The following is a 72089-nucleotide window of genomic DNA, read 5'->3' as shown; positions in this document are numbered from 1 at the left end:
TAGAGTGATGACACACAACTAACAATCCCCTAGTTTGGTGCTTCTCTCCCATCTCCTTGAGCCTTTTGGGTACGTTTAGGCTGATGGTTCCCTTAAAGCCACTTGCAATTTCTTTTTTTTTGGTGGGTCGATTGAACCTTCTAGTGCTTTTCTTTTTTTCTTCATCTAATTGTATTGGAGTGGGATGTTTGTTAGCATTGTTACAAATGAAGGGTGTTTTGATGATGATCGACCTTAGTCAATGTTCGAGAAGGTGCTTAATTGGTGGCGACAATGATAGAGCCTTCTTATGTGTGATGGTATCTAGTTGGTTTGCGAATAGGCTACTTTAGAAGTGGGATGCTTTTTGGCATTGTTAAAAATGAATGGTGTTTTGATGAGGACCAACCTTAGTCAATGTTTGAGAAGGGCTTGGTGGCGACAATGATGGAGCCTTCCTATGTGTGATGGTATCAAGTTGGTTTGCGAAGAGGCTACTTTAGAAGTGGGATGCTTGTTGGCATTGTTACAAATGAAGGGTGTTTTGATGATGACCAACCTTAGTTAATGTTCGAGAAGGCGCTTGGTGGCGACAATGATGGAGCCTTCCTATGTGTGATGGTATCCAGTTGGTTTGTGGGGAGGCTACATAGAAATGGGATGTTTGTTGGCATTGTTACAAATGAATGGTGTTTTGATGACGACCGACCTTAGTCAATGTTCGACAAGGTGCTTGGTGGCGACAATGATGGAGCCTTCCTATGTGTGATGGTATCTAGTTGGTTTGTGGGGAGGCTACTTTAGAAGGCAAAAAGTCTAGCGTTAGTATGAGGTTGGTGGCAATAGATGGATGACGACAATTGTGCTTGAAGATTTGTTGTTAGTGGGGGCAATTGTAGGGTAGGGTTTAAGTGTTTTTAGGGTTTAAGTTAGTAGTTTGGCTTTGACCTCTTCTTGGGCTTTTGTTGGGTAGTGGTGTTCTACTTTTGTTTGGGCCTTTAGTATTGTTGCCTATTATTGTAGTTGTAATGTCTTATGTTCTAGGATGCATGGCTAGCGGTAGGTTGATCCTACTATCATGCTCCTTTATGGAGTTTTTTCCTTGGGTTGCATGGTTAGTGCATGCTTCATTTTGGGGGTGATTCTAGTCTTTTATGATATCCGAAACAAAAATAAAAACTGATTATAGTCTTTTATTCACTTTTAATGTGCGTAATCAAATATATATTTTGTAGTTCCAATATTGAATTTTATTAATGGAATGCCTAAGGTAGTTTCTCAGTGATGGTTGAATGATAATTGTTAGTCAGGCATATATATTTGTAGTTCTAATTAATAACAGGTATTTTCATATTATTATGCATTTTCTTTTGGTTCCATGCCGAGAAGTTAAAAGATTGCTCAAGTTGAAATATATATGATTGCTTTATTTCTAGTAATATATGTTCCAAATGCTATCTTTGTGGGAAACAATATTTTCTGTAATATTTGCAGATGCGACTCCAAAGAACATCATGAGGCTGATGAAAGATGAAGGATTAACTCGCCAACAAATCAAGAGTCATCTCCAGGTATGCCAGGAAAATTCTTTTTCTATTTAGATTAATTAATTAGATTAGGAGTTCAAAGTGAAGAACAACTGGTTGTCATATTTATTCATTAACTTCATTGGTTTGTGGCAGAACACAAGGCTTGGCAAGATTAAGAAACTGGAGAGATTGGCCGGCAACGGTAGTGCTTTACTTAACCTTCTTTGCATTTTGGCTTATTGGATTTTCTTGGTTTGTACCTTTCATCTGCAGGCTTAGCTAAGTCAATCTCGAATTCTTTGATTTTGGCTGATTGCTCTGCGCAGGATCTATTGCTTTTGGTTATTCCCTGATATCATGCTTCATCACGTTGTTCTTTCTTGTGGGTTTGGGTTTTGGTTTGATTGAATATTCAGGGGCTGGTTTAACATAAGATAACGCCATATATGAAAATGATTGACAAGTTATAATTAGGAGGATAATTAGGATTTATACGTTGTTGTTGGTTGCACAATATATATATATACATATACATATATATATATATGGTATCTTGTTTAGCCCGCTTGAATCTGTTCACTATTCTCGTTGTTTAGCTTCGACCATAATTTCTATTCAAATAAAAAAAAAAAAAAAAAGACAGGGAATGGAAGTGGCTAGCTTGTCTCATATATAAGATTCCACAGCTAGTATTAAATTCATAGATACGACGTGTGCGCGCGCATATTTAGTTATGGAAAATTCATGCTGAAGCTAGGGTTTGCCCTTCCTTGTTTGATGCCAATTCAGATTTATTGCGGTCACAAGCAGCAGCATCTTTCGGTGGGGGGGCGCCATCTAATGTGAATGAGTAAGATAGAAATCCATCCTCATGTAGCTTAATTAGATTACATGTAAATCTCTTAGTTCAAATTCCATGATGGATTGATAATTTTCTGGAATTTTCTCTGTTTGCTCTCTTTTCTTCTTTGTGTTTGGGCATGAACCTTGCAGATCAATTTATGTTGAAGGAAATCCGTTAGGAGACCCAACAGCAAATATTGGTTATGAAAATGTAAGCTTTCTGCCTAAATATTGTGTGTGTGTGTGTATATTATAGTGTATATATATATATATATATATGGATTAGCGTAGGACACTAGAACTAGTTTCACAACAAAATAAATATTGGAGCGCAATCTGTTGTTCGGTAGAGATGGAGGTTCATGCTTAGAGAGCAGAGGCCTAGCTCCTCATCAAAAAGACACAAATAGTTTTCATTTGCCGCAATGTTAAAATGGAGCATTAGTTGACAGTGAAGTGAAAACTTTGATTCTCACTCTATTCACGATGTAGTGGGATTAGTTAATTAGTGCATAGATAGGGGCAACCAAATTCAATATCTGAACTTGAATTGTTTCTATGGAATGTGTCAGGATCAAGGAGAGTGGTTCCAAAGAATGGTTCAAGAAGTGGCTGCTCATTGGTTAGATGACCAAGAAGAGATCAACGATACTGCACCATTAGCTGGAGACCCGAGGATCCAAGAATTGGCGGATGAGATGGCTGCGGAGATTTCTGCTTCCAAAGAGAAACAAAATGCAGTATCTGCTTATGGTGATTTCTGGGATTTGCCCGAAGATGATGCTTCGCTCTCTCGTGAAGCTAAGAAGCTAAAAACTGGCTATTTATCCCCAGATGATGAACTTCCAGAATTCCCTTGGAGTAAAGAGTGGATATGGGAAGGAACAATTGCAAAGACAGGCATTCCCGTCTGTCGAGCTCGCTGTTTTTCTGTGGGGAAAGAGATGGACATGATGTTGTAAGTTCAAACTCATCCTTTCAAACATGAGAAAGTAAAACCTGTTTCATTGGATATCTGAATTCAGTCACACATGAAAGAAGTTTCTTAGTCTTGGATTGTGAAATTTATTTATCAACCTTTAGTTGGATAACTCGAATTCAAATCTATAGAGATGGAGGCTTTGAAAAACCCACTTTCATTATGATAATAGAGATAGAGATAGGACACTTAATTCTATCCCATTAAAGTTGTCACTTATAAGAACATGTCTTCATTGTTGTTTTTGGTGACACTCCTCAATATATAATCTCGCCAAATGGGACGGATTATTTTTGGTGTATTGTTTAGTTTTTGTTATTTATTATTTTTGGCAATTGGCGGCAGCGGTCCTTTCGATTCGTTTTGGTTTTTGTTTTTTTGTTTTTATTGTTTAGAAGGGGTTGTATTATTTTTACCAATTTCTACCTTTTTTTTTTTTGGTGGTTTTTCTTGATGTATTGTGTGCCATACTATCCTAACATTTGTATGCTACAGACCCGAAATTCTAGATTGCACAGCAAGGACTGGCTTGGACAAGCTTGCAATCCGTTACTGCCAAGCTGCTGGTGCCTGGGTGGTATTCTTTGCTCCAGAAAATGATGCTGATATGGGAATTTACAATGAATTTATGCATCACCTGGAGAAGAGGCAGCAAGCAGCAGTGGTTAAGTTGGATGAAGGAACCAATTTGTTTCTTGTACCCCCTTCAGAATTCTCCGAGAAAGTACTGAAAGTTCCAGGAAATTCTAGAATTTCTGGTGTGATTCTAAGGACCTTCAAGCATCCAGCTACAGATGCCGGGCCTTCTCTTCCCCATCCCCATGGCGATATCTCGTATCCTCAACCATCATCATTTCCGGTAAACTCTCCGGTGAATTTTTCTTTTCCAGGAAACCTGTCTGTAGCAGCTTCGCCAACATCAATTCCAGGCTCTTCTCATGCTGCTGCAAGCATGGCTGAGCCCACCAATGAGTACAGGCATGATTATATGATGCTTAATCCGCCACAGCAGGCTGTTATGCCTAACTATGCTTTGCAGAATATAGGATTCAATGCAGCTGCTGCCGGTCCTTCATCATCTATGCCACTTCCAGCCCTTCAATCCGAACAGCAGGCTGTTATGCCTAGCTATGCTTTGCAGAATATAGGATTCAATGCAGCTGCTGCCGGTCCTTCATCATCTATGCCAGTTCCAGCCCTTCAATCCGAACAGCTTGCTCAGTTGGCACAATTGTTCCAATCTCAGAACTATGGTTTCCAGAATAATTACCAGGGAAATTCTGCGTTTTTTTCACCGTTTCAGCTTAATCAAGTGCAGCAGCAGGGTCCTAATGTGCCTCAAAGTTCTGGCACGCAAGAGAACAATCCCGAAGAATTCCTGCAAGCAACAGGACAGTTCACGGGGGATCCTCGGCAAATTTATCGACAGAGGAAATGGAATTAAGGAAGAATTAATGAAGGGCGCTAATTAAATATACTTCTGATCCAAGCAATTTTGGGGATACATGGATAGATCCCGAATTTAATTTACTTTCTCAAAGAACAATCATGCATGATTATATGCTTGGCAGTCTGAGACCACCAATGATGCCTGCAAGCAGATTCAACAGGGTAAAAGGCATCAAGGAAGCTGGAAGGGTCCTTAAATATATATACTTATAAAATGTAATTTGCTTTGTTTTAGTGACCTGTTTTTTATCTTAATCTGAAACACCAAGTTTACCATTTGGTTTTAGAGATTGGTGAGATTGGTGTCGATAGAACAGACCGACCAAAGTCTTCTCATTCCTTCCTGCTGTTCTTGTGCATGTTGTTGGTTACCATATGGGCATATTTGGCCTTATTTCTAATCTCTCCGAGTGATCTCAGGTTTCATTTTTCAGTTGTGATGCAATTTCTATATGTTTAGATTGCAGGGTCATCTCTTCTCCGTGCAATATCTTTACAACTTAATTTCTATTGAACAGTATATTTTGTTATACTGTTTTTGACGGAGACTCACAGGAGGAGTCATCAAAGGAATTGCTTGCAGCAGTAAAGATAAGAGATCTCACTATAATTAAGAATATGAAAAGCGCTTGTTTGCAACTAAACAACTCCTAGAAGATCTCTCAAAGTGGCCAGTCTCACGTACATGTTTAAGGCCTTATTTTTTCCTTTTTTACTATAACATTTGATGACATTAATTAGATCTGACCTGAAATTCGAATTATCTTTTTTGCACACACATGATTTGACAATGTAACACATGAATGAGAGAACCACCTTCACTACAACAGCATGGTTTTTTGCTAGCAATTATTTAGTGAGGATCCATTGAATTTTCGCTAAATGAACTGCAGTGGTCTAATTGAGGGGGGGGGGGGGGGGGGGGGGGGGGGGTGGCTGTACTGTAGAATTGCCACTAAATGACCTATTTGAATTTGCCACCAAAAGGGTCATTTCTTTTTGCTCCCAAGAGTTCCCGTTTAATTATTTAAAGGATATAATAGTTTCAAGGAAAAAAAATTTAAAAATATATTTTCTTCTTCTTGCCTCAGGCATGGTATAAGCATTTTTAGGGATGTAAGTGGCTTTCCAGGAATACAACAATAAATTTGTTTAAATGAAAACTTTTCCGTCAAAGACACATTGTTAAAAAGTTACGTCTCTAATAACAATAAATTTGTATTAGAGACGTAACTTTTTAGCAATGAGCGTCTGCTTATTTTATAGAGAAATATGTAATAATCTTAATTAATCTGGGATTATAATTCTTGTAGATAACACTTATCTTGACTTTTCATAATTTTGTTAAAATTAAAATTCTTACCGATAACATTTATTTTGATTATTTCTAATCTGGCTGAGACTAGGATTTTTACGGATAATATTTACTCTTGTTTTTTCTAATCTTGTTAGAATTCGAATTTTTTATGGATAATTGTTTTATCTTCTTGGAGAAATTTTTGAATGTTAAAGTTATCTAGTTTGCGTGTTTGTGTGGAACCCCCTAAAAAATTTATGCCTTTTAACCCAAAAAAATTATTTTGAGCTCTTGATCTTTCAATTCAAAGGAGTTTTACCTATGACATAACACCAATCATTCTCGTTGCCAAGTAATGAATTCTTTCTTGCCCTTGTTTCAGCATAGGGGCTGTTACCGTGATGCTTCCCCTTGTTTCAGCATATGAATTCTTTCTTGGCCGTCATGATGGACTCAACAGCGGCTGCACAGAGATGAGAGTGCCTGCATTTTTGCTCTCCCATTCTTAAAGCCTAATTCTAAAGAAGCACTTCATCCTTCTCCCCCTCAATTTCAGTCATACACGTTTAAGGTATACATACAAAACACACCATTTCTGGCTGAGTTCTTTTAGCTTTATGCAAACTTTATAGCTTTTATTAACATTGAAAAATATCAATTAAGTTGGAAAGGGTACCTTAAACTAATCAAGTATTGAACAAGAAAATATATATATCTGCCCCCAAGGCATTGGTCGAGCGATCGGGCAAGCGATATGCCGAATTTGCATCGATGGGTTGTGAGTTCGATATTCACTTTGTGCAGTGAGACAAAGTCTCATATCTGCGATTTACCTCTACTGTTAAAATTGAGGACACGAATTGTGGGAGCCGCACAGGAGTGGTCATGCCAAGAAAATATATATATCTAAGACTCCATGTTTTTATATCAAATGTAAAAAATATATATCTAATAATACTCAAGAAAATTATTTTACGTTAAAACAAATAGTGCTTATTTTTCCATGATTTTATTGGGTGTTTTTCTTTTTGAAAAACTATATTTTTATTGTGAATCGGACTTTTTTTCAAGTTCTTAATTTGTTTTTTAAAGATAAGAGTTTGTTTGGCTTTATTGTGCTATATTATGCTTATAAATGTAGTGTTTTACTTACAAATGTTAAAAGCAATGGATAAGTGTTTGGTATTATTGTGCTTTTTTACTTAGTGTTGTTTGTTGTAGTGTAGGTATGTAAAATACTAAAAATGACACTAATATATTGAACTAAGTATTTTAAACTAAGACTCCGTATTTTTATATCAAATATAAAAAAATATATATGTAATAACTCAACAAGAAAATTATTTTATGTTAAAACAAATAGTGCTTAAATTATTTATAATATTTTCCCATGTATATGATATATAAATTAATGAGGCTAAAATTTCGATTAGAATGAATATTATTTTATAAATAAAAATAGAAAAGTAATTAAATAAAATTTTTAAATAGAATTTTTAGGGCCTAAAAACTTTTATTGTTGGTGATAAGGAACTAATGTGTTTAAATCTTAAAAATAAAGCTTGATAAATATAAGAATTTATTACACCTTATCTTGTGCTTAATGATAGAGAAAAAATGGTAACATTTGCAACGATTTTATTACCTTGTCGAAAATTTGTGTAAGAATATTTGGTTTCTGGCAAATAACCTAAGACTAAATTTGTGATGGATTTTGTGATAGAAAGTCCATCCCCAAATCAAAATTTGCGATGGATTTTTTTTATTTTTCAGTGAATATTAATTATCTGTCGAAAAATATGCCACAATTTTTTCAAAATTTATTTTTTGATTTTGTTATGAACTTTTTGGGTGCAAAATCAGTATGAAATTTGTGACAAATAGGTGTTAATAGAAAATTTTGAAGCAAATTTTTATGTTTCTAAAAATATATTTTAATTTTTTTAAAAATTTTGCAAGTAAAGATATATTTTTTTGTTTGTTAAATTTTACAACTATTTTTGTTGCAAATTCAGTTGCAAATTTGTGATAGAAAGGTGTTCGTCATAAAATCTGTCTCTAAATTTAATTAAATAATTAATAATTTAAATTTATTCTAGTAAATTTGTGACAGAAAGGCCTTTGTCCCAAAATCTGTTGCAAATTTGATTAAATAATTTTTTTTTGTTTTTTTATTTTGAAATGGTTGGTTCCGTCAAAAAATAAGTTGCAAATAATATGCAACTTATTTTTTCAGAAAATCTAAAATTTGATTTTCATACGCAAAATCTGTGGATAACTTCATGGCTAATTTTTGAGACTATATTTTCTATCGCCAATATTTGTGTCGACATTTTTTTGTTGCAAAATTAGCAGCAAATCATGATTTTGAATTTTGTCATAAATCTGAATTGATTTCTCAAACATTTACTACCTTACTCAAGGCATAAGCCACTAAGGCCTACATCTAGGGTCTCCAAGGAAAACGAGCCCAAAATCACTAATTTTGATAATTAATTATTTAAAATTTACTTTTTTTATTTTTTAAAATGTAAAATCACTAGTTCTATTTTATGATTTTTTTTGTTTGAATTTTTTTTGTTTATTTTATTGTTTCATTTGGATGAAAAGGCCCCCTAATTCCCCAAGTCTTTGAATCATTTTTTAATGTTATGCAATGAATAGCGAGATGTAATTTATACGAGAAGGCTCTCCAACTCCCCAAGTTCACAGATCATTTTTTCAATATTAGACAATAAATAATGAGGTTTCATTTAGACAAGAAACCCCCCCAATTCTCCAAGTTCACAAATTATTTTTCAACATTAAACAATAAATAATGAAGAGTAAACCAATAATGGAAGAAAAAAAAAAGATAATAATTGACATTATTTCAAGAGGACAATTTAATAAAACGATTCTTAATTTGAGTAGAAGGAATTTCATTTGAGAAATCCGCATTGATCTGAGCAAAAAAAAAAAAAAAAGTAAATAGATGACTTTTTAATTTGTAGAACCTAGTTGTTGACTCTACATTTTTTTGCTTATTCAACTCTTATATTTCTAGATTTTTTTCTTTTGTCTATATTGTCAATTAAAAAAGATTATCTTTCTAAACTTGAATACAAAAATTTAATTAGTGATTTTGCATCTCAAAAAAGCAAAGAAAATAAATTTTAAATATTTATTTATATTATTAAAGAGTTACCAAAATAACTCTTATCTAGAGTCACAAATATTCTTAAACTGACATTGTTTGCTGCTACACAAAATACAATTTTGTTTAAAATTTTACCTAAAATAATTTAAAAGTAAATTGTTACTTGTTAAATGTCACTCAATGAACTTTTATTTAAAATTTGTAATTTTTTTCCGTTAGCCTAATATCCCCTATAGTGTGTGTGTGTGTGTATATATATATACAAATTCTGATCCTTATACTCTAAACCTTTTCCCTAGTGTTTTTGACACTAACGATCATTCTTTTGTAGATTAATTTTGTTGTCTATCCAAAGCCTGTAGAAAAACAAAGATAAAATTCTGAGGCTTTGCTCTCCATTCCATTTAATTTTGGTTTCTAAATGAAGATTTACTGAACAAACAGAAAAACTAATATATTATTATGGAAAGGAGAGGCAATCTAAAAACGATGCTTTTAAATATAAAATTTAGAAATAATATATATTGAAAATATACAAAAATAATGTTATATACGAAATAATATTTCAGAATATTTTTTTATTTTCTTAACATTTTTATTGTTGGTGATAAGCAATTAATGGTGATTGTCTAAATCTTGAGAATAAAGTACAATAAATATAAAAATTTATTACCTTATCCAGCCACCTAATGACGAAGATGAAAAAAAAAAAAGACTATTCAATATAAAAATTTAATAAGATTTCTCTTTATTTTGTGTTATTAAAAATCGTGCCCAATGATTTATTATTGAAAAATGCTACTAATATATAGATAAAAAAAATTAATGGTGACTTGTGCCGTGTTGTGACCAAATTTCAAGAAAACCATTGGGCACCATTGAAAGACATGATCTTTTAAAAATCATTTTGGATACGTAACTTATTTTGGATTATTTTAAAAAATCTAAAGAATATAAATAGAAGCATTTCTCGGGAAAGAACAAAAAAAGAAAAAAAAGAAAGACATGATGATGGACAGCTCCAATTATTAGGGCACGTCAAAAACCAAATCTTTTCTTTACTTTATCTTTACTGGAAAATGTCTTCGGTATGAATGGGACATCTATTTGACTTGTTCCAGACAGCCGACCGGAACTTGTGGACCGTGTTTGAGTTGGATTCTGCCTCCAGGTCTGACAATTTCTTGGATGGATATCATATACAATCCTTAAACAATTACCAGGGTATATATGTTCCACCAGTATTGAGTGGCATCATCAGTTAATCATCACTTGTATGATCACCACTTTTATTGTTAATCATCACTTTATTCATGATTGATTTTCTTCTGCCTGAGCATCGATTGACTCGCCACATTTGCTCGCTTTTTTCCTTTGTTTATAATTTCTTTTTCCATGATTAATTCTCAACATAGGTTATCTATATGTATATATATTTGGATATGTGACAACCACGACTATAGTTAGATTTGAATATAATGTGATTAATTAATAGAAGAGGCTATATTATTATTCAATATAAGAATTTTATAAAAGGATTTTTTATTTAGTGTTGTTAAATTTTATTATTTTTCATAAAACTTGTTTAAAGTAACATTAAATATCATTGATTTTTGTAATAAATTCTATTAATAAATAAATAATATATTATTAGGAAAACTAAATATGTCAAACTATTTGTGAAATGAGTCGTGTTGTCCCTATATTTAAAAAAAAACAAATTAACAACTCAAAGACACATGCTATATTTTTAGGGTTTTTGTGCCCTCGTGGGTTGGCTTTTCAAGGATGGAAGATGTAAAAATTATTTCTTTCTTAATTTAAAATTTTAAAATGGTATCTCAAAATAATATACTAAAATAATATTATATTCTTAATAGTACCTCAAAATATTAACAAATGAACGCCCTCATGAGATAGGGACAATAGGGTTGGCTATATAAATTCTAAACTTCAAATCATCTTTTATCTATTTTTATATTTTTGGCACAACTTTAAAAATTTAGTTGTTTTGTTGGTTGAGTAGTCAATTTTATTGTGCTATGTGAAATTTAAAAAATGAAGAAATAAACCCAAATTCAGGTTTACTAGCCACGGAAAATTTTTAGTATTTTTACTCTTTGAATCTATTCTGGATGACTATATAAATTTAATAGTACAATTAGCAAAAGGAAAAAAAAAAGAGTGTGACTAGATATTAATAATTAAGTATATAATAAATATGGATAAATTATCAGCTCTCTATAGAGAGAGGGAGATAAATAGAGTAGAGGGGGATATATTATTAGCTCTCTACAAAGAACTTATTTTTATTAGCTATCTATCGAGAGAGAGGGGGATAAATAGATGAGCTGTCTATAGAGAGAAAGGGGGATAAATAGAGGGGAGGAGAGAGAAATAGAGATCTAGTGATAGAGAGAGAAAGTGGTTAGGAAAGAGATTTATACTTTGATACTCCGAGATTGTAATTACTTATACTTTGAGAAGCAAATCAGAGATTGTTCAAATAGTAGATAGTCAATCGAACTTCTGCAGTGGGATCCCTCCATCCTTTTTGGTGAGAAAATTTCTTCCATTGATCCTTAATTACTAGGGTAAGTTCATTTAGTACTGGATATAATACATCATTAGTTAAATCCTTTTTTACTTAAACATATAGCATCAAACTTTGTATTTGTGATTATTTATGCCTTCAATCACTTGTATGATCATTACTATTTTGATTAGGCCGTTTTCTCGCTTTTAATTTCTTTGATTTTCTTTATCAAATTCTAACCATTTTTTATCGTCTTTCATTAGGGCAATTCAAATAGTTATCCCAGAAGCTGACTCCTTTGTAAGTCTATTTATGTTTATTTTCAACTTTTCTTTTCTTTTCTTTTTTTATAACTCATCACGGGGTATATATATATTATATCTGTATATATATGTGTACATATATAGGGAGTGATCCTCTTCCCTCCATTTATTGTCTCCTTGTCTCGACAAATTAACTTCACAAACTTGTGCAGGGAGATGTTTTAAGGAAGATCCTAAAACGAAGATGGTTTTAAGGAAGATCCTTGGCCAAATTTAAGATCCACCAGGGAGATGCTTTCTGGCTGAGTTCTTTTAGCTTTATGCAAACTTTATACCCTTTATTGACATTGAAAAATATAAACATGGAAAGGGTACCTTAAACTAATCAAGTCTGGACTAAATAAAAAAAATGAAAAAAGAGCAAGAACGATTATGAGATAGAAACCATTTTACAATTTCTATGATTTTATTATGATAATTTTTATATCTTGGTCTATTATTGGGTGTTTTTCTTTTTTGAAAACTATCTTTCATTATTAATTGGACTTATTGGGTGTTTTTGTTTGGTATTATTGTGCTTTTTTATGTTGTGTTATGAAATTAACGTTCATAGATAAAAATAGTGTTTAATAAATAAGTGTACTGTTTTACTTATAAATGTTAAAAGCAATAGAAAAGTGTCCGGTATTGTTGTGCTTTTCTACGAGTGTTGTTTGTTGTAGTGTAGGTAAGTAAAATACTAAAAGTGACACTAATTAATATATTGAATTAAGTATTTTAAATTAAGACTCCATGTGTTTTCATATCAAATATAGGAAATATATATCTAATAATAACTCAACAAGAAAATTATTTTATGATTCATGATTAATTTTCTTCAGCCTGAGCATCGATAGAATCACCACATTTGCTCATTTTTTCTTTGTTTAATTTCTTTTTTAATGATTAATTCTCAACGTGGGTTATCTAAGTATATATATTTGTATATGTGACAACGAAGAGTATAGTTAGAATTGAATATAATATGATTAATAGAAGAGGCTATATCACTATTCAATATAAGAATTTTATAAAAGGTTTTTTTTATTTACTGTTAGTAAAGATTATTATTTTCCATAGAAGTTGTTAAAAGTAGAATTTGATTTTTGTAATAATTCCTATTAATAAATAGCTAATATATTATTAACAAAAATTATATATGTCAAACCAGTTTTGAATTGAGTCGTGTTGTCCCTAAATTCTTAAAAAACAATTCAACAACTCAAAGACACATGCCATATTTTTAGGGTTTTGTGCTCTTGTGGGGCTTTTTTTTTTTTTTTTTGGTAACGTAAGAATCAGAGAAAACCCAGTACATAAACTTTTGACAAAAACTGTCACCTTCTCCCCTATAACCTACGGGCATTGACCCAAACCGAACAATTAGGCTAGGTTGGGTAAAACCAGGTTAAAGATCTATGCTCGTGGCTTCTCGTGTAGTAAAGAGATATCTACTACATTGTTCAAGATTTAAACACACAACCATGACTTTTCAAGGTTGGAATACGGTAAGAATTATCCCTTTTTTAATTTAAAATTTTAAAATGGTATCTCAATGTAATATATTAAAATAATATATATACTTAATAATACCTCAAAATATTAACAAATGAAATGGGACAATATGTACAATGTGTGGCAAACAACAACAATCATATATATTCATAAGCCCCTATTAGATAGGGAGTAGGGTTGGCTACATAAATCCTAAACCTCAAATCATCTTTATTCATTTCAATAATGTCGGCACAATTTTAAAAATTTAGTTGTAATTGCTGGCTGAGTAGTGGATGCTCGCACTCTTTGTCTAAATTGCATGCATCCTCTACAAATTGTGAATATGGTGCTATATGAAATGAAAAAAATGAAGAAATAGACCCAAATTCAGTTTATTAGCCACGGCAAAATTTATTATTTTTACTATTTGAATATATTCTAGATGACTTTAAAATTTTAATAGTACAGTTAGCAAAAAGGAAAAAAATAAGAAAGAGTATAAAGTTTAAAGAAACTATGGATAAATTATAATATGGAATACTTTGGCTAGTAAAAAATAGGGATGATCCCTTAACCCTATATTAGAAGCTTTTTTTTAATTTCAAGAAATGCTGGATTAATAGCTACTTCTTTAGTGTGGACAGCTCAATTATTATTATTATTATTATTATTTATGTAACTAAGAAACTCATAAAATATATAGAAAAGAGAAACTGTACACAAGCATTTCTAGGGCATACTCTCGAGCAAAAACCAAAAGCACAAGAAAAATTAATAAAACTAAGGGCAGAGCCTCAAGAAAGCTATAAACTATATGAGAGAACTTGGGGAAATGCGCCATAAGTGGACCAATGCAAACCTTTGTAGAGACTGAGGAAAATGAAGAATAGACAAACTCATCTAAAAAGCATTCTGGATCAGACGGGTCAACTATTCCACTGAATTTTCTTGACCACGAAAGCAATGGTTGTTGCGCTCATGCCATATTTAGTAGATCATCCCTTCAAGAACAAGTTGGTTTCCCACCTGCCACAAATGCCTACCACTCCATATCTTCTAGAGGCCCAACACACCCCTCGATCTCATTAGTGCCAAGGCCATCCAAATTTATCCTATCTTTGGAAGAAGGCTACAATCTACTTTTAATGATAAGGGTACTCGAAGAACATGTGACTATGTCTTTCTATAGCTGCATGACATAAGAAACACTAGTTTGGATAAGGCAAGTACGTACATATTGAGGATATCAAGAGTTGACAATTGATCCTTAATAGCCATTCAAAGAATAAAGGTAAAGGCTAGCTAGGATCCCTGATGTCAGATATGGTTGTTAAAATTGAGATTTTAAGTGGGATCGAAAGATAGTCTATAAAATCAGATCATAAGATTGTAAAATTTTAGAGATAATTAAAAATATTCTTTAATTTATGTAAATATTGTTGGTCTTATAAGCAACCATTGGCCTACTTATTAATATTTAATTAATAGGGGTCCAGCCCATGCTTATAAGGGTTTGTCTTATATATAATATAGCAGCAACATTAGAATATAGATACATACATTGACGTACTCACACAGAACGACAAATAGAAGATAGAAGCCACAACCGCTTGGATTATTTGAAGAAGATTGAAGCTGTTGCTGCCATTGTTTAATCAATTAGAGAAGGCCACCGCTTAATTAATTAGAGAAGGAGAAGCCTCCACTACTTGCTATTTTAATTGAAGAAGCTTGTGCCTTTTTCTACTTTAATTGTTTGGTGAAGTATTTCTCTTCTTTTTTGCTGTTATTTTGGGTTCCATCTATTATTACATAGATGATGAAATTTGTGGTTGCCGAGAATTTATCTTGAAGATGTGTAGTGGATTACCCCTTGATTTTGGGCAAAAATCTAGAGAAGAGAAACATTGTGTTCTATTATTTGGTGATAGTAGAATTATCGGTTTGCCCCATTGATTTTCTCTTCGCATTGGAGGGTTTACAATGTTAAATAATTATTGGTGTTATTGTGTTGCTATTTATTTATCCTGATATTTTATTGCTTGTGGTGATTGTCTTGAATTTCTATTTTAATCACACGGTAGAAAAGAGAATATATTTGTGTTGGTGCATCGAATATTTTTTCTTGATAGTGGTATCAGAGAACAGGTTGAATTGTGTGGATTAAAATGGAGGATTTGATTGGTTGTGCTATGATTAGACTTACTAATCATAATTAGGTAATGTGGTAACCTAGAATGGAGGATATCCTTTATTGTAAGGATTTGCATGATCCTATTGAGGGTGATAAGACTAAATCGGAAGATATGTCAAAAAATGATTGGAATAAACAACACAAAAATACTATTGGAACCATAAGATAATGGGTGGATAACGTGTTTCATCATGTAGCACAGGAGATTGATGCACATAACACTACAAAAAAATTGATTTTTAGCGACGGTGGGGAATATACTACATATGAGTTCAAGTAGTATTGTTCAAATTTGAGATTCAACATGAGTTTACAGAAGCAAACACTCCTCAACATAATGGTGTGGCCGAAATAATTAACCATATCATTATTGACAGAGTCATATGCATATTGAAGACAACAAAGCTACCTAAAACCTTTTGGGGTGAAGTAGTTCAAGCAGCTTGCTACTTGATCAATAAATCCTCTTCTATTCCTATAATACCCAAAATTTTATATATCGAAAGTATTTTTAGAATTTTTTGGGTCAAAACACAGTTTACCATACTTTTGGGCCAATGTGTAGTTTTCAAAACATGGACGAAAGAGGTAAGTGACCATGCCAAACTGAAACTTGGGGGATTAAAATGCCTAAGGAATTAGGGGTTCACAAAACCAAGAGATTCGTGAAAATTGAGGATCAAATTGCAATTTTAGGTGCAGATTCTTAAAATTATCAGAGAGAAGTCTGGAAGACATTTTTTTCTAAACTTTTGGGGATGAAATGAAGAGTTTGAAATTTTTGGGACTAAAAGGGATTGTCAAAAAGTTAAGGGGTTCAAAAGAGATGCCAATATGTAATTGAAAAATATTCAAGGGGTTAAAGTGCAAAAAAATGAAACTTGCAGTGTGAAACTTGCAAATTCCGACTGGCCGCACTACTAGCTGCCGTTCAGACACAAAGGCTAGAAGATAAAGCTCTAGGCAAGGATGGTTCGAATGGGCAAGGATATTGGCCAAAGTTGGCGATGATTAAACAAAAAATTGACTTTGTAATGATTAGACTATGGCCAAAAAATTTCAAAGAGTTTTTAAAGCCATTTAGCTCGATTCGAGGCTCGAAATGATCAAATTCAAAGCATAGGGACTAGAGAAGCTTGTGATTGGATGAAATTTAGTGGAATTTGGGTATAAATACGATTCTCATGGGCGAGGGTTTCATTCAAAAAAATCGAGAGGAATTTGAAGTGTTTTAGCAAGAATCGAGCATTAGAGTATAAGGCTTTTGTTCCTTGAGTCCTGAGCAACGTTTCTGGAGAATTTGGGAGGGTTTCGAATAGGTTTTAAAGGGTTTCAAGTGTTCGCTGGAAAATCGAGATGCTACTAGAGCCGGACCTATAACCAATCGTTTAGGGTATTTTCGATGGATTTTTTGGGAATCCAAGGGTACCCCTAGGTTTGACCTAAGGAGTACTACAAGGGGGTAGGGTCAGATCGACCATCAGAAAAGATTTTAGGTGACTTGCAGCGAAGGGTTCGCCTAAGAAGAAAGGGCGCATATTGTACACGCGCAGGTTTCACATGTAGCACACATGATTGGTGCGTGAGGGCAAGTGAGGTACATATTAAATTTGAAATTAATTTTATTATTTTTAGAAAATTATTTTAGGAATAATTGTGGAAAAATATTTGGTGAAAATAGGTGTTAAATATTTATTACATATTTTCAAAGAAAAATGAAATTATAGAAAAATAGGAAAAAAAAAAAGGAAAATCTTAGAAAATTAAAGGATTTTGGTGTTTGGTGGAAAAATCATTGACTAGGAGATAACTTGGTCATATGGGCTTGAGGATTTTCGTGGTGTTCGAGATGATATGCTTATCGAGGTTGAAATCAAAACGCATTTAAGGTGAGTGGTTCCATCCGAAATTTGGTTTATGATTTCACCGGTGGATGGTTGGTTTCATGTGGTTATGCTGCTTAATTGTTTTTTATTTATAAGAATAATATGCATATTGAGTTATTTTACGTGATGCATTAATTGGATATGTTTTGTAAAAACATGTGGCAAGTGGTTTTCGTAACATTGATATATTTGATTCATGTCATTGTAATTGTTCATTGGGATGGGGCGAGGTCTTCTTTAGAATCACTACAAAAAAATAGGTTTTCAAAACCGCCGCAAAACATGGTATTTTGCAGCGGTTGAAAAACCGCCGCAAAATATGTTTTTTTACTGCGGTTTATCTAATATTTTGCGGCGGTTTCGAAAAATCGCTGCAAAATTAATTAATCAAAATTATAAAATTAAATTTATAGGTGGTTTTCGCAAAATCGTCGCAAAATTCATTAATAAAAAAATTTTAAAAAATTAAATTTAGTGGCGATTTTTAGAAATCGCCGCGAAATTTAATGATAAAAAATAAAAAATTAAATTTTGCGACGGTTTTAGAAAATCGCCACGAAATTCAATAATAAAAAAAATCAAAAATAAAATTTAGCGGCGGTTTCGTCGAAACTGCCTCAAAATTAAATAATAATAAAAATCAAAAATTAAATTTAGCGACGATTTTGTCGAAACCGTCGCAAAATTCAATAATAAAAAAAATAAAAAAATTAAATTTAGCTACGATTTCATTGAAACTGCCACAAAATTAAATAATAAAAAAATCAAAAATTAAATTTCGCGGCGGTTTTTAAAAACCACCGCAAAATTCAATGATAAAAAAATAAAAAATTAAATTTAGTAATAAAAAATAAATAATTTCAAAATTCATTAATAAAAAAATTAATTAATAAAAAATTAAATTTAAAAAAAATTAATAATTTCAAAATAAAATAAAATAAAATATTTCAAAATAATATGAAATTTTTTATTTTTTAATCAATTAATTTATTTATATCAATTAATTTATTTAATTTGATTAAATTAAATAATTTATTTATTTTAAATTTATCAATTAATTTATTTATTTTAATTTAATTAATCAATTAATTTATTTTATTTAATTCATTGGTTTAAAACATTTCATGTTCAATTAATTAAGTTAATATGTTAACTCTTTTTGAGGTTTTTTTGAGAGTTCAATTAATTAATTTAATTTAATTCAATTCAATTAAAAATAAAATTATTTTGTTATTTTATTTTATTTGGGGCTAAGTGTAATTTGAAAAACTTGAGTTTGTGGGGACAAAGTAAATTCTGAAAAATAGTGGTTCGAGTGCTTTATAATTAATATGCGCGGGTATATTACAAGGTGGCTTTGCAGATCAGCTGGGTTTGCGTGCGTACGCTTGTAGGGGTGGTCATGGGATCGAAACTTGGGGATTACAATTGCTGGAATAAATTCCAGCAGGCATGGTGGGCGGGCGAGAGGGCGCACGCATGGCCAGGGGTCGCGGCACTATGGGCGCGCAGGGGTGGGGGCTGGCACTCGCTTGCTTTTGGCTTGCATGCGGCAAATAGCGGCACCGCAAAAAATTAAAAAAAAAACACAGTTAAATTATTTTTGATAATTAAATTTAATATTAAATTAAATAATTTAATATTAAATTCAATTAAATTTAAACACGGTTTTCAAACCGTCGCTAAAAATAGCACTTAGCTACGGTTATACCAGCGGTTGATAAAAATCGCCGCTAAATGCTGCGCGACGGCTGTATCAGCGGGGCAAGGTTAATCTCAAGCGTTAGGGTGATGCTGGTGTGCACCTAGAGATTAAGTATGTTGCAGCAAGGTCAATCCCAATCGTATGCTGTGGAATGGATTTTCTATGGGAGATTGAGTATGCTAGGGAGATATTTCAAGGTTAACGTGTCGCGTTGTTTTGTATATGTCATGCTCATGATCATACATGCATTCTATAAATTGTTTTTATGCCACCACTTAGATGATTCAGCATCTAATCTGAGTTATGACCTTAGAACATTCAAACGTTCCAAACAAGGGTCGTGGCAGGGATGAGGACGTAGCTGGTTAGGGCTGATGGAATACAAGCATGATAGTCGTTATTTATATTTTTGAACTTATGTAATCCTTATTTTGTTTGGGAGACAATTTGTATGAACGAATACAATAATCTATATTATGCGATCTTATTAATTTTGTTGTGTAATAAGTATGTTCTACTTAGCTTGGGTTCATTAATCTTGTTGGTGAGCAGGCAAGACTAGGGTTCTGGGATTTTTATGAGCATGTGAAAATTGTTCTTTGAGACACTGAGAGTGTCTAACCTATGTATGAAAAAAAAAAACCCAATAATTCCTTTTAGTGACATATATGGCGAGGCAGGGTGTTATAGTTCCTTTAGATTTTGATATTCTAGAAAGAGTTTGGATCGACAAAGATATTTCCTACTCTTATTTGAAGGTGTTTGGGTGCAAAGCTTTTGTGCACGTGCCTAAGGAACAGAGATCGAAGCTTGATAATAGAGTACTCCTTGTATATTTCTCAATTATGGTGATGAATAGTTTGGGTACATATTTTGAGATCCAGAGAAAAAGAAGATTGTGAGAAACAGAGATGTGGTTTTCATGAAGATCAGACAATTGAGGATTTTGATGAAGTTGAGAAATCTAGTAGAGAGATTGTAGTTATTCATGATCTCACATCTACTAGCTTTCCAACACCACAACTTATTGTTGAAGAAAATTTAGCCCCTACTGATAATGTTGTTGATGACACTACTCAGTGTGATATACCAGCTGATGAGATTGCTAATTAGGAGGAGTAGATTTTGAATAGAGAAGAAGATGAAGAGGCACATGTCAAAAGGTCTAATAGAGAGCGCATACTATCTTCTAGGTACCCTACTTCTAAGTATATTTTGCTTACTACTAATGCAGAGCCAAAAAATTTTCTAGAGGCACAGACTAATATAGACAAGGTCCACTGGATGAAAGTAATGATAGAAGAGATGAACTCTTTGAGAAAGAATGATAATTATGAGTTGGTGGATCTTCTTAAGGGTATAAAAGCATTGAAGAATAAATGGGTGTACAAAATCAAACGGGATAGCAATGGTGATTTGATGAAATATAAGGCTCATTTGGTTGTTAAAGGCTTTGGGCGGAAACACAGTGTTGATTTTGATGAGATTTTCTCTCCTATTATGAAAATGACATCCATTAGGATTGTTTTGGGTTTAGCAGCTAGTCTAGATCTGGAGATAGAGCAACTTGATGTGAAGACTGCCTTCCTACATGTTGACATGGAGGAAGAGATTTATATGGTGCGACCTGAAGGTTTTTGAACAGAAGGGGAAATAACAACTTGTATGCAAATTGAAGAAGAGTTTGTATGGGCTCAAACAAACACCAAGACTATAATGACCCACTCCCGAATAGTCCCGCTAGCATAGGGTATTTGAAAGGAGGTCATCATAAAAATAATATAGAACAAAATAAAACATCATAAATACTATCCTTAGATAAAATCAATGGAAGCTAAAATAAGGGTTTACAATATCATCAGTATACATCCACTTGACACCATGGCCTACACATAATGTATACAAGGGCATTAATGAAATTTACAACATAAAATTTCCTCACAACATGCCCTCATCAAACCACTGACATGGACTGTCTACTCTAAGATTTGTCTCTGTACATCTCTAGACATGGGCTCTAGCCCCACTAGACTTGCCCTCAACCACAGCTTTACATTTTCTTGGAATGATATGAGAGTACAACAATGTGAGTCACAAGACTCAGCAAGTATATATATAAATCAATGAGATATAGAATCGAAGGCATGGATAATCAAGATAGAGTAAATAATGACTCTATGAAAAGATATCAGTAAAACAAAACTCATATGTTTTTCATTTACAACCATTTTCCATGCCGTGATTTTTATACATACCATGTATTCATTTCCATGCTCATGCACATGCATTAATAGTAAGGAATTTTTCACATATTCCTCATGGCTCCCACGACCACCATATCATTACATGAATATATACATCATAAAAATACATCAACAAGCAATAACAATTTGAGCCTCGCCTAATGGGTTGATGGCCACCTCACCCGCGTCATGCGCTCATAGGATATCCTTTTCTCAATCTCGGACATAGCCGCCGTGCAAAATAATAGGTGCACAAATATCTATTATACCACACATAGGCATTTCAATACAATTTATAATGCCACATAACATCACAAGCCTTGCCCATTTCACACACATGGACATATTGCTCTATTTTGGCATTATTTTTATCTCAATTGAATAACCAAAGAATGTTGTAATTAACATACAAATTACAGCCCCTTTCTCATTATGATTAGCATACAAATCAATTTTCCACAATTCTGGATAAAAAAACATCAATTCTGGACACCGAAAGTCAACTTTTGAAAGCTGGAGAGTTGACTCTTGAAGGTGTGAAAGTCAAGTCTTGAATACTGGAAGTTGATTATTGAGGTTACGAAAGTTAACTCTTGAAATTGTGAAAGTCGACTTTTGGAGACTCGAAAGTTGACTCTTGACAAATTGAAAGTCGACTCTTTAAGACTCAAAAGTCGACTCTTGCAAAGATGAAAGTCGATTCTTGAAGACCCAAAAACAGAAACTCGGACAAAATGCATTGCGACTCAAAAATACTTGCAAACCCTCTAATCTAACCAATAAAATGCCATTCCTTGAAGAAATTTGGGGCAAATAAAGCCCCATTGGAGATTCGAAAAGACCCATTAATTTTCAAGGATTTTACAAAATATTTTCAATTTAAAAAGAAAAACTCATTTTTATCAAAAATGATTTTTATATCCATGGAGGAAAACAAAGTGTTCAAAAATAGAGAGAAATAACCAAGAAGTCATGCACAAAATGTAGAGAAGAAATCTTGCATAACAAGAAGAGATACAAGGAGAACTTGCCTTTTTTTTTTTTTTTTTTTATGGAGATAAACCAAGGAGAAGAAGCTTTCTTCCAAACTAGAAAATTAACCCTTGAAGCTCCAAGCCAAAAGATCAAGAAAATGAAAATGGAGAAGATGAAGAAAACCAAGAAAAAGGAGAAGAAGACTTCTCGAAAAAGGGAAAGAAGAGAGAGAAGAAGAATGATTGAGAGACAAATGAGAGGAAAATTGAGAAAAGAGAGGGCCATATGTCTCTCACCAAATGACCTTTTTGCCTTTCACTTGTACACAACTTTAATTATTCTCATGCCCTTTTTGGATATTTGCCAATTCTCATTTCTTTTTTGCATTTTATTTATCAAACCCTTTATGCGTACAATTTCCCATTTACCCTTACCTTTTTAGCACCCAACATAAGGATCTCAAGTCTTTTTTTGACATTTCACAATTAATTTCATTTCCCTATAATTTAAAACATCATTGCAAATAGGCTCAACCTCAACCCATTAATTCAACTCTTATTAGTTATGCTCAACTCACATAAGCCCAAAGAGTTTATTTTTCATATTGGCCCAACCCATTACATTTGATTTGAATTTAACTAAATCTACAACCCACATGGCTTAGGCCCAATCCATTAAAAATGAGTTTTATTTAATTTTCAACTATCCCAAGCCTTTGGGCTTTTCACATTAGCCCAACCCTATTCACTAAACTCAACCTATTTTATTAAATTTCCAATCCTTTAAATTTCTTTATAATGCCAAGTTATATATGCACCAAAATAAAATAAAAATATCAATAATACCATAGACCCAATAACAGGTCATTACAAAGATAGTGGTATAAAAAATTTGATGCTTTTATAACGAGTCAAGGATACATAAGGACAACCGTAGATTCTTGTGTTTATATAAGATCTTTTCTAGGTGATAAGTTTATTATTTTACTGCTTTATATTGATGATATGCTCATAGTTGGTCATGATGCGGGGTTGATTAAGAAATTGATGGAAGCCTTGCATAAATCATTTGATATGAAAGATTTGGGATAGACTAAACAAATTTTGGGCATGGAGATAGTTTGGGATAGAAAATCTAAGAGATTTTTGTTATCACAACAAAAATATATTAAGCGGGTACTTGACAGGTTTAGTATGAAAGGAGCTAAATTAGTTAGCTCACCTCTTAGTGGTCATATCAAACTTACCAAAAGATCTTGTGCTTCAACTAGTAATGAGAAGAAGATGGAAGCAGTACCTTACTCTTTAGTAGTTGGTAGTTTGATGTATGCTATGGTATGTACTCTTTCAGATATTGCACATGCAGTTGGTGTGGTAAGCAGATTCTATCTAATTCAAGTAAAGATCACTGGGAAGTAATAAAATAGATCATGAGGTATCTAAGAGGAACTTCTACTTTGTGTTTGAGTTTCGGGGGAGCTAAGCCAATTTTAACAGGGTATACATATGCAGATATGGCAGGAGACCTTGATAGTAGAAAATCTACATCTAGGTACTTGTTTACTTTTGCAGAAGGAGTTGTTTCATGAGGAGCTCAATATGAAGCAAAGTGAGTACATAATTTATTGTGACAATCAGAGTGCTTTGAGTTGAGCAAGAATTCTATCTGCCACTCTCATACCAAACACATTGATGTGAGGTATTATTGGACTTGTGGAGCAATTGATGAAAAATTGATGCAATTGGAAAAGATTCACACTAACAAAAATATTGCAGATATGTTAACCGGTTGTTACCAAGTAGAAACTTGAGTTTTGTGCTAAGCAGGCCAGAATGGACTCCAAGTGATTGGAGTTTTTGGTGTTCCTCCCTCATGGGCTGGAAGGGGAGATTGTTGGGCTTATAAGCAACCATTGGCCCACTTATTAATATTTAAATATTAACCACTTATTAATATTTAATTAATATTATATATATAATATAGCATCAGCATTAGAATATACATACATACATTTATGTACACACACAGAACGACAAACAAAAGATAGAAGCCACAACCACTTGGATTAATTAAAGAAGATTGAAGTTGCTGCTACTCAATTGGAGAAGGAGAAGCCCGCCACTACTTGCTATTTCAATTGAAGAAGTTTGTGCCTTTTCTACTTTAATTGTTTAGTGAAGTATTACTCTTCGTTTTTGATATTATTTTGGGTTCCATCTATTATTACATAGATGATGAAATTTGTGCTTGTCGAGAATTTATCTTGAAGGTGTGTTGTGGATTATCTCTTGATTTTGAGAAAAAATCTAGAGAAGAGAAACATTGTGTTCTATTATCTAGTGATAGTGGAATTGTCAGTTTGCCCTGTCGATTTTCCTTTCGCATTGGAGGGTTTTACAAAGTTAAATAATTATTGGTGTTATTGTGTTGCTAATTTATTTATTCCAGTATTTTATTGCTTGGGGTGATTTTTTGAATTCTTATTTTAATTACATGGTTAAAAAGGGAATATATTATGTTAGCGTATCGAATATTTTTTCCCAATATATATATATGCTTATGATGACATAATTTTTATATTATAAATGAAATACATGTACCTATTTTAAAATTACTTCATCTATCAATCAATTATGTTACCTATAAGGAACTTGCAAGGCAATTTGGAATCCTAATTTCTCATATAAAGTTGCATACGTTGTGAGATCTTCTTCTATGATCCAAGGGGATAAAGGAATGGATGGTTCCACCATGTCCATGATTTCTTGGTGTTGGGAAACTATTGATATTTTACTCTTGGAGAAGAGAATGTAGATGTTCCAAACAACCATTTTCGCGTCGAATCGACACAAAATCAACTTCAGCTCATTCAAGTTCCTGAAGCTCATTCGAATATATGTTATATAGGATGCTAACATTAGTTCTTTAATTTTGGACAACCATATATTATAATTGCTACATACATTCCATCTTGAGATGTAGAAGCCTTTCGAGTATGTTGTGTGAAGAGCTACATGGGGCGAGGAATAGCACACCCAATGCAACTACTCCCGAGACTCTTTGGTTATAGAAGAACAATGAGGTAGGCAAGTAGGGCTCCAAAGTCTTTAATAATGAGAAAGAGTTAGAAATGACTGATCTTTTGGATAATGGAAAAGGTTACTACATATATAGAATGTTTCATTAAGGAACTGGAACCATGTCTACTCTGAATATGATGTTAGAAATGTAAGATTTTACAAGAAAACAAAAATGATTAGGCCAAATATCTAGAATACTAAGAGTGAAGCCAAGTCGTAGAAAGGGAGGAACCTCGAATTGCTAGGTTTAGTTATTTAGGGTTTGCAGAGGGACCAAAATGATAGATTGAGAACGAATATATATATATATATATGTTTGTTAGAGACGGAAATTTTTCATCTCTAAATTGGAAATTGTGGCCAAGACTAAACTCGGTAAACTCAGTCCGAGTTTACCTAGTTTGTTCATTTAACTCGCGAGTCGGGTCTGATTCTATAAAAAATCGATACTACATTCGAGTTGACTTGTTTTATGCTTCATGACTCATAAAGTAGTCTAAGTTGACTCATGAGTTTAACAATAATGATGCTAAACAAAAGCGCACCAAGGCACCGTTAGAAGCACCTTGTCCCTCTGTGGAGACAAGGCCTTAAAAGCCTCTCAGACTAAAAAATACCATTTTTAGCAGGAAGCCATTGAAGGAAATCAAGTCAATTCACCAAAGATGGCACAAACATGGAGTCCTGAATAGCATATAATTAAGGAGGCATTGATAATAGGTTGTCAGCTCCAACTGTTATTATCAATAATCGTAGATACCACTATAAGAAAACAGTCGATTTGAGACGAATTTTTGGTTTGAGATGGATTTTGAGACGGATTTATAGCCGTAGGAAAAATGCCAATCGCAAAATTTGAGATGGATTTTTTTATCTCTAATTTGAAACAAATTTTGAGATAGGTTTTTTCGTCTCTAATTTGAGACGGATTTTGAGAGAAAATTTTAAGACTGATTTTGAGACGAATATTTTTCGTCTCAAATTTAAATGAAATTAAAAAAATAAATTTTATTTTCTTTCAAAATTAAACCTGATGGACACAATATATATATATATGCACCAATATAACAAAACAAACGAACTAAATTAAAAATCATGCTGCAATATAGATTCATCATAATAAATAACATCATCCATGTTAAATATATAATAGTAATAATACTAACATCGTCCATGAATAGATATATCTAGGAAGTTCTATAGCCTAAAATCTATAACATATACTCTAAAGCTCGAGCAATGCTAAGTGTGACTCTAACACAGGCATTCCATGTTAGCATCTTGCATCTTGCTTGTTTCATCAGCAAAATGTAGCATATCATGTAAGCTCTCATTTCCAATATGAGTATAAACCAAAAGACATTGGCCATGCTTCGCTCAATAGCCCACCAGTGAAATAACATTGGGGTGCCTCAACCATGACATATTTGAAACAGTTTCAAGAAAATTATCTTCCTCTTGAAGTGAAAGGAGCTGCATTGTTGATCTTCTTAATTGCCACTGCCCAGAAGAAACAAGATGTTCAAATTAACTACCCAATCATTAAAACATATATGAAATACAAGCAGGAAAAAAAAATCTAATGATTTTGCCAATGGATAGGGAGAGGATTAAGAACTAAGTACTAAATGCAAATCCATACTCTTCTTTCTCGACAACTCATGCAGACATAAGTAAATTGCCTAGTCTCTCCAGAGCTTGCTACATATTAAAATAACCAACTCAAAAAAAAAAAAAAAAAAAAAAGAACAGAGTCGTCATCACAAGTCATGAAGTAGTCACATGGACTCAAAGACATTATTAAATAAACTGATATAAGAAATACATAGGCCCATACTTAGAAAGTTCACACAATTTCACAGTTGCACCAAGTCGTGATCATTAAGTTGAAGGTCCACATACATGTATGGATGTGTGAATTCACATAATTGAACTAACAATATTTGTAGCCTGCATATTTCCTTTGAAGTCATATCATGTATCATTCTAGGATTACCAAATTAGCGTATCCAAAATACCAAAATGAGTTGCTACCGGCATTTACACAAATTTAGCAACCAAATGCATTTACAGGCTTGTTAAACTTTATACTGTTTCTTCCGAGGATATCCTGATAGAAGAAAAGACCAACCTGTGGTATCATGTTAGCCACTGAAGTTATGACAGCTGAGATTGAATATTCCTTCAAGGATCAAGAAGTAAGATGGACTCTTCAAAGATTTTGCTAGGAATTTTTTTTGAATAAAATGGAAGAAATATTCTCTGCTATTGGTATGAGTCAAAAAGGGACTACAGGAATAAGCAGATCCACTTCTCTCTCTCCCCCTATGAGAAAACCCTTATATCAGGCAGCAAAGGGCATACTATAAAAGAATTTAAAAAATTAAAAATATATAAAAAAAATAATATAGAAACCAAAATTTCCGTCGCTGTGCTATTAAAAAATTAAAAAAAATTATTTTTAGTGACGGAATGGCGTCACTAATTCGGCAGCTAAAATAAATACATTTTTTATTTTTTAATTATAATTAATTATTAAATTAACCTAATTAATCTGAAATAATTTTAATTCTAATATAAATTAAAAAGAGAATTATATAGAAATTATAAAATTTATATTTATAATATGAAAATTAATATTCAAACAAAATTAATTTTAATATTTGCTCAAGAGCTTCCACTAGAGTAGAGGAAAGACCAGCAAAAAACATAGCATCTAAAAGGCCACGAACATGAGGTTCCATTGCAGGCCCCATGGCTTTTGCAATGTTTCCAACACAGGCCAAAGCCTCAAGTGAGGGTCTCCCTCTACACTTGAGGTTTAGAATTTCCAGAGGTGGCCGTATAGATATAGAAGGAGTTGGAAAGAATTACATATAAAAAATATCTGCACTTGATGTTTAGACAAAATTAAACTGGAAAAACCAATTATTAAGCCATGAAATCCACAAAAAGCGTAATCAACATCTCAGCAAACCTTAGAAGCTCGCCAACACCAAGTAGAGAACCATGTATGCTATGAACAGGTGCATTTCTACCCAGCCCATCCTGTGTAGCCTCAAACATACGAATGTAGATCATACAAATGAAAAAACACGAAAACGTTAGTCTTACTTAAAATTTAATGTTTTGTTATATAAGGAGAAAGAAGAATTTTGCTCTTGATGTTTGACCAATAATTAAGTAATGAATATATAAGGTGACAATGTTTGATTAATCACACTACAAAAAAAAATAATTTTTAGCGGCGATTTTTAACCGCCGTAAAGGGATTTAGCGACGATTTTGAAAACCGCCGCTGATACCGACGTCGCGCAGCATTTAGTGATGGTTTTTATCAATTGCTGGTATAACCGTCGCTAAGTGCTATTTTTAGCGACGGTTTGAAAACTGTCGCAATTAGCGACGATTTTTTAAATTTAGCGACGGTCATTATAATTGAATTTAATATTAAATTAATTATCAAAAATAATTTAACGGCGATTTTTTTAAATTTTTTGCGTCGGTTTCGCAATTTTGAAACCGCCGCTATTTGCCGCATGCAAGCCACACGATTTTGAAACTGCCGCTATTTGCTGCATGCAAGCCAAAAGCAAGCGCGCGCCAGCCCCCGCCCCTGCCGTGCCGCGACCGCCCGCTTGAATAAATTCCAGCAATTGTAATCCCCAAGTTTCGATCCCGTGACCACCCCTATACACGTACGTGCGCGAAGCCAGCTGATCTGCAAAGCCACCATGTAATATACTCGCGCATATTAATTATAAAGCACTCGAACCACTATTTTTCAGAATTCACTTTGCACCCACAAACTCAAGTTTTTCAAATTACACTTAGCCCCAAATAAAATAAAATAATAATTTTATTTTTAATTGAATTGAATTAAATTAAATTAATTAATTAAACTCTCAAAACACCTAAAAAAGAGTTAACATATTAACTTAATTAATTGAACATAAAATGTTTTAAACCAATGAATTAAATAAAATAAATTAATTGATTAATTAATTTAAAATAAATAAATTATTTAATTTAATTGAATGAAATTAAATAAATTAATTGATATAAATAAATTAATTGATTAAAAAATAAAAAATTTCAGATTATTTTGTAAAATTTAATTTTATTTTATTTTGAAATTATTAATTTTTTTTGAAATTTAATTTTTTATTAATTGATTTTTTGTTTATTATTGAATTTTGAAATTTTTTATTTTTTATTACTAAATTTAATTTTTGATTTTTTCATCATTGAATTTTGCGGCGATTTTTAAAAATCGCTGCGAAATTTAATTTTTGATTTTTTTATTATTTAATTTTGTGTCAAAATCGTCGCTAAATTTAATTTTTTTTATTATTGAATTTTGTAACAGTTTCGACAAAACCATCGCTAAATTTAATTTTTGATTTTTTTATTATTGAATTTTACAGCGATTTTACTCACTTATATTAAAATAAATTTATACTATATTTTTAAATCTTATGACATCTCAACCATATGAATTTAAGTTAATTCATATAATTAATCAAACACAATGCAGATAAATTAATTAAATACCAAAAACTATACTAAATATATTATTAAATGAATAAATTTTTCATAAATATATTATTAATTAAGGTCATGTTTGATGTACTACATAGAAATTGATGTATACTATATAGAGAAATGTATATCCTGATCATATTTGATATATTATTATTTATAATTCAAAAAATTATTACAAAATCATGTGAAATACCAAGATTTTAAAATTTTATGTGCTTTTCTTTACTCTATCATCAATCTAAGAATAGTATTTATATATTCTCTAAATATTATTTAATTTAGTATACTTTTCACATTAAACAAAATATAATTCATATACTATTTTTTTTTAAAATGCACCCCTTTATCTCTCTTCTCTCCTAAGGAAGAAACATTTTGTATACATTTAATAAATATTATCAATAGTTACTTATTATACATTTAATATATATTTTATGCACATGAACTATATTAATTTATATACTTAAATTTTAAGTCTATTTATTTAGACTTTAATTAAATATATTTCATTTTGGGATATATTTAATTTATATTTTTATTTTTTTTAATATTTTTAATTCATTTAGGATTTTTTCCTGTTTAAGATGGAATTAGAGATGGAAAATACTTCGTCTCAATTTGGAGAGAAAAACAATTCGAAAAAATTTATGTTTGCAAATTCGTCTCAAATTTTCATCTCTAAATCCGTCTCTAATTATAGTCGAAAATTTTTTCATCTCAAATTCGAGACAAATTTTAAGAAGAAAATTTTTCTGTCTCAAATTTGAGACAATTTTTTTTCTATCTTAAAATTCATCTCTAATTTGAGATGGATTTAGGGACGAAAATTTTTTCGTCTTTAATTTGAGACGGATTTAGAGACTGAAAAAAATCTGTCTCAAATTTGAGACAAAAAATTTTTTTTTGTCTCTAAATCCATCTCAAATTTGAGATGGATTTTTTTCCGTCTCAAAATATGTCTAAAAAATTTTCATCTCAAATCCATATCAAATTAGAGACGAAAAATTCCATCTCAAAAATCTATCTCTAATCTGCTATTTTCTTGTAGTGCACCTGGATTTTAGTTGACATCGCCATTTGCCGAGGAAGTTGACACAAAAACCTGTCCACCAAAATACCCAACAAATGCCAATAATATCATGCCATAGGAAAACCCCTTGCCTGTTGTCGATTTTCCATTTGAAATGTCTTTGAATCACACTGCAAAGAAATTAGTTTTTTCTCCAATACTAAGGATGCACAAGATGGAGAAGCCAAAAACTTCCCTTTGAGCTAATAAGAATATGTACCCACCGAATCTAGAGGGTTCTTGAGTATCATGCAGTATTTTCCAAATAAGCTTGGCTACCAAAGCCTGATTCCAATTTTAGATGGGGTTGAGACCCTAATCCCCTTGCTTTTCAGGGTAACAGATGTCTTTCTAGACCACATTAGCTTTGTATGGATTAAGCTCAACTCCACTCCATAGGAAAGCTATGATCATCTGCTCCATCTCTTTAATCACCTGTTTAGGTAAAATAGACAAAAACTCCCAATAAATATGAATGGTTGAGTGAATAGACTTGATCAGTTAGAGGTGCCCACCAAAGGACGACAACCTACTTCTCCACGTACACACTTTCTTATTAACTTTGTCAAGGATAGGCTGACAATAACTATAGGATAACTTCATCATTAGAAATGAAACACCCAAATATCGGATGAGAAGGGAACCATGTTTAAAACCCGCCTCTAAATATAACTCCGTCCTTAAGGTCTCATTCGAGTAAGAGACAAAGCAATCACTTTTGTTTGAGTTGGCCATAAGGCTAGAAAGATGCAAGAACTACCCAAATAGGATTTCAAGGTGCTCACAGAAGCCTTGCCCCCATGAGTGAATAGTAAGAAGTCATCAAGAAACATCAACATGTTGGTTTGGGTCCTTTCACAGTGCTAATGAAATTGAAAATCATCTGCTTAAGCATTATACCTCACGTTTCGCTGCAACACATACATCACTAAAACAAAGAAACCATGGAGATCACCATTAGTAATCTTAATTGAATATTTTGGAGAGGTGATACAAGCCTTAATCCATGCAAAGAATTAAGGGTAAATATTCATATAGCGGAGAACAAGCATTAAAAAGTCTAAATCAAATTAATCATAAGCCTTTGTCAGGTCAACCATTAAGGCACATCTAGGAGGGCCTTTGTGAAGGTGATCATAACCACAAAGGAACTCTTGGGCCAGAAGAATATCATCCTTTATAAAGTGACCCAAGACAAAAGTTGTTTGCAAAGCATCTAACTAAGCCTACGAGAAAGGTCTTAAGTCTGTTGGCTAAGACCTTAGAGATAACCTTGTAAATGACATTACAACATGAGATTGGCCGATGGTTAATCGTCTCTAGGTAGGCCACCTTAGGGATGAGACTAATAATGGTGGTGTTGACAGCCCTAAGAGCTCAAAAATTCTAAAAAAGCTCTAAATTGCATAAATAACATTAGAACCCACAATATCTCATGACTACCTAAAGAATTTAATCGTAAATCCATTAGACCCCGGGGCTTTATCATCCCCCATACTGAATAGATCCTTCTTAATCTCCGTGACAAAAGCAAGAAGACCCTCCCATGCATCTCTACCTTTTCCAAAATCAATGGAATAATATGTTGCTTATGACTTAAAAGCTACTAATAATATTGGACAATCAAATATGATTGCTCTTCATTGGTCTCAGTGAACGATCCATCTGAACGCTTGAGGCCTAAATGTGATGAAGGTTAATTTTGATGAACCTTCATAGTCTGGAAGAAGAAACACATATAATGATCCCCCTCAATAGCCCATCTTTACTACAAAAAAAATCAGCATTTAGCGGCGGTTTTTTTTGTCTTTAGCGGCGGTTTTTGTCAGCCGTCGCGGAGCGTTTAGAGGCGATTTTTGCAACCGCTAGAATAACCGTCGCTAATTTTAAATTTTGCAGCGGTTTTAAAAACCGCCGCTAAATAAGTGATTTAGCAGCGGTTTCTATAATATTTAGCGGCGGTTTTGAAACCGCCACTAAAATTAAAATTTTATTTTTTTAATTTTTTTTAAAATTTTATTTTTAAAAATTAAAAAAAATATTTAATTTTAGCGGCGGTTTCAAAACCGTCGCAAAAATTAATAAAAAAAATTAATTTTTTAATTTTAGCGGCGGTTTCAAAACCGCCGCTAAAATAAAAAATTTAATTTTTTAATTACCTGCGCGGGCCAGCCCAGCACGTGCCCGGCCGCTCGACCCGCGCCCGCAAGCCCTACCCTCGCCCAACCCTTGCACGCCACGTGGCCATCTGTGCACGCGCCACGTGGCAATGCTGGAAATTAAATCCCAGCACCTTCCCCTTCCCCAAGTTTCGAACCCAGAACCCTCACTGTGCACACACACGCGCGAACCACTTGATCTGCGAAACACTCCTTGACATATGTGGACATATATATATTATATACATTAGCAAAATTATATTTTATATATTATAAAAACAAATATATAAAAGAATAATAGAATAAATTAAAAATCTATATTAAAATTTCATTATTCTGAAAATAAGTTTCTAACAACTAATTTTATATTTATTAAAATAAGTTTATTTAAATTTCAGAATTATATTGTAGAATTATATTTATAAATAGATTTTTAACATTTAATAAGTTTATTTATAAATAAATTTCAGAATTATATTTATTAAAATTTCAGAATTATATTTTATATTTTTTAATATATATTAAAAACATTTATTAATTGATTATTTTTTAAAAGAATAATAGAATAAATTAAAAATAAATTAATTGAGTTAAATTAAATAAATTATCAAAAAATATTAAATTAGATTTTTAATTAATTTTGCTATTAATTTAAATGCAATTTTAAATTTATTTTTAAGATTTTATATTTAATTTTATTAATTTAATTTTTAATTATTTTCTTAAGCTAAATTTAATTTTTTTAATGAAAATAATGAATTTTAATATTTAAGATTTTTATTTAATTTTAATTATATGATAATTATAAATATAAATTAAAACTCTTAAATATGAGTAAGAATAAGTTTTTTCAATAATAACAAAATTTAAAAAAAATTAATTTTGATTTCTTCCATAGTCTTAAAAATGTGATACCTTAAATATTAATTAGTATTGAAAAACCGTAGCATTTGACAACCTTAAATAATTTTTTATGAATTTGTTAAGACATCACATTTTCAAAACTATAATATAATTATTAAAGTAATTAATAATTAATTAATCACTACCTTTGATTTAATGCAAGTTTTTGAGGGAAAAAATTCATCATTGATTGACACTTGGCAAAATACTTTATTTGACTATCATATTTTAATATTATATAAATATACATAGAATAAAGATATAAAAATAATATTTTAAATAAATGAATAATTTTCTATGACTTAATTAATAGTTTAAGTTGTCTATTAATATTTCTCATAAAACTCATGCAAATTTAATACAAAACAATTAGTATTGAAAAACTCGTATATTTAAAATTTATTATTAATTTTACAATAATTAGTACATATTATTTCAAAACAATTGAAAGATTTAAATTATTAATGCAAATTACAAAATATAAATTATTAATGCGATAAGTAGTAAACGCAAATCATTAATGCAAGTTTTGGGGGAAAATTTTATTACTACTTATTATTTCAAAGCAATTGAAAATTTTAAATTATTAATGCAAATTAAAAAATATAAATTATTAATACAATAAGTATTAATTGCAAATCATTGATTAATGCAAGTTTTGGGAGGAAATTTCTTTTTTCAAGACTATCCTACTTTTATATATATAAAGATGCAAATTACAAAATATAAATTATTAATGCAACAAGTATTAAATGTAAATCATTAATGCAAGTTTTGGGAGAAAATTTTATTACTACTTATTACTTCAAAGCAATTGAAAATTTTAAATTATTAATGCAAATTACAAAATGTAAATTATTAATACAATAAGTATTAATTGCAAATCATTAATTAATGCAAGTTTTAGGAGGAAATTTCTTTTTTCAAGACTATCTTACTTTTATATATATAAAGATGCAAATTACAAAATATAAATTATTAATGCAATAAGTACTAAATGCAAATCATTAATGCAAATTTTGGGAGAAAATTTTATTACTACTTATTACTTCAAAGCAATTGAAAATTTTAAATTATTAATGCAAATTACAAAATGTAAATTATTAATATAATAAGTATTAATTGCAAATTAATAATTAATGCAAGTTTTAGGAGAAAATTTCTTTTTTCAAGACTATCCTACTTTTATATATATAAAGATGCAAATTACAAAATATAAACTATTAGTGCAATAAGTACTAAATGCAAATCATTAATGCAAGTTTTGGGAGAAAATTTTATTACTACTTATTACTTCAAAGCAATTGAAAATTTTAAATTATTAATGCAAAGTACAAAATGTAAATTATTAATACAATAAGTATTAATTGCAAATCATTAATTAATCAAGTTTTAGGAGGAAATTTCTTTTTTCAAGACTATCCTACTTTTATATATATAAAGATTTTGTAATTAATTTAAATTAAAATTTTAATTTCTTTTTAAGATTTTATATTTCTTTTTATTAATTTAATTCAATTTAATTTTAATTTTGAATTATTTAATTATTTTTAAATTTACCGGCGGTTAAAAAACTGCCGCTAAATTAAAATTTTTAATGAATTTTGCGACGGTTTTTAAAAACCACTGTTAAATTAAATTATTTAATGAATTTATAATTTAATTTTAATTTTAAATTATTTAATTATTTTTGAATTTAGCGGCGGTTTTTCAAAACCGCCGCTAAATTAAAATTTTTAATGAATTTCGCGGCGATTTTTAAAAACCGCTGTTAAATTAAATTATTTAATGAATTTATAATTTAATTTTAATTTATTTAATTATTTTTGAATTTAGCGGCGATTTTGAAAAACCACCGCTAAATTAAAATTTTTAATAAATTTCGCTGCGATTTTTAAAAACCGTTGTTAAATTAAATTATTTAATGAATTTATAATTTAATTTTAATTTTAATTTATTTAATTATTTTTGAATTTAGCGGCGGCTTTCAAAACCACCGTTAAATTAATTTTTTTTATGAATTTTACGGCGATTTTGAAAACTACCTCAAATATTAATTTAATTTTAATTATAAATTATTTAATTATTTTTTAATTTAGCGGCGGTTTCTCAAAAACTACCGCTAAATTAAATTTTTTAATGAATTTTGTGGCAGTTTCGAAAATCGTCGCAAATATTAATTTAATTTTAAATTTTAAATTATTTAATTATTTTTAATTTTGGCGGCGGTTTCTCAAAAACCGTTGCTAAATTTAATTTAATTTTTTAATTATTTAATTATTTTCTAAATTTAGCGGCGATTTTTTAAAAACCACTGCAAAATTGAATGTTTTAATGAATTTTGCGACGGTTTTTCAAAACCACCGCAAAATGTTAAAAAAACCGCCGCTAAAATAGTATTTTGCGGCGATTTACAAACTGCCGCAAAATTTCATTTTTTCCAGCAGTTTTAGAAAACGCCGCAAAAAAACTGCCGCTAAAAATCAATTTTTTTGTAGTGTTATGCGATCCCTTACCCAATAGAAGTCCGCTTATTGGGAATAGGCCACAGTATATCCTACTCACTTCTTGCTCCCGGAGTCTAAGATGAGTATCATTAGGGAAATCCACAAGGCGATGCCAAACAATCACAAGCTCATCCCTATATAATTATTATTATTATTATTATTATTATAAACTTAACAACTTACTTCCACTAAGCAACAAGATAAGGGCATGTTTGTACCTTTTTACTATATGTGTGGGCCATATTTTGGAATTTCATTCCATACATCGATGAAATATCCTTATTTATTGTCTATGAATCAGCTGTTTAGTGAGAGAGAAGGGGATAAATAGAGGAGAGGAGGGAGAGAAATAGAGATCTAGTGATACAGAGAGAGATGGAGCAGTGAAGAAAGAGATTTATATTGTGTGAGAGATAGATTGGAGTAACAGAGGGAGAGAGAGAGAGAGAGAGATTTCAACTTCTTTTTGATACTTCGAGAGGCACAGATCAAAGTAAAAGGCCAAAGTATGCAAAGCAATTTGTTCAAAGGTAGATAGTTGATTGACCTTCTGCAGTGGGATCCCTCCATCCTTTTTGGCTAGAAAATTTCTTCCGTCGATCCTTAATTATCGGAGTAAGTTCATCCTAGTATTGGATATAATATATCATTGGTTAAATCCTTTTTTGCTTAAACATATAGCATCAAACTTGGTATCTATAATTATTTATGCCCTCAATTACTTTTATGATCATTACCATTTTGATTAGGCATTCAGATCAACTACGACGATCCGTTTTCTCACTTTTTCTTTCATTTTCATTGTCAGATTCTAACCATTTTCTATGTTCTTTCATTAGGGCAATTCGATAATTATCCCAAAAGCTGATTCCTTTGTAAGTCCATTTATGTTGGTTTCAACTCTTCCTTTTTTGTTTTAATTTTTTTTTGTAACTCATCGTGGGGTATATATATATATATATATATATATAATATCTGTAAATATGTGTACGTAGGGAGTGTTCCTCTTCCCTCCATTTACTGCCTCCTTGTCTAGACAAATTAGCTTTGCAAACTTATGCAGGGAGATGTTTTATGGGCTTGTCTTGAGAATGTACCTAAACGAAGATGATTTTAAGGAAGATCCCTGCCTAAAATTAAGATCCACCAATGGGCCGTAAAATTGTTGTTGTAATTTGGCATTCTCCTTGCAATGTCTTTGTCAGAAATATCACAAGGGGTTGGGTTTGTAATATTACATTGATATGATTTCATATTAGATGCTATGAGTGAATATTTTATTTATTTCATAAAACATACATTCCTTATTTGCAAAAGAAAATTGTTACTTTGGGTCATAAAATTGTTACTTTTAATTGGCATTCGTGCAGTGCTTTTGTTGGAAATATCATTCCTGAAAATGGCAAGGGGTTGGGTTGTTAAGGCTACATTGCATTGATATAATGATTTATGATTATTAGATGCCATAAAAAAAAAAATTTATTTCCTAAAATCTACTTTCCTTATTTGCAAAAGACACATCAGTGGGCATCTTAAAATTGTACTTCTAAATTCTAATAATATGACATTTCAACTTACTTATTTGCATATTTTAAGGGTTTCTCTAATATTTTGCTTTAGAGACTTGATCATATGTTTTAAATATATTTTAATTAATACATTTTGACCAATGAGATGAGGATATATAATTGAAATATATAAATTTAATAAATGTATGTTCAATACATATCAATTACGTGTTCTTGCCTAATTAATTGAGGTGTATCACACTGACTCGTCATTAGAAAAGTTAAGAGATTGGGGCTCAAATTTTATTACACTGACCAATCGTATTACCCAAAACTAGGTTATTTTTTTCCATTATTTAAATTCGTATTAAATATTATTTATTTAAGGAACTCAAATATATGTGTTATAACTTTTCCCCTTCCATTTATCAATAATTCACTTTTGGGTTAGTAATTTGTTATCTTAAATTTACTTTTCTATAATTACCATGCTATTATTTGTTTACCTTAGGCTCTTCTCTTTATTGATATCTCAAGTTTTTGATTAGCTTTCAACCTGTGGTCTTGCTATTTACAATTCTAATTGAAAATCATTATCAAGGAAGTGATATGGCTGGCCAATCCAACGAGCAACAAAGGATCATTCAACAATTCCGGAGTCATCAGTGTCGTCGTCGTCATCATCATGAAGTGCCTAAACCGCGACTTCTTTGGACACCTCAATTGCATGCAAGCTTTATTGATGCTATTGATCAACTTGGTGGACCAAATTGTTAGTTCCCATTCTTTGTTTTCTTGAAAAATAATTTTTGGCTCGTACTTTTTTCTTTTTTGGTTTGTTGCAAACATGCTAAATTAACTCCTTGCCTAAAAGTTGTTCATATAAATTTGGCATTTTCTTTACTTCCCTATATTTAATTTTTACATTTTCTCTTTATTCCCTTTTTATTTTTGTCTTCTTGTATATAATAGTGGTAAATGTAGGGTTAGGTTGTACAAGCTATATTTCACTGTGATAATTGTGACCCAAAATTCGAATTCATCTGAGATTGACTCTTAATTTGACCGTGATTAAGACTTCAAATTTGACTACGTTTGGAATGTCAAATTTGATTGTGGTTGGGATTTATTTCAAATTAAAAACTTATCTTCTTAGCTTATCTTTTAATTAGAATATAATTTTTTGTGTACATGTACAGATGAGTGTTAGGTCTATAAATAGGTGCCCAACACCCTAAAATAATTGTAGCAATATCATTATAGTGATATTTTGTTCTTTTTACTCATGGTTTTTCCCTATTTGGGTTTTTATGAAAAAATTATACGTTCGTTTGTGTAATTGATGGTTTGACTGTTTTTTGTTTTTGATCCAAAATTCTAACAAACTGGTATTAGAGCCGTTGGATCAAACTATCAGCTTTTGATAGATCTTAGTCGTTGGATTTGTAGTTTCTTCATCATCTTCTTCAATCAGGGTTTCTAGCTGCCATAGTTGTTGTTTCTGCCATAACCACCATTGACTACCATCGCCATCATCCCCTGCATCCATCGTCGTAGACAATCACTGCTGACCCGCTTGCCTTTGTTGTTGACTACACCTACTCTTTTGCCCTTAGCCACTGCGATCATTCGCTATGCTAATCTCCGATCGTCATCCATTGTTGTTGACTTGTTCATTTTACCTTCATCGTCAATCATTCAGCTTCTCTAATTGAACATTAGTCTTCCTTGCCTGATATCTATCATCGATCTTCACGATAGCTGCCGTCAATGCCACATCTACCTTCAGCCATTGCGATCGTTAGCCTCATCCTTGCTCCATTGCAGACCGATCATCGGCCTCTCCACTCATTGCCATCTTCTCTAGTCGCCTTCTTCCCATTATCTCGTTGTCGTTCGCTTAGTCTTCGCCATTGCTGTTGATTACCTTCCATGCCCAAAATTACCAAATTCAACCAGATCTGTCTGACCTTCCCAAGATCTGACCCACTTTAGATCCAACCCATTAGACCAGATCTAACCCATTAGATTTTTCCAACCAAGATTAGCCTAGATTAATTTGGTACCTTGATTCGCTATCCTAGTCTGTTTTCTATTGGGTTTTCTTTCAATCATTATTGGGTTTTCTTCAGGTGAAACCAATGTTGTTGAAGATAACAATGGTGATCAGGAACTTATGGTGGTAACTAATGAGATTATCAAGCCTTGTGAAGATTGAATTATTGACACAACATGCATGTTTCATATATCTTCTAATTGGGATTGGTTTTTGACATTAAAACTGTAACGACCCGTTAGTGGGTCTAGGTGTTATGGGTATTTTAGTTTGCACATTAGAGTTGTTGCCTTTATTAATTAATTGTTAAAAATATTATATGAGTTGGTAATGGGGGTAAATTAATGAAAATAATATTTGGTGTGAAAAAGTCTCAAAGTTGTGGGCTAAATGGGTTTGGGCCTTATTTGAATTAGACCATTGATAAATAATTAAATCTTAAGTGTAAATGAATTGGGTTGAACCCAAATCTCAAGAAAAGTCCATTGGGCCTTAATTGGATTGGGCCATATATTTTGACTTGGGCTTGAGCTATATATTTTGACTTGGGCTTGGGCCATGGGCATAGAGAATGGTATCTTAATTAAAAAGAAAAAAAGATTAAGAGAATGGTAAAATGACCAAAATGGGTAAGAGATATGTGAATTGTGTATTAGTACGAGGGGCAAATTAGGAAAAATTAAAAGGGAGATGGATTGGAAGAAGTTGGGAGACAAGTTTCCCATATTTTTCCCTCCTTTTCTTTCTTCTTACTTTCTTGTTCCCTTCTTCTTCTCCCTCTCCCGATTGTCTCTTCTTCCTCCATTGTTCTTCTTCATTAGAGCTTCAAGTGGAGAATTTCCAATTTGAAGGGTGTCTTCATCTCTTTGGATTTTGCAACCATCTAAGGCAAGTTTCCTTCCTTCTTGTTTAATACGCAAGATCTTCTTCTTCTCCTTATGATTGTGTAAGTTCTTCTTCTCTTGTTTATCTTTTAATGAAAGTTCTTCAACCTTGTTTCCATCTTAGAAGGCTTGTTTCCTTCATTTTTAAGTTGTTGCTCTTAAATTCTTATTCTCGGATTCACTGACCATGTTATGTTCTTTGGTCTATAACTCCTTGTGTTTATATCCAAATTGAGATCCGTTTGTTGGGTTGTAAACTAGACATCTTAAGCTTCATTTTAGATACAAGAATCTAAATTTTTGACTAAGATTTGATCATGTTATAGCCTTGTAAATCCCTGCTAAGATCTGGAAATTTTACTGCTTTCGAGTAAACTGACCTTGTTGTACTCTTTAGGGTATAACTCTCTGTGGTTATATCCGATTCAAGATCCGTTTGTTTCTATGTAAACTAGACTTGATAATCTTCATTTGGTAAAATTTTTAGAATTTTTGGCTGCGTTTTGAGCCTACAGTATCCTTGTAAATTCTTGCCCAGAATCTGGAAATTTTCTACTCTGTTTTTGAATAATCTGTTCTTGCTTCGGTTTTTGGGGTATAATGCTCTGTGGTTATATCCAAATTGTGATCCATTTATTTTTATATAAAATAGACATCATGGGCTTCGATTCGGTATAAGATTTGAAATTTTTGGTTATGATTTGTACCTATAACAACCTTGTTGAATTCTATGTAGAATTCTGTAAATTACTGTTACAAATTCTGCCTTGTTTCGGTTTTTGTGGAATATCTCCTTGTGGTTATTTCCGATTTCAAATCCAGTTGATGTTCCAGAAACTAGACTCTTTAGGCTTTGATTTGGTATATCGTTTGTGGTATTTGACCAAATATTGAGCCCGGATTGGATTTTTGAAAATATGCTTGAAATCTGGAAATTTCTGAAATATGTTGTTATTCAACTCTTCCTGTGTAGTCTATCCTTCCTACGTTTAAAATTATGATTTTTGTATAGTTCTTCCATTATTTTTTGAATTATTCTTGATAACCCTCATTGTTGGATAAAAGGGTTTTATTTTCCTTATTTCAATAAATCTTGCAATATTAATTCGTTTTCTTGTTGAACATTGCAAAAATCTAAATAGGGTTTTGTGTCACCCTACATTTCTTAAGGAATGACATTTATTCATTAGGGTCTAGTGTCATGCAAGATTTAGTGCTTCTTGCATGTATAAATTTTGATTCCTTGCAATTATTATTGGGGTAAAAATATACCGTAAATATTGGTTTGGGCATTTCTATAAGTATGAGTAAATAAATGTATTAAAATTTACCCTGTGATCATAAGATAGTGCACACTTTAATTTATGTAATTGTGCATGTTAAGCATGATTTGAGATTTTTCTTAATCATTGAGGATTGACATGAAATGGAGATATGCATATGTGATGCATGATTATACTGATTTGCGCACCTATTATTTTGCGCGACGGCTAAGTCCGTGGATGAGAAAGGATATCTTATGAGCGCTTGACGCGGGTGAGGTGGGCATCAACCCAGAAGGCGTGGCTCAAATTGTTATCATTTGTTGATGTATTTTCATGATGCATATATATTCATGAATGGATATATATATATATATATATATATTGGCCGTGAGAGCCTTGAGAATTATGCGGAAAAATTCCCTACTATTGGTGCATATGCATGAGCATGGGAACGAGTACATAATATATGTAATAATCGCGGCATGGGAAATTAATGTAAACGGAGAACTTATGAGTCGCGTTATACTAATATCTTCTCATAGAGTTGTTTATTCTACCTTCTCACCTTGTTTACTCTCATGTCATTCCAGGTACAAGTAGAGCAGTGGTTGAGGGCGAGCCCAGTGGGGCTAAAGCCCAGGGTTAAAAGTGTACAGAGACCTTCCAAATTAAATGGTCTATGTTAGCATTTGTGATGAGGGCAAGTGTGAGGAAATTTTATATTGTAAAATTTGTTAGTGCCCTTGTATTTCATTTTGTTTAGACTATGGTCTAAGATATTGTAAACATTTATGTTAGCTTCCGCTGAGTTTATCTAAGGATAGTATTATGGTGTTGTATGTTATTGTTCTATATCACACTTGTGATGACCTCCTTTCGGATATCCTATGCTAGCGGGACTATCCGGTAGTGGGCCACTACAAAAACTTTGACTACTAGTGATGTGTTGATGAAAAATAATTCTTCTTGTAAACTTATTGTCATCGAAAAAATTAAAATTAAGATGTTTGATGGCATTGTTAGACTTTAACTGATGTCAAACATGTTCCTGATTTTAAGAGAAATATTATTTCATTAATTACTCTTGATTTAAATGAGTGTAAGTTCATTGGTGAATGTAGAGTTATTAAGGTCAATAAATGTGTTCTTGTTGCAATGAAAGACAAAAAGCAGTATGGTAGATTATATGTTCTGCAGGGTTCTGCTGTTATAGGTGATGATGTTGTTACTACTTCTTTCTTGTCAGATACCGATATCACTCAATTGTGGCATATGCATCTTGGACATGTAATTGAAATATGTATAGCTGAATTAAGCAAAAGAAGACTTTTAGAAGGGTAGAGTATTGGAAAACTGAAATTCTGTGTGCATTGCATCTTTAGTAAGCAAAAATGAGTCAAATTTAATAACGGTATTCACAATACGAAACAGATACTAGACTATATCCAATTTGATTTATGAGTTTTTGCCAAAGTGCCCTTTAAAGTGGGCGCCATGTAATACCCTAAGAGCCCAGAGAAGGATAGTATATATCGAGAATAAGTAAGAAATAAAATAATACCAGCTGGATATCTTTTGGACTGAATGTAGGCAAAGAACTCTGGGGTTAAGCGTGCTTGAGTTATGGAAATTCAAGGATGGGTGACCCCCTAGGAAGTTCACATAAGCCCATCAGGGTAAGTTGTTCTTATCCTTCCTATCGCTCGATGCGAGATGTTACACACCAGATATATGTTGACTTTCATCAATGATTTTTTTAAGAAATTTTGGGTATTCTTTTTGAAAGAGAAGACTAATGTTTTGCTACTTTCAAATAGTAGAAGATCATGATTGAGAAACAAACTGAAAGACAAATTCAGCGTCTCCGAACTGATAATGGTTTAGAAATTTATTCAAATGAATTTAATGATTTATATCGAGAAAGAAAAGAATTCTAAGGCATTTAACAGTTTTAGGCATGCCATAGCGAAATGGTGTAGCCGAGTGGATGAATAGAACCTTGATAGAAAAAGTACATTGCATGTTGTCTAATTTTGGTTTATCTAAGTCATTTTGGGCTAATACTACAAACATAACATGTTTTCTGGTTAATTGGTCTCCTTCCTTTGCCATTGATAAGAAAACTCCAGAAGATGTATGGTCTATACTTTTGCAAATAATTCTAATTTTAAAATTTTTGGATGTCTTGCATTTGTTCATGCTGGTGATGGAAAATTAGAACCAAGGTCCAAATGGTGTCCTCCTTAGTTATAAATCTGGTGTTAAGGGCTATAAGTTATGGGATCTAGAAGCATCTAAAGTTGTAATTAGAAGAAGTGTTATTTTTTTATATAAATTATTATGTTTCTTGGTTTGTCTCCAAAAGAATCTAACCTTATAAGTTAACAAAGTTCTAACATTCAGGTAGAATTTGAAATTAATAATAGCCACATATCTGAGTGCTCATCTCAGATTAAGTCAAACCCCAAATCAAGCTCAAAAGAAAGTGTTAGTGAATCAGAACATTGTATTGCTAAAGGTAGATCCTAAAGAAATATTAGATCTCCTCAAAGGTATGCTGAGACTGATCTTGTTGCCTATGTTTTGAGTGTGGTTAAAGATACCACTGTAGTGAGCATTGTGTGAATTTGATTGGTATTCGTCAGGGAGAGTAATTCTCTATAATTTTGCTAGAAGAAAAAATTATGGATAATTCTATATTTGGATTTTGTGCCAAGATGGAGATTGTGATAATTGTGACCCAAAATTTAAATTTATCTGAGATTGAGACTCATAATTTGACCATGATTATTACTTCAAATTAACTGTGATTGGGACGTTAAATTTGATTGCGATTGGGATTTATCTCAAATTGAAGACTTATCTTATTGGCTCATATTTTAATCAAAATATAATTTCTTGTGTACAAATGAGTGTTAGGTCTATAAATAAGTGCCAAATACCTTGAAATTATTGTAACAATATCATTACAATGATATTTTAGTTTTATTTTTTTTGTCCATGGTTTTTTTCGATTTGGGCTTTTCACATTAAATTTCTGTATTCGTTTGTGTGTTTGGTGATTTGATCGTAGTTTGTTTTCAATCTAAAATCCTAGCATTCACCTTATTTAATAATATAAATTCCCTCAATCTTTTTAGCTAATTTTGTTAAAATCAAGACAATTCAACAACATATAGGGAAAAAGGTTAACACGTCCAAATCAACTATCTTCTTCAACAAGAACATCTCTAGGGACAAGATCAGAAAAGTTAAACTCCCTTGTAGCTAAAGATGTGAAACGAAACTTGGAAGCGTAATCGGTGAGTTCAAAGAGGGGAGCAGCATCCTCGGCACCAAACCCAAACTTGAATTGAAACTCAGTTGGGAAGGAAAAACTATCCCAATCTTGTCCTCATGAGATTTGGGGATCCTTATCTGAAACCTATTCTTTGAATGGGGGTGGGGGGAAATTGAAAAAGGGAAAGGGGAGGGAATTTGGGGGGGGGGGGGGGGCAGGGAAATTAAAAAGGGGGAGGGATTTTGGGGGTGGGTGATTTTATAAAAATAATAAAATAAAATATTTTATAATATAATATAAAATATAAAGTGGATAAGATTTTTGAATCATATAACTCATCAAATTGACACGTATATATTTAGCAACAGAACTAATCCATCTCGAAATACTTTTTTTTATTATTATTATTTAGTGACAGAAATGTTCTATCGCTAAATGATTTTATTTTAATTTAAAAAATTTATTATTTAGTGAGGGAATTTTCTAGGCTAAATGATTTTATTTTTTTTCTTGTTTAGCGACCGAATTTTCCCTCTCTAAATAGTTTTATTTTTATTTAATTTTTTTATTATTTAGTGACGAAAACTATCAGTTGCTAAATAATTTTATTTTTATTTAATTTTTTTATTATTTAGTGACTGAAGTTATTCCTTGCTAAATGATTTTATTTTTATTTAATTTTTTCTTATGTAGCGACAAAATTTTTGTCGCTAAATAGTTTTATTTTTATTTATTATTTGGTGACGAAAATTGTCCGTCTCTAAATCATTTTTATTTTTATTTAATTTTTTATTATTTCACTATGATATTTTCCATCGCTAAATGATTTTATTTTTATTTAATTTTTTTATTATTTAGTGATGGAACTGTCCATCACTAAATTATTTTATTTTTATTTAATTTTCTTATTATTTAGTGATGGAAGTTGTCTGTTGCTAAATCATTTTTATTTATTTTTTAATTATTTAGCGACAAAATTTTTCATCACCAAATATAAAATTTTAATAAAAAATACAAAAAATTTAGTGACGGAATTTTTCATTGCTAAATTAAAAAAATATTTAAAAAATTAGCGATGGAAAATTCCGTCACTAATTTCCGTCACTAAATTGAGTTTTTCTTATATTGTCCATATGCGAGCATCCTTAATGCAGCTATCATTTTTTGGAGTGATGATAATACAGGAACTCCTATGGCATCAAATCTTTGAACAAAGTATTGATCATGTGCTTTAATTATTGCTTGAATTCGTAGAAATAATGATCGATGCACACAAAACTTTCTACGAAATAATTGTGGTGGATATGTTGGGAAATCTGCAAAATAATCACAATAAAGCTTTTCATGACCTTCACTTTTATTGCGATTGATGACACGATAGTTCAGCATGGATGAAATCCTTGATGAAATTTCAATATGTTGACGTGCTCTCCGAGTGTAACAAGGTCAGAGGCAGACGCAGGGGGTGGGCAGGGTGGGCTTCAGCCCCCCCCAATTTTTTTTTAAAATGGATTTTGTACATTAGAAAAAATATTTTTTTATTCTAAGCCTCTCAAATCCAACCTAATCCCAAGCCCCCCACCAGCCTAGCTCCCCCACTTTCTTTTCTTTTCAAAATTCTGTTAAAATCATAGTTTTGTCCCTAACTTTTGTGATTGAAAAAAAAAAAATTATTGGTGAAGCTCACGATTGAAAAAATTTTTGAAGCCCCCTAGGGTAAAAATTCCTAGGTCCGCACCCCTGTATAAGGTGAATGATTTCGATTGTCCTTTTGGCTCTATTGGATATTTTTCGTATAGCTTGTTTGATTAAATTTCTCAATTTTTCTTCTAAGATTTGAATCTTGAAATGTGATTATTGAGATATGCCTTCAGCTTATCTATGAAAGAATGTTTGTATTTGGTAGATTAAGTGGGTTGTATCTATGATTTTTACTCCCTACATAAGGGAGAAAAAATCTCAATTTTGTGTGGTTTTGATTTTTGATTTATCGTATCTTTTTGCATGTTTCTCTCAACAACATATGGCCAGATAAGAAATCTCAATTATGTATACATATGTATGTATAGGGTCGACACAGCACAGGAAAAGGAAAATGAAAAGAAATAGAAACAAGGAACAAATCGCGATATAAAACAAATTGATAATGTTATTCTCTAAAATAACATGATATAAAATGTTATAAAAATGCTATATAAAAAATATATAAATGTATAATAATCCAATTATCTTAATATACGATAAAAAAATTCTTTCTCACTTGACAAAAAATACCATTTCATTAATTTTAAAATGAATTAACTTTAAAAATGCCATAATAATTTTAAATAATGTGCATATAAATTAAAATAAAAAGAACAACATCAGTTTTTTTTTTTTTTTTCTTCCTTCCATAATTCCCTTTCTTTTGTTGAATTTGCTAAATAATGGCACTATATGGATAATTTCTCAAAATTACATGATAAACGTTCGCATTTGATTTACATTTCATGTGTATGTCATTTGGCCTTAATTTCATTTGCATTATTGTAATATTTGACCGTGTCTTATATCAGCCGTTGATTTCTTTTAAACGGTAATCATGTGCCTTACATTCATTGGTCTCGATATATAAGGCTACTATCAAATCTTAATCATCACTTTTTCCACTTTCACAATCAAGAAACCCTAATTGGCTAAGAGATAGGTGACACAACCTGTGAATCCTCCAATCGATAAGAACTTTCAATGTATTGCTCTACCTTCGGTTCAAATCGCTTCATCGTGGGAGGTAATATCAAGAGGCAGTGGTGAGTACTATGTTTGCACGATTTGATGCAGTTTGAACTCGATTTGTATTCTGTTTTCTTAATGCAATACTGTAAAGGTTATATTCTTTGTTGATTCAGTGTAATTGCATTATACTCTCTTTGATACAGTGGATTGACTAGGGGTGAAAATCCCTACCATGATTAGGATCCATTTATAGATCTGAACACATATATCGTGTGTTCTGTTTTGTGTTGTGTTCTTGGTATGATTGGATTATTTTTTATTTGATTTCTCAGCTTGGTTTTTGGTTTCGTTTTTGGCTGGTTGTATCGATTGCGGGATTAACAATATATTTACATATTTTTTTCAGAGAATAACATTATCATAATTTATAATTTTATATTGCCATTTGTTCCCTATTTTTATTTCTTTTAATTTCCCTGTTATTTTCATTTCCATTTCCGTGCATAATTGAGATTTTTTATCTCGCCATATGTTGTAGAGAGAAACATGCAAAATAATAATAATAATAAATCAAAAATTAAAGCAACACACAATTAACATCATATATTTTTATGTGAAAAACCACCGGGTACTTTTCATCAGATTAAATGTCAAGATTACATTTCCTATCAAAATATATGTTTCTCTCAACAACAACATATATTAAATTTCTCAACTACTTTTAATCAGATTAAATGTCAAGATTACATTTCCTAGCCCTCCAAACCAAAGCATGATTTGTTGATCAAGTTGATCATTTAAAGCAACCTTGGAAAACATCCACAAAGTCATATTGCAGTACTTTCTCCAAGTAGACTAATTTCCTGCAACCTCCCAATTAGCACCATTAGAATAGAATCTTGATCGATAAGATAGCAAACTAGCCCAATTAGATCTTAGCCAATAAGATCAAGCTATAAAGTTCGATTCACACCTGATTGCCCCTTTCACCAGAGAATTCACAACTGTATTGGCTTCTCACAAAACGTTTATAAGCCTATAAGCATTTCTAAGTTCAAATTATACAAGACAAAAAAAATTTCATTCTTGCAGAGTAAATCTTGTCTTGAGCATGCCCATTTCTTCGATTGTTACAACTTACTCAGTTTTCCTTTGATTTTCTTCGCCATTTCTTAAGTACATTTTCTGTGTTGTCCTTTCATCTGAGTGAGTTCTACAATCATTCCTCATACCTTCAAGGCCACAATTTATGGTGGTTTCATCTTATTTTTGTAAATAATTCAATGCGATTAATATATGTAAGTATAAATGTAAATATGTGCATGTACATGATGAGAGTGAGTGTAGTAGTACTATAAATTGAGCATTCATTTAGTAAAGTTATGGCATGTATCTACATATTTGATTGCATCACTTTGGTTTCATTTTATTTTAATGGTGTTAAGGAACACGTTGACATTCATGGATAAAGGATTGATATTTAGCAGTTCCAAAAATTTTAGTTTTAAATTTGGTTGTTTTTTTTCAATTATCTTACCCCTGAGAAATATCAATTTTTAAAAAGGATTTTGTGTCATGTGAGGAGTTTGCTTGGTCAAAAAAAGGATCAGGGGATGCCTATCCAATAAGCACTAAAGGTTGGTCCAACTGTCACCCAGTCACCATTATAAATTTCAAAATGAGTAGCCTCATCCAAATAATGTGCCTAAACCTAGGCTTCTTTGGACATCTAAACTCCACAAAAGCTTTTATTAAGGTTGTGGATCATCTTGGAAGACCACACAACTAGTTCCCCTTTTGTTGTTGTCATTATTAGTCAGTTAATGAAATCCACTAGGCAACAACAGAATAAAGGGAACTAACAATGTTTTCCTCATGTAAGACCCGTAAATAAAGCTCATGTGCAGTTCAGGTGTCCAAATAAGCCTAGGTTTGGGCACATATGTCTTAATAAGGCTACTCTTGAACTTGAAAAAGGCAACTTGAGGATTATTGAATAAGCACTTTTTTCCCATTCAGTTGGTAAGTCGGGATCCCTTCCTTAACAATGCAACGTTCAATTAGAACAATAAATACCAATATAACAATTTAAAAATTATTTACAAAAGAAAAAAACAATTTGAAAATTAAACTAGCTAGTGAAAAAGCAAACTTAATTAGCTAGCTAGAAAATAAGAAGAAAGTCCAGTTGAAATATGGAATTCGAACTAGCAAAAATCTTGAGATGTCAAAAAATATGAGGGCGCTTAGGAAAAAAAATTCAATTAACCAAATTGAAGCAAAACAAAAGTGATCTATACAAATGATATAGATAAATAACATATATAATCAAATTAAGTAAGAATTCAGGTCAAACTGCTTTCCTTCTCTTATTCTCATCATGTACATGTGTACTTACATATATATATGTGTGATCGCATTGAATTATTTATGAAAGATGGAAAAAGATGAATTGAAACTACCATAAATGCAGCCAGTAAAGATATGAGGGATAATTATAAAACTCACCCGGATGAGCGGACAACATTGAAAATGACAAAAATGACTAAGAGAATCAACGAAAAATTGAGTAAGTCAGTAGTCCAAGTTGATCCCATGGCCTGAGTAAAGAATACATCACAACAAAATAATTTGACTTAACAATAGAAGTGATTGAGTTTGAATCAACAACCGAGAAATCTAATGAAAAGAAATTGATTAGGTTTTTCAACTGAGTTTGAAGTATCGATAAAACTCATGAAGCAGATGAAGGAATGTTACCAAAGTTCTTACGACGACAAATCGCAAGTTAGATCAGTGTTTGCTTCCACTGAGTTCTTTCCATATCTTCTTTCTCTTGTCTAATTGAACCGAGAATCTCCGGACCCTGTTTCTTTTCGTCCATCCTTTATCCTCGATCTCTCCGCAATCTCGCTATCTACGTTAGGTCCATGCTACCTCATTATATATAAATATTATTTAATTATTTAAATTGTTAGGACGCCCACCAAGTTTTTAAAATAATATAAAAGCTCTCAAGTTTATATAATATAAAGGAAAAGCCACCAAGCTCTCAAACATGCAAAAAAATCCCTCAAGTTCTAAAAATGGCAAACTAAACCTTAATTGAGTTTCATAAATAACAAAAGGTCACCTGGGATATCTTTAAAGTAGCATTTTAAGGTTAATAAAAAAAAGTTGCATTTCTTAAGGAATTTATAATTATAACTACATAGAATTGCTATGATAGCTCACATTAGGCATCTCCTTTTAGAGACATGTTTAAGTTAACAAGAGTTTAAGGTAATTGCAAACTGTGCTTCTAACATTTGAAAGCATACAATGAGTAGTCTTGTATTTTAATGTCATTTTGCAGTTTTTCCACTTTACATTTCATTAATGAAGTGCAATTAAGTATTTTAAAATGACCAAATAATCTCACAATTTAAAAACCTTCTCTTTCCCTCTCTTTTTACACACATTTTTCTCTTTCCTTTCTATTTCTTCATCATTGATCTCACCCCAGGGATTTTCACAGCACTGGTGGTGGCTATTCATGGGTGGTTCCCCCTTCCCCCCTCCTTCTTCTAATCATTTTGGGATTCATATCGAACCCAAATCCATCTTGGGTTCACTATGAACACTAGATGAACCATCATCTTTGCTATAGTGGTGGTCGATGGCCCCAATCATTGTTTTCTTTTCTAGTGTATCTTTTATTTGTCAAAAATCACAAGTGGGGGAAGATAGAAAGGTAATGTAAAAAAAAAATTTGAGACTAAGGGAGATTATCGTTATTTTGAAAATATAGATGGTATTATGTCAATTAATACAAACTTTGAGGAAAGTTTTGCAATTTGCTCATATATATATATATATATCATACAGGAATTTAAGAATGAGGAGTCCCAACAAACAAGACATACACGTGTATAATGTGAGAGCCTCTCCCTTTACATTTACATTCTATGCAAAACACGTATATCGCTCTCGTTTTGTGTTTGATTCTATGAGAAACACGTGTATCTTGCGTGTCTATCTCCCAAGAGAAGTTGACGTGATAGAAATAAGCAAGAAGCGGTGAGTGGCAAATTCTATCCCTTTCCTAGTGGGCCCGCAATATTGGTTTGAATCAAACCAAATATAACTCGCCAAAGAATAGAGAGAAAATTTAAATCAACCATTATATTTACAAAAATAGTCACACTAACACACACTGTATTAGTGAAAACAAGGGTTTATGACAATTTCACCCCATTTGGTTGACCATGAGTTTCGATTTGATTTCAAACAGAACTAATTATCCTTTCTCATTATCTCTCTTTATTTAATTGGTTTATTTGGTGAAGTGATTTAAGGTGTGTTTGGTACTATATATTGTCTTTCCAAAATATAATAATTTTCTTCAAAATTTAAAAAATAACATTTGATTAGGTGTAATTTTACTTTTAAAGTATAGTTGTTTATTTTAGAAAATGTAGATCTAATCATTTTAAGAAAAAATAAAGCACTTGTTATTTTTTATCCAAAGCACAAAAGTTTTTTACTTTTATAATCATTTTCACTCTTCAAACAAACTTAAAACTTCAATTAATTCTAAATTCATTTATACATATATATATATATATGCACATATAGAATAATACTCTTATAAGAATTTTATATATTTTTTGTTTATAAACCCAAAATCCATCTAGGGTTCACGATAAACCTAGACCATCATCTTTGCACTAGTGGTGGCCACTGTTATATTCTTTTCTATAGTATCTTTTGTTTTTCAAAAATCACAAGTGTTGTTTTTTTTGTTTTTTTTTTAATTCTGAGAGAGATTATTGTTATTTTGAAAACATAGAGGGCATGTTACAATTAGTACAAACTTTGAGGAAAGTTATGGCAATTTACTCATATACATACATACATGCATATATATATATATATATATCATGCGGGAATTCCTTAATTTGTGTGTGAATAGATAAGAATGAGGTATCCAACAAACAATTGAGAAATTATCCATATACTGCCACGTGTGTGTAATGTGATAGCCTTTCTTTACATTTGCATTCTATGTTAAACACGTATATCTTCTTCATTTTGCATTTGCATTCTATGCGAAACACGTATAATCTTACGTGTCTATCTCCCAAGAGAAGTTGATGGGATAGAAATAAGCAAGAGAGAGCGACGAGTGGCAAATTCCATCCCTTTCCTAATGGGACCGCGATATTGGTTTGGATTGAATCAAATATGACTCGCCAAAAGATAGAGTGAAATTTTAATTTGACCATTAAATTTTAAGGCATGTTTGGCATTATCTTCCTCCTAAAGTATAATAATTTTTAAAAAAAATAACATTTGATTAAGTGTAATTTTACTTTTAACGTATAATTGTTTATTTTAGGAAAGTTAGATTAATTCGTTTTTAAGCAAAAAATAAAGCACGTATTCTTTTTTATCAAAAGAACACTAGCTTTTCATGAAATCTGCCATCATTAGAAAGTTATTTACCTTTATGATCTTTTTCACTCTTCAATTAATTCTAAATACATTTATATATATGCACATATAAAATAATATATTAGTATCTTTTTTAGCCATTTTATATTCATAACACAATATTACTCCCAGTTACTACATACCATACAACACCCACATCACAACATAACTCAATACGAGATTATCGAAGAGGTCTTGAGTTAGGTTGAGAATATCGCAAAAGTCTTGAGAATATATACATATATATATACTAAAGGTCCCCAAGCAAACCCTAATTGGAAAAATTAGAAAGAGAAGAAGCAATTGAGAAGCAGCGGCGCTGAAGAAAAATAAAGTAAAAAGGTTTCAATTTTGCAAATCTTTGGCCAAGTTCAAGTGGTGATTTCAGTTCCGATTTTAATGAAATATTAGTACGTTAATGTGCCCTCCGAGTGCTACAAGGTGAACGGTTCTGATCGTCATTTCAACCCAATTTGGGTATTTTTTTATATATCCTGTTTGATTAAATTTCTTAATTTTTCTTCTGTGTAAATGTCAATATTTGGGTATTATTGAACTTTTGCATTTGTCCATTATTTTGATAGTGGAAGATTGATTGGCTTGTACCCAGTGGTTTTCCACATAAAAATAGATGATATTAATTGTGTGTTGCTTTAATTTTTGATTTATTATTATTATTTTTTTGCATGTTTCTCTCAACAACATATGGCCAGATATGAAATCTCAATTATGCATATATATGTATCTATGGGGTCTACATAGCACGGAAATGAAAATGAAATAACAAGGAAAAGAAATAGAAATAAGGAGCAAATGGCGATATAAAATAAATTATGATAATGTTATTCTCTGAAAAAATATAAATGTATAATAATCTAATTATCTTAATATACAATACAAGAATTCTTTCCCACTTGACAAAAAAAAATAGTCACAATAATTTTAACTTGAATTAACTTTAAAAGTATCATTAACCATAATGTTTCTAAATAATGTGCATATAAATTATAATAAAAAGAACATCATCAATTCTTTTTTTTTTCTTTTTCTTCCTTCCTTAATTCCCTTCCTTTGTTGAATTCGCTAAAGTTATTGTATTCTTTTCATAAAAAAAGAAAAGAAAAAGAAGTGACGACATTCTTTTTACGAAAAATAACTTTAGCACATTCAACAAAAGAAAGGGAACTAAGGAAGGAAGAAAAAGAAAAAAAAAATTGATGTTGTTCTTTTTATTATAATTTATATGCACATTATTTAAAATTATTATGGCATTTTTAAAGTTAATTCGTGTTAAAATTAATGAAATGGTATTTTTTGTCAAGTGAGAAAGAATTTTTTTTTTGTCGTATATTAAGATAATTAGATTATTATACATTTATATATTTTTTATATAGCATTTTATATCATGTTATTTTAGAGAATAACATTATCAATTTGTTTTATATTGTGATTTGTTCCCTGTTTCTATTTCTTTTCCATGTCATTTCATTTTCCTTTTTCTTTGCTATGAAGACCCTATACATACATATGTACACATAATTGAGATTTCTTATCTGGCCGTATGTTGTTGAGAGAAGCATGCAAAAAGAAACAATAAATCAAAAATCAAAACAACACAAAATTGAGATTTTTACTCCCTGGCCATAGGGAGTAAAAATCATAGATACAACTCACTTAATCTTCCAAATACAAAAGTTCTTTCATAGATAAGCCAAAGGCATATCTCAATAATCAAATTTCAAGATTTAAATCTTAGAAGAAAAATTGAGAAATTTAATCAAACAAGTTATATGAAAAATCATTCACCTTGTAGCACTCGGAGAGCACGTCAACGTATTGAAATTTCATCAAGGTCGGAACTGAAATCACCCCTGAACTTGTCCAAAGGTTTGCAAAATTGAAACCTTTTTACTTTATTTTTCTTCTGCGCCGCTCCTTCTCAATTGCTTCTTCTCTTTCCAATTTTTCAAGTTAGGGTTTGCTTGGGCACCTTCATAATATATATGTGTGTGTGTGTGTGTGTGTGTGTGTGTGTGTGTGTGTGTGTCTGTATATATAGAGGTTACACACGCACACATGCACGACTATATATATTATTAATTAATTCTAAGTGGGCCCCAATGAGCGGGACCCACTTAACATATGTATCATTATTTCTTGCTATAAGTTCTTTTCAGAATTATTAATTAATTTTTACTTGTGTTGTTTATTTGTTTCATTTTCATTCTATATTTTCTCTTAAAAAACTCACCATTGGGTTCAACAATGTTGAAGCTTTTCAAAATAAGTTAAAAAATGTTCGATGAAAAATTATTTTTGTTTTGAGGCGCGCAACATCACATATATCTGATTGCTAGTGTATGTATATATACAATCAGAAATTACTAAAAAGAAAAAAGAGATTTCTCCCTATATTGGATACATGAATGCAGGGTGAATTAATACCTCATGCTTTCTATACATATTTCTAGACGAGTGGTAGCAGATAAATCGAACCCTTAGGCCATCTCCAACCCACCTCCCTATCCCACTCCCTATCATATTATAAAAAATTCACTTTCTATTCTAATTTTGCCTTAAAAATTGTGTGCCTCTAACCACATTCCCTATTTTCTTCTCTATTTCATTCCTTATCCCACTTATTTATTAATAAATTTTAATTCTATTTATTTTACCTCACTTATAATTTTTATTTCTATAAAAATTTATTATTTATTTGACAATTTAATAATAAATATGAAGGTATTAGATTTTTATAATTTTTAATATATTTGTAAATCAATTTACTAATATTTTTTGAAAATGATTATTTAACAAAATTATTTGAAAAAATTATAATTCAAAATTTAATATTTTAATATGTTAAATTAAAATTTCAACAATGATCATATTCCAACGGCTATATTCTAATGGAATACTCTAACAACGATCATATTTCAACGGCTATATTCCATTGGATTATTCCAACAACTGTCATATTCTTATGCATTAAAAATAGATGATCCATTTGGTCAAAAAATTTACAACCCACAAATCTATAACACCAAGTGCCATCACCAATCTTTAATAATCTCGCATTAGCCATCATGTCCAACAACATCCATATATTCTTTCGAATGATTCATGAAGAAGTTGAAGACGATGAGGCTATATTGCTACAACTTTAGTTGAACACTATGCTCAACATATGGATCACGACTTTTTTCACGTCACCGTGGATCCATGTTGAACCATCGTGTCATCAATCACAATAGAGGTGAAGGTCATGAGAGGCTTTATTGTGATTATTTTGTGGATTCCCCAACATATCCACCATAATTATTTCGCATAAGGTTTCGCGTGCATCGATCATTATTTCTACAAATTCAAGCAACAATTAAAGCACATGATCAATACTTTGTTCAAAGATTTGGTGCCTCAAGAGTTCTTGGATTATCATCACTTAAAAAAATGACAGCTGCATTAAGGATGCTCGCATATGGATCACCTACAGATGCTGTGGATAAATATGTTAGGATTGGCAAAAGTACAACAATAGAGAGTTTGAAAAGGTTCGTGAAAGCAATAGTTGAAGTATTTGGAGAGCAATATTTGAGGCAGCCAAATACTAATGATATTGCAAGGTTGATGAGTATGGCTGAGTAGCATGGGTTTCTAGGTATGTTGGGTAGCATTGATTGTATGCATTGGAAGTGAAAAAATTACCCAACTGCATGGCATGGAATGTATACAGGTCATGTTCGTGAACCAACGATTATTTTGGAGGCAATAGCTTCCTATGATCTATGGATATGGCAAGCCTTTTATGGATTATCGAGATCATTAAACGACATTAATGTGCTAGATAAATCCCATGTATTCTCCAAATTGGCAGAAGGTCGCAGTCTTGAAGTTTTATATACTATCAATGGACATGAATATACCATGGGATATTATCTTGCCGATGGTATATATCCCTCGTGGAGTACCTTTGTTAAAACCATTCCATCTCCTCAAGAAAATAGGAAGAAATTTTTTGCTACACAACAAGAGTCCGCTAGAAAAGACATCGAACGAGCATTTGAAGTCCTACAATCACGATTTGCAATAGTACGTGGACCAAGACGTATGTGAGATGTTGAAACACTCAAATATATAATGACGTCTTGTATCATATTACACAATATATAATCACGATTTGCAATAGTACGTGGACCGAGACGTATGTGGGATGTAGAAACACTCAAATATATAATGATGTCTTGTATCATATTGCACAATATGATAGTTGAAAATGAACATGATACAATTCATGAATATGTGGATTTCAACTATGATACAGTTGCTGCTACTCTAACAATTGATTTGTCTTACAATCGTACAAGTGAAGTTATGGAGTTCATACAGGTTCACCATCAAATTCGAGACAAACAGACTCATATACAACTCCAAAATGATCCTGTAGAGCATTTGTGAAAATTATATGGTAAACATTCGAATTGAAATAAATTAATGTACAGTTGCTACTTCTCAATTACTTCTTTTCTTTCCAATTTTTCCAGTTATTGTTTGCTTGGGCACCTTCATAATATGTGTGTTCTGTGTGTCTATGTGTGTGTGATATTGTGTTATTGGATTTCATGAAAAGCTATTGTTCTTTTGATATATATATATATAAAGAATAAGTGCTTTATTTTTGCTTAAAAATGACTTAATCTAAAAAACTATACGTTAAAAATGAAATTACACTTAATCAAATGTTATTTTTTAAAAAATTCAATTCTACTATCATTTCATTTCTATTTCCATGCTATATATAAATACAAACATACATAATTAGAAACTACTTAAAGAAATTGACCCAACTCAGGACTTTGGTATTGTGTTATTGTGGCAGTAGAAAAACCCAACATAGAATTTTATAAACAAAAAGAATTTAAAATTCTTATAAGAGTATTATTCCATATGTGCATATATATATGTATAAATGAATTTAGAATTAAGTGAAGTTTTAAGTTTGTTTGAAGAGTGAAAATGATTATAAAAGTAAATAACTTTTGTGCTTTGGATAAAAAATAATAAGTGCTTTATTTTTGCTTAAAATGATTAGATCTACATTTTCTAAAATAAACAAATATACTTTAAAAGTAAAATTACACCTAATCAAATGTTATTTTTTAAATTTTGAAGAAAATTATTATATTTTGGAAAGGCGATATATAGTGCCAAACACACCTTAAATCACTTCACCAAATAAACCAATTAAATTAAGAGAGATAATGAGAAAGGATAATTAGTTCTATTTGAAATCAAATTGAAACTCATGGTCGACCAAATGGGGTGAAATTATCATTCGACCCTTGTATTCACTAATACAGTGTGTGTTAGTGTGACTATTTTTGTAAATATAATGGTTGATTTAAATTTTCTCTCTATTCTTCGGTGAGTTATATTTGATTTGATTCAAACCAATATTGAGGGCCCACTAGGAAAGGAATAAAATTTGCCACTCACCGCTTCTTGCTTATTTCTATTACGTCAACTTCTCTTGGGAGATAGACACGCAATGATACACGTGTTTCTCATAGAATCAAATGCAAAATGAGAGCGACATACGTGTTTTGCATAGAATGTAAATGTAAAGGGAGAGGCTCTCACATTACACACGTGTATGTCTTGTCTGTTGGGACTCTGCATTCTTATCCATTCACACGCTAGCTTATGGCATGGAATTCCCGTATGATATATATATATATATATATATGAGAAAATTGCAAAACTTTCCTCAAAGTTTGTATTAATTGAAATAATACCATCTATATTTTCAAAATATCGATAATCTCCCTTAGTCTCAAAAAAAAAATTTGCATTCCCTTTCTATTTTCCCCCACTTGTGATTTTTGAAAAATAAAAGATACACTAGAAAAGAAAACAATGATTGGGGCCATCGGCCACCACTATAGCAAAGATGATGGATCATCTAGTGTTCATAGTGAACCCAAGATGGATTTTGGGTTCGATATGAATCCCAAAAAGATTAGAAGAAGGAGGGGGAAAAGGGGGAACCACCCATGAATAGCCACCACCACTGCTATGAAAATTCGTGGGGTCAGATCAATGATGAAGAAATAGAAAGGAAAGAGAAAAATGAGTGTAAAAAGAAAGGGAAAGAGAAGGTTTTTAAATTGTGAGATTATTTTGGTCATTTTAAAATACTTAATTGCACTTCATTAATGAAATCTAAAGTCAAAAAACTGCAAAAATGACATTAAAATACGAGACTACTCATTGTATGTTTTCAAATGTTAGAAGCACAGTTTGCAATTACCTTAAACTCTTGTTAACTTAAACATGTCTCTAAAAGGAGATGCCATGTGAGCTATCATACCAATTCTATGTAGTTATAATTATAAATTACTTAAGAAATGCAACTTTTTTTTATTAACCTTAAAATGCTACTTTAAAGATATCCAAGGTGACCTTTTGTTATTTATGAAACTCAATTAAGGTTTCGTTTGCCATTTTTAGAACTTGAGAGATTTTTTTTCAAGTTTGAGAGCTTGGTGGCTTTTCTTTGATATTATATAAACTTGAGAGTTTTTATATTATTTTAAAAACTTGGTGGGCGTCCTAACAATTTAAATAATAAAACAATATTTATATATAACGAGGTAGCGTGGGCCTAACCTAGATAGCGAGATTGCGGAGAGATCGAGGATAAAGGATGAACGAAAAGAAACAAGGTCCGAAGATTCCCGATTCAATTAGAAAAGAAAAAGAAGATATGGAAAGAACTCAGTAGAAGCGGACACTGATCTAACTTGCGATTCATCGTCATAAAAACTTTGGTAACATTCCTTCATCCGCTTCATGAGTTTTATCGATACTTCCTTGTTTTCATACTTCAAACTCGGTTGAAAAACCTAATCAGTTTCTTTTCATTAGATTTCTCAGTTGTTGATTCAAACCAGATCACTTCTATTGTTAAGTCAAATTGTTTTGCTGTGATGTATTCTTTATTCAGGCCATGGGATCAACTTGGACTACTGACTTGCTCAATTTTTCGTTGATTCTCTTAGCCATTTTTGGCATTTTCAATGTTGTCCGCTCATCCGGGTGAGTTCTATAATTATCCCTCATATCTTTACTGGCTGAATTTATGGTAGTTACAATTCATCTTTTTCCATCTTTCATAAATAATTCAATGTGATAACATATATATATATATGTAAGTACACATGTACATGATGAGAATAAGAGAAGGAAAACAGTGTGACCTGAGTTCTTACTTAATTTCAGTATATACGTTATTTATCTTTATCATTTGTATAGATCACTTTTGTTTTGCTTCAATTTGGTTTAAGTTCCTATTTCGTGATATTAACTAAGCTATCTTTTTTTTGTTTTCCCTAAGCACCCTCATATTTTTTGACATCTCAAGATTTTTGCTAGTTCGAATTCCATATTTCAACTGGACTTTCCTCTTATTTTCTAGCTAGCTAATTAAGTTTGCTTTTTAACTAGCTAGTTTAATTTTTAATTTTTTTTCTTTTGTAAATAATTTTCAAATTGTTATATTGGTATTTATAGTTCTAATTGAACGTTTCATTGTTAAGGAAGGGATCACGACTTACCAACTGAATGGGAAAAAAGTGCTTATTCAATAATCTTCAAGTCGCCTTTTTTAAGTTCAAGAGTAGCCTTATTGAGACATATGTGCCCAAACCTAGGCTTATTTGGACATCTGAACTGCACATGAGCTTTATTTACGGGTCTTACATGAGGACAACATTGTTAGTTCCCTTTATTCTGTTGTTGCCTAGTGGAAGTTCATTAAATAACTAATAATGACAACAACAAAAGGGGAACTAGTTGTGTGGTCTTCCAAGATGATCCACAACCTTAATAAAAGCTTTTGTGGCGTTTAGATGTCCAAAGAAGCCTAGGTTTAGGCACTTTATTTGGTTCAGGCTACTCATTTTGAACTTTATAATGGTGACTAGGTGACAGTTGGACCAACCTTTAGTGCTTATTGGATAGGCATCCCCTGATCCTTTTTTTTTATAATGATATTCAATTAGAACTATAAACACGAACAAAATATTTGAAAAGCTAGTGAGAAAGTTAATCTAAGACGTTCAAAAAGAAGAGTTTTGTTAAACTATGGAGTTCAAACTAGTAGAAACTTGAGATCTCAAAAAGGAGCAAAGCACTACCAAGAAAAAAGGAAAAAAAAAAATGAAAGAAAATTTGAGAGCCTTGAGGAAAACAAAGACAGCTTGGTAAAGCTAAGGTAATGAAGATGATATAGTACCAATCCCATAAGGGAAAATAAGAAATGCTTATCACATGTAGAAGTTGTTAGTTTGGGGTAATTATTAAAGCTTTGGTTATTGTAGCGTTTTCAATTAATTAGGTTGGGGTAATGTTGATTGACCAAGCAAACTCCTCACATGACACAAAATCATTTTTAAAAATTGAAATTTCTCAGGGGTAAGATAATTGAAAAAAAACAACCAAATTTAAAACTAAAATTTTTGGAACTGCTAAATATCAATCCTTTATCCATGAATGTCAACGTGTTCCTTAACACCATTAAAATAAAATCAAACCAAAGTGATGCAATCAAATATGTAGATACATGCCATAACTTTAATAAATGAATGCTCAATTTATAGTACTACTACACTCACTCTCATCATGTACATGCACATATTTACATTTATACTTATATATATTAATCGCATTGAATTATTTACAAAAATAAGATGAAACCACCATAAATTGTGGCCTTGAAGGTACGAGGGATGATTGTAGAACTCACTCAGATGAAAGGACAACACAGAAAATGTACTTAAGAAATGGCAAAGAAAATCAAAGGAAAACTGAGTAAGTTGTAACAATCGAAGAAACGGACATGCTCAAGACAAGATTTACTCTACAAGAATGAATATTTTTTTGTCTTGTATTATTTGAACTTAGGAATGCTTATAGGCTGATAAAAGTTTTGTAAGAAGCCAATACAGTTGCGAATTCTCTGGTGAAAGGGGCAATCAGGCGTGAATCGAACTTTATAGCTTGATCTTATTGGCCAAGATCTAATTGGGTTAATTTGCTATCTTATTGATGATTCTATTCTAATGGTGCTAACTGGGAGGTTGCTGGAAATTAGTCTACTTGGAGAAAGTATTGCAATATGACTTTGTGGATGTTTTCCAAGGTTGCTTTAAATGATCAACTTGATCAACAAATCATGCTTTGCTTTGGAGGGTTAGGAAATGTAATCTTGACATTTAATCTGATTAAAAGTAGTGGATCTTGTGTTTTGTTGTTGTAATCTATTTAAAAAGTTAATTCATTGATCTCTATATATTGAGACGGAACTTCCATTCAGCTATTAAGCTAGTCTCCTCTACTGCAAAACACTTGGGGGAATAAGAAAAGTGTGAAGAATGTTTGGCAACTCGTTATTGAAACAAAGGGAGTTTAGGTTTAAAAGTTACTTATTTGATATATTAGTCTCTTTCATTGTTATTATATATAGAGCATAATTTCATGATTAGTTATCAAATATTATATTTAATATTACACAACAACTCACCACGACATAACATAATATAACAATACCAAAGATGTCCTGAGTTGGGTTAGGCAGCTACCGCTTAGGGTTGGATATGTCTATTGCCGCTATTGTATATATATACATATACTACTGTGTATACATATATACATATACATCCTTTAGAGTGAATCCTAATCCTTCTCAAATTCACTTCCAATAATATATATATATATATAATTATGATTTTGTTTTTATTTATCATAGACTTAATCAAAATTATCCTCAATTCTAACTTTCAGCTAAATCAAATTCTCTCGCGATAATCCATTGTCTCAATCTCCATTTAGAAACTCAATTCCTATTTCTTTGAAATTTAAATTTTCCTAATCTACAAATGTTTTATAGTAAGACATAAACTAATATATTGAATAAGTAATTTTTAGACTAAGACTGCTCTTGTGTCAATAAAATATTTTTAAGCAAAAAAACTTTAGTGTAAACATGTTAGAAATGGATATCCTAAATTATTTTATGATGAAAAAAGTAGACCTTAAACTATTTATAATATTTTGTCCAAGTATATTGTAAATACATAAATAAAGATGTAATTTAAATTAAAATGAATATTATTATATAAACAAAAAATATATAAAATTCTTATAAGAGTATTATTTTATATGTGCATATATGTATAAAAGAAATTAGAATTAATTGAAGTTTTAAGTTTGTTTGAAGAGTGAAAATGATCATAAAAGTAAATAACTTTTTAATGATGGTGGATTAATTTCATGAAAAACTATTGTGCTTTTGATAAAAAAAAAATAATAAGTGCTTTATCTTTGCATTAATGACTTCCTCTACATTTTCTAAAATAAACAACTATACTTTAAAAAGTAAAATAACTCCTAATGAAATGGTATTTTTTAAATTTTGAAGAAAAATTATTATACTTTAGGAAGACAATATATGGTACCAAACACGCCTTCAATCTCTTTACCAAATAAACTAATTAAATTAAGAGAGATAAAGAGTAATGATAATTAATTTTGTTTGAAATCAGATCAAAACTCATGCTCAACAAATGGTCGATTTAAAATTTATCTTTATTCTTTGGCGAGTCATATTTGATTCGATCCAAACCAATCACTACAAAAAAAATGGCATTTAGCGGCGGTTAAGTAATTTAGTAGCGGTTATGTAAACCGCTGTTAAATCAGCCATCATGAAGCATTTAGCGACGATTTTTAGCAACTACTGGAGTAACTACCTCAAATTATATTTTTTGAGGTGGTTTTTAAACTGTCGCAAAATTAGTGATTTAGCGGCGGTTTTTGAACCACCGTAAAAATTAAAAAAAATTAAAATTTTAAATGCAAAAATTAAAAAAAAATAAAATTTTAATTTCTCCCAATGGGCGGCCAAGCTAACAGCCCGTGCCCGCACGCGGGCTCGCGAGCGCCCCTAGACCCTGTGCACCACATGGTCGTATGTCCGCGCGCCACGTGGCGATGCTAGAAATTAAATTTCCAGCCTTCCCTTCCCCCAGTTTCAAACTTGGGACCTTTCCTATGCGCGCGCGCACGCGAAACTATCTGATCTGTCAAGCTCCCTTATTATATATCCGCGTATATAAATTATATACTAATTCAACCACTATTTTTCAAAAATATATTTTATATTTTCTAATATAAATTAAAAAATATTAATTAATTTATTATTTTTAAAAGAATAAAGGAATAAGTTAAAAATAAATTAATTCAATTAAATTAAAAAATTAATTGATTAAAAAATTAAAAAAAAGATTTTATATGTTTTTAAAATTATTAAAATTTTATATATTAAAATTTTGGTAAATTTCTTTTTATTTTTATTTTTTTAAACTAAAATTTTTAATTAATTTTGAGATTAATTTAAATTAGCTTTTAAATTTCTTTGTAAGATTTTATATTTTCTTTTTATTAATTGAATTTTGAGGTGGTTTTTTAAAATTGCCGCAAATGTTAATTTAATTTTAATTTTAAATTATATAATTATTTTTGAATTTAGCGATGGTTTGGAAAAACAATCGCTAAATTAAATTTTTTAATAAATTTTGCGATAGTTTTAAAAAATTGCTGCAAATGTTAATTTAATTTTAATTTTAAATTATTTAATTATTTTTGAATTTAGCTGCTATTTCTCAAAAATCGCCTCTAAATTCAATTTTTTAGTCAATTTTTGCGATGGTTTTGAAAAACTGTCTCAAATGTATTTTAATTTTAATTATTTAATTATTTTTGAATTTAGCTGCAAACCACCGCAATTTTTTTTATTTTTTAATTATTTAATTATTTTCTAAATTTAGCGACGATTTTTTGAAAATCGCCGCAAAATTAAATGTTTTAATAAATTGTGCAACGGTTTTCAAAAACAACAGCAAAATGTTAAAAAATCGCCGCAAAATACCATGTTTTCCGACAATTTTAAAAACCGTTGTAAAAAATTAATTTTTTTGTAGTGAATATCCCGAGCCCGCTAGGAATCGGATAGAATTTGCCTTTCACCGATTCTTGCTTATTTCTATCACATCAACTTCTCTTGGGAGATAGACACGCAAGATATACGTGTTTTGTATAGAATTAAATGCAAAATGAGAGTGATATACGTGTTTTGAATAGAATGTAAATGCAAAGGGAGACACTCTCACAATACTCATGTGTATGTCATGTTTGTTGGACATCTCATTCTTATCTATTCACACACTAACTTAAGGAATTCCCACATCATATATATATATATATATATATGAATTGCAAACATGTCCTCAAAGTTCATATTAATTGAAACAATACCCCTTATATTTTCAAAATAACGACAATCTCCTTTTGTGTTAAAAAAAAAAAATTACCTTCCTTTTCTCTCTTCCCCCACTTCTGATTTTTGAAAAACAAAAGATACAGTAGAAAAGAAAACAATGATTAGGGCCATCGGCCACCACTATTGCAAAGATGATGGATCATCTACTATTTATTCTGAACCCTAGATGGATTTTGGGTTCAATATGAATCCCGAAATGATTTGGGGGGGAGGGGGGGTGTGTTGGCGGGGAAGGGGAGCCACAAATGAATAGCCACCACCACTGCTGTGAAAATCCATGGGGTCAAATCAATGATAAAGAAATAGAAAGGAAAGAGAGGGAAATAGAAGGTTTTTTAAATTATGAGGAATATTTTAATCATTTTAAAATACTTAATTGCACTTAATTAAAGAAATGTGAAAGTGGAGAAACTGAAAAATGACTTTAAAATACAAGAGTACTCATTGTATGCTTTCAAATGTTAGAAGAACATTTTGCATTAACCTTAAACTCTTGTTAACTTAAAAATGTCTCTAAAGGAGATGCCTAATCTGAGCTATCATAGCAATTCTATGCAGTTATAATTATAAATTCCTTAAGAAATGCAACTTTTTTTATTAACCTTAAAATGCTACTTTGAAGATATCCTACGTGACCTTTTTTTATTTATGAAATTCAATTAAGGTTTAGTTTGACATTTTTAGAACTTGAGGGATTTTTTTGCGAGTTTGAGAGCTTGTTGGCTTTTCTTTTATATTATATAAACTTGAGAGTTTTTATATTATTTTAAAAACTTGGTGGGCATCCTAACAATTTAAATAATAAAAATATTTATATATATCTAGGTAGCGTGGGCCTAACCTAGATAGCGTGATAGCGGAGAGATCTAGGATAAAGGATGGACGAAAAGAAACATGGTTCGGAGATTCCTGATTCAATTAGAAAAGGAAAAATAAGATATGAAAAGAACTCAAGGGAAGCGGAAACTGATCTAACTTGCTATTCGTCGTCGCAAAAACTTTGGTAACATTTCTTCTTTTGCTTCATGAGTTTTATCGTCACTTCCTTGTTTTGATACATCAAACTCGATTCAAAAAGCTCATCAATTTCTTTTCATTAGATTTCTCAATCGTTGATTCAAACTCAATCACTTCTATTGTTAAGTCAAATTGTTTTTGTTGTGATGTATCCTAAACTTAGGCCATGGGATCAACTTGGACTACCAACTTGCTCAATTTTCCGTTGATTCTCTTAATCATTTTTGACATTTTCAATGTTGTCCACTCATTCGGGTGAGTTTTATAATTATCCCTTATATCTTTTCTGGCTGAATTTATGGTAGTTACAATTCATCTTTTTCCATCTTTCATAAATAATTCAATGCGATAAAATATATATATATATGTAAGTACACATGTACATGATGAGAATGAGAGAAGGAAAGCTGTGTGACCTGAATTCTTACTTAATTTGATTATATACGTTATTTATCTTTATCATTTGTTTAGATCACTTTTGTTTTGCTTCAATATGGTTTAAGTTCCTTAGCTTTAACCAAGCTATCTTTTTTTTCTAAGCGCTCTCATACTTTTTGACATCTCAAGATGTTTACTAGTTCAAATTCTATATTTCAACTGGACTTTGATCTTCTTTTCTTGCTAGCTAATTAAGTTTGCTTTTTCACTAGCTAGTTTAATTTTCAAATTATTTTTTTTTCTTTTCTAAATAATTTTCAAATTGTTATATTGGTATTTATAGTTCTAATTGAACGTTGCATTGTCAAGGAAGGGATCACGACTTACCAACTGAATGGGGAAAAAGTGCTTATTCAATAATCCTCAAGTCACCTTTTCAACTTCAAGAGGGGTAGCCTTATTTGGACTTATGTTCCCAAATCTAGGCTTTTTCAGACACAGAAACTGCACGTGAGCTTTATTTACATGAAGACCACATTGTTAGTTCCCTTTATTCTATTAATTGTAGCCTGCTGGATTTCATTATATAACTAATAATGACAACAACAAAAGGGGAACTAGTTGCGTGGTCTTCCAGGATGATCCACAATTTTAATAAAAGCTTTCATGGCATTTAGATGTCCAAATAAGCCTAGGTTTAGGCACATTATTTGGATGAGGCTTCTCATTTTAAACTTTATAATGGTGACTAGGTGACAGTTGAACCAACCTTTGGTGTTTATTGGATAAGCAGCCCATGATCCTTTTTTTGATAATGATATTAAATTAGAACTATAAACATTAATAGAACAATTGAAAAGTAAGTGAAAAAGTTAAGAAGTTCGAAAAGAAGAAGAGTTTTGATGAAGTATGGAGTTCAAACTAGTAGAAACTTGTGAAGTCAAAAAAGAGCAAAGCAATACAAGGAAAAAATAAAAAATAAATAAATAAACCAAATTTAAAATAAAATATTGGAACTGCTAATCAATCATTTATCCATGAAAGTCAACATGTTCCTTATCACCATTAAAATAAAGTGAAACTGAAGTGATGCAATCGAATATGGAGATACATGCCATAACTTGACTAAATGAAAGCTCAAGTTATAATAATACTTCACTCTTATCGTGTACATGCACATATTTACATATATATTTATATACATTAACTGCATTGAATTATTTACAAAAATGAGATGAAACCATCATAAATGGTGGCCTTGAAGGTATGAGGTATGATTGTAGAACTCACTCAGATGAAAGGACAACACAAAAAATGTACGTAAGAAATAGCAAACAAAATCAAAGGAAAACTGAGTAAGTTGTAACGGTTGAAGAAATGGACACGCTTGAGACTAGATTTACTCTAAAAGAATGAAGAAGTTTTTTGTATTGTATTATTTGAACTTAGCAATGCTTATAGGCTTATAAACATTGTGTAAGAAGCCAATTCATCAGTTGCGAATTCTCTGGTGGAAGCATTACAAAAAAATTGATTTTTTGCGACGATTTTAAAAATCGCCGCAAAACATGGTATTTTGCTACGGTTTTGAAACCGTCGCAAAATATGATTTTTGCGGCGGTTTCATAAAACCGCCGCAAAATGTAGTAAAACATGTTTTTTTGCTGCGGTTTCCAAAAAATTGTTGCTAAATTTAAAAAATAATTAAATAATAAAAAAATTAAATTATGTTTCGCGGCGATTTTTTAGAAACCGTCATTAAATTAAAAATAATAATAATTTAAAATTAAAATTAAATTAACATTTGCGGCGGTTTTCAAAAACGGCCGCAAAATTCAAAAAAAAATAAATTTAGCGGTGGTTTTTGAAAAACTGCTGCTAAAATTAAAAAAATTAAATAATTCAAAATTAAAAATAAAATAATATTTGCGACGGTTTTCAAAAACAGCCGCAAAATTCATTAAAAAATTAAATTTAGTAGCAGTTTTTGAAAAAATTGCCAATAAATTCAAAAAAAATTAAAAATTAAAATTGAATAAAAATCTTAAATATTAAAATTCATTATTTTCATTAAAAAAAATAAATTTTGCTTAAGAAAATAATTTTTATTAAATAAATATAAAATCTTAAAAATAAATTTAAAATTGCATTTAAATTAATAGCAAAATAATTAAAAATTAAACCGCCGCTAAATGCCAATTTTTTTGTAGTTAAGGGGCAACCAAGTATGAACCAAACTTTATAGCTTGGATCGAATCAGCCAATATCTAGCTGGGCTAATTTTCTATCTTTCGATCAAGATTCTACTTTCACTACAAGAAAAATAGTTTTTAGCAACAGAATTTAATGACAGAATTATTCCGTCCCTAATTAGAAATAGATATTTAGTTGCTAACATTTTTAAATATTTTTTAATTTAGCGACGAAAAGACCCATCACTAAATAATTTTTAATAAATTTAAAACTTTAGAGACAGCAAAAATTCATCGCTAAAAAATAAAAATAAATAAATTTAAAATTTAAAAATTTAGCGACAGAACAAATCCGTTACTAAAAAAGAAAAAAAATAAATTAAAAATTCAAACTTTACCGAATGAACAAGATCCGTCACTAAAGAACAAAAAAAACTTAAATTAAAAATTTAAAACTTTACTAACGACACAAATATGTAGCTAAAAAAGAAAAAAAATAAATTAAAAATCTAATATTTAGTGACGAAACAAATCTGTCGCTAAAAACAAACAAATTAAATTTAAAATTTAAAATTTATATTTATATTAAAAAGAAAATTAAAATCAGAGCTATCCCAAAAGCATATATTATGGGCTAAAATCGGAGGCTGTACACAAATTTTATGTTTGTTTCTTCAAACATAATTCAGGAGTTTATACGGAAACTTGCTAATGTTACTGTAAATAACCTTTAACAATATATTTATAAAATATTTAAATTAAATTTAAAATCTGATTTGATAACAAAAATTTTCATAGTTAAATGTAGAATTTATAAAAATTCCAATTAAATCTAAAATTAGTAACGAAAAATTTTGTCGTTAAGTTACAAAATTAATAAAATATGAAATTATAAATTAAAATCAAAATAAGAACATAATTTTTCGCTACTAATATAATAATTTATAAACCTCTATTTGAATTAGTAATGAAATAAAATTAACAAATATTAAAATTAAAATTAATATTCATTTCCCTCTATTGACATTAATATTAACATTAATATTCATTAAATAAGTTTGAAAAATTTTGGAGTGTAAATATATTTCTAGAAAATTTGAAAGAAAATACTATAAATATATTTTATGCACATTAATAGTCAAAGAGGCTTCCAGATTGGCCGGCTCGCGTGCACGCATATAGGTGCTTGGTCCTTAGAGATTGAGGGTTAGATTCCAAGGTACATCTCTTGGGATTATTGTTGGGATAATGCAGCCATGCAACACGTACATGAGGGGAGGGCTGGCGCTCGTGATTTTGCGGGCATGCACTAAATTTAGTGATGAAAAAGCTAATTAGCAAAGGAAAGGAATTTCGTCGCTAAATTTTGTTGATTTTAGCTACGAAACCTATTCGTCCCTGAATCCACAAAAATTTAACATTTAGCGATGAAATTTGCTGAATTTTTTGTAGTGTTTGGTGGTGCTAATTGGGTGGTTGTTAGAAATTAGTCTACTAGGAGAATGAATTGCAATATGACTTTTTGAATTGCAATAGGATTAGTGAATCCTAATCCTTTCAAATTCCCTTCCAATAATATATATAATTATGATTTTGCTTTTATTTGTCATAGACTTAATCAAGTTTATTCTCAATTCAAACTTCCAGCCAAATCAAAATCTCTCTATAACTATGATAACTCGTTATCTCAATCTCCCTTTACGATTTAAACTCAATTTTTATTTCTATGAAACTTTAAATTTTCCTAAACTACAAATGCTTTAGAGCTTTTATTTCCTTTTGGATTTTGTTTTCCCTCCTACTTGTCTCTTTTAAAAATTTGGGTGATACAAAAAGCATCTATAACCATAAGAAATAATGCCCATATAAATTATAATAAAAAGAACATTGTCACTTCTTTTTCTCTTTGTTTTTATGAAAAGAACGCCATAATTTTAGGAAATTCAACAAAGGAAAGGGAATTATGGAAGTAAGAAAAGGAAAAAAAAAAAAAAGAATTGATGGTGTTTTTTATTATAATCTTTATGCACATTATTTAGAAATATTATGGATAATGATACTTATAAAGTTAAATCATAATAAAATTAATGAAATGGTATTTTTTGG

This window comes from Diospyros lotus, chromosome 15, assembly GCF_014633365.1.
Source record: "Diospyros lotus cultivar Yz01 chromosome 15, ASM1463336v1, whole genome shotgun sequence".
NCBI classification, from domain to species: domain Eukaryota; kingdom Viridiplantae; phylum Streptophyta; class Magnoliopsida; order Ericales; family Ebenaceae; genus Diospyros; species Diospyros lotus.
The sequence above is the reverse complement of the archived record's forward strand: the minus strand, read 5'-3'. Positions refer to the sequence as shown.